Below are 72089 nucleotides of genomic sequence, written 5' to 3'. Positions count from 1 at the left end.
CTTTTATCGACTTCCTCTTGTATGTTCTCATTTTCATCCCCATTGGAATTAAAAGAGACCGTCTTGAGCATGTCCTCCATGGGCACTTGATCCAATGAGTACACGTGGTTGAATGGGAGGGGACAACTGTAGTGCATCTCTGATTATGGCTTCAGTGTGATGAACCTGCTCTTGAGATCCATTTGGCTTTATGATGGTCCCCCTTTTTGTATTCTTATCATAGGTCTTGATATATTCTAGCTTTGTGATTTTCCAAGGGATTACCTCTGCCATCTTTGCTAACCCCACCTTCTCCAACTTATAACATACATCAGTGTCTTTGAGAATCTTTAGGCACTCCAGGGGGCTGTGGGGTACTAAAAGATGATTGTACCTTGATTGGTCAGGATATCTGTCTAGAGCATTGTCCCTTGTAAATCATATGCATACGACCCCTGATATGTCAACTTTGTGTTCCTTTGTGCCCATTTTATTTTGACAGCCGGTGATCCTGTTGCGCTAGAGCTGACGGACCGAGTTTCCTTCACACTCCGGGTTAGAGGCTCAGAGGATGCCATCTGTGACATTTTGAAAATAGCATCAATCAATATTGATGCTATTAGTGGTTTTTTTTGGTGTGTCAGTGATTTTTTAAGTGTTGGAGGATGATGGAAAGTGTGTTAGTGTGGTGAGAAATCAACAATAAGGGTTGGATGTTAGCAGAAAATTTTGGACTTCGTGAGTTGGTGTTTTTCGTGAAACAGCAGGGGAAGTCTGTGAATTGGCAGTGCGTGAAATTACTAATTTGTGAGCCAGCAGTGTGTGAAGTGTTAGTTCATGAAGTGTTATATCATGAAATGGCTAGGCCCGTGAAACCCATGAAGTGTTAACTCGTGAACTAGATTAACACGTAAAGTGTTAACTCATGAAGTATTAGGTCGGGAAATGTTAACTTGTGAAGTGTTAGTTCATGAAATGTTAACATGTGAAGTGTTAATTCATGAAATATTTGGCCGGGAAATGTTAACACGTGAAGTGTTAGGCTGTGAAATAGTTAGTCCGTGAAATGTTAACACGTGAAGTGTTAACTCATTAAATAGCAGGCCGCCATGAACTAGATAAGCCGTGAAGGGCTAAGCCCATAAACTGCTAACACGTGAACTAGCAATGTATTATTTATGGCTAAACGGTTGTGATGTAGGTTAGTGATCAATATATTCCAAGTGATTAATCATTAGTCATTAGTTTGTTTTTTGTGAAGTAGCGGAGCGGGAATGATATCGTGAAATAGCAGAGCGTTGTTTCACATTCTAAATCCCCCAGGTTGTTTTGTGAGAAGGGATTATGGAAATAATGCAAAAGGAAGCTTAAAAGAATAAAAAGGAAAAATAAAAAGCAGCAGATGCAAGCATTAGGGCTAGTGATCATGTGCACCATGATTTGAAGCAAGCTATAGGCAAGCTTAGAGCTCCTACCCGAGTACAATGATAGCCAAGCAAGCATACAATGACTATGAAGTGCTGGACGGATGAGGCATTGACAATTCTTGCTATCCCACAAACAATGGCAGAGGAGGACTCTCAAAAAAAGATGACAAAAGATGTACGAAAGAGGAAAAGTAAAGTATTTATAATCTAGTCGTTGGCACCAATGGTCATCTTGATTGGGTATGATATGTGTCAAAATATGATACGTGGAGGCTTTTTGACCATTTCACGACGTGAACTGGCATGAGTCGATTCATGACGTGAACTAGCTTGAACTGGTTCATGATGTGAAACAACCCATAGGCAGTTCATGGTGTGAAACAGCTTCGTTCCCTTGTGCATGCAAATGGTGATACCTTGTGGATTCCTCTATGCTCAAACATTCCAAGGCCACTCATAATGCATTAAGAGGAGTAGAATTGGACATGTGAAATGTATGAACATGTTTCATGGCGTGAAATGCATACCCCTTTACCTTATACCCATTTGGAACTATTGCTTGGAGCTAGGTACTCCTTGGTACCCTCCTTTCTTTTATTTCCATTGGGACCAAGTTTGTACTTTGGAACTTGTGGGCATATGTTGGTGTAGCCACTTTAGTTCTAAGTGAGAACTTTTAAGCTTTCCTTTCATCTAGTAAAGGAGCATGTCTACCGAATCCTGGTGAACATGTTTTGTTTCATGTGCATGTGAGTGCACATCTGCATTACCTTGTTCCATCACTTGGCTCAACTTGATCTCTTTGGTGGGTGATATTAGAGGGGTCACACTCCTTTGTTTACTTGGTTGAGCAGTTTTCTTCATCCAAACCAATACTATCTTGATAGCTACTTTACCTGGGACTTGAGTCTGTGGATATGTCTCTCTTCAGTTCTTATAGAGGTACATGTAGCATTGGGTTTTGTGTTGGTTTTTGGTACCCATGTCTTTGCATTTCCTTGATAGTAGCCTTGTGCTACTAGTAAGTCTTTTCTAACCCACTGCTTTTGAATGTTCCGGCATACTTGAGTTGTTGCTTCCTCTCCTTGGATTGTTTCCCTTGTCTCTTGTTTGTAGCTTTGCTTTCCTGCTTTGACACCCATGGGGTTTTATCCTTCTTATAGTATCCTTGTGCTTGAAGCTGGTACTTGGGAACCCATTGTTGTCTAACTGGATACATTCGCTACCTTTGATGTGGTTCTCTTGACCAAGGATAATGTTTTGACGTGGACTCCTGTTCTATTGATTCACCTACTTTGCTTGGCATTGGCAGCTCCATGTTGCATGTAACTGCCTGTTTTTCCTTATTCAATGGACTCCATAATGGAAAGATGATGGTTTCTTTGCCATCATTTAGTTGTACTTTCCATTTTGCCCATTGGATGTGACAATTGTTGGCATGCAAATCCAAGATCGTCCAAGAATTATCTCCTCTTCTCCATGGTTCCTGCTTGCAGGCATAACAAATACCTTTTCAACCAAGGGATTATTTCTGATGGAGATGTTAATATTCAAATATTCTATTGTTTACATAACGGATAGATGCACACTGCAAACCTATGCATTAGTTACCTCTAGGGGGGGTTGTTTAGAGTTACCCATGTCTCATAGGAAATCAAGTTATGACTTGACCTCGTATCAATCAATAAATATGATGCTCATCGTGTGACTAACCTTTGTAGAGACATTTACATTGAGTCGTGCAGGTTCAATATGTAGATCATCCTTATCAAGAAAGGTAAGTGAAACCATGTTCACATGTAGCATTCTCCCTTGGAGTCTCTATTTTTCTTTGGCTTCCCTCGCCTTGGCTTCCTCTTGAACTTGTCTGATTTTTTCCTTGACTAGCTCTTTCTTTCGTTTTAGAAGATGCTCTTATGCGAGCAATTCCTCCATAATATTTTTTCTAGTTTAATTTTGTTGATATATCCCTCCATTTGAACCCCATCGATGGTTTCAATTCAAACTGACCCTTGAGGCTCTAAAAGGCCCTAACCCTTTGTATTTTAGTTTCTTTTTCTTGGTTCTTCCCACACCATACAACATGAGGATGAGCTCCCCCATTTCTAGTTCTTTGTGTCTTAGGTTTTGGTCAAACTATTGCTTTCTCGTAGTTTTTTGACCATAAGCCCATGCGAAGTAATTAGTCAGTTTCATCGAGCTTTTCTAAGTCAACCAACCTCTCGGCTAACACATTCTCTGTAAGTCTTTCCTATACTACAATACGTAGGCTTGGAACTAAAAATTCCATATACATTACTGGAAAGGGGGTGTATCCCATTGCTACCTTATACGATGTACAATAGGCCCATAGTGTTGCAGTTAGCTTCTGTTCCCAATCCGTGCGACTGGCTTCTAAAGTCTTAGTCAAGACAGCACATAAAATCTTGCTTGTGCTCTTTGCTTGGCCATTTTCCTATGGGTAGTAAGGTGATGATTTTCGATGAACTACAAGGAATCCTATGAGTAACTGTTTAATCACCTCATTGATGAAATGTGAACCCTGGTCACTTATAACTAATTCCACTAGGTAGCCAAATCTGGAAACGGTCTATTCATATAAGAGCTTGGCCATAGTTCAAGCATTAGCTCTTTTAGAGGCTCTCGCCTCCACCCACTTAGTGAAATAATCCGTGGCCACAATTACATAATGGGCTTGTGGACGGATGCACTGATGGACTAATAGGTCCAACTTTATCAATACTCCATTTCTTAAAGGGCTATCTCACAATTACAGGGGTGAGTGGCATCCTGTTCTTTTGTTGCGGAATAGCAAACCGCTGACATTCCTTGCATCATTCCACAAATTCTATGGCATCTCTGAATAACGTAGGCCACCACAGTCCTGCTTGAAGTACTTTGTGCACTATAACTTCTCTAGAAAAATGTCCTCTGGCTATTCCTGAGTGTGCTTCTTCTAATACTATGACAAACTCATCTTCTCGCACACATCTCCTGAGGATATCATCTTTACCTAGCTTATATAGTTCTCCCACAATCAAATGATATGGTGTGGCCTGCTTAATAAGCCAACACATCTTATCTTTGTTCGAAGGTCAATCTTGTGGGAAACCATGAGCTAGGTACTTCATCGCTCCACTCAAGCACTGTATCAATTTTGAAAAGACATGCATCTAGGAGGTCATCGTCAATGCCAGTTTTGTAGGTTCTCCGTTTGGAATTCTAGACACATGGTCTACCAAAACATGTTGTGTTCCTTTTCTCACCGACTATAAAGTTGAACTCCAAGATTAAAAGCAACTAGCATGTGATTCTCCCCGTGGTGCAAGGCTTATTCACTAGATATAATAAGGCCTGGTGATCAACAAAATCTACAAACTTGTTGGCCAGCAAGTAATGTCGATATTTATTTACAACATAAATCATGGCCAACCCTTCACGCTCAGTTGTGGTGTAGTTTATCTCTGCATCATTCAGTTGACGACTGGCAAAGAAAATTAGGTAATCCAATTTGAATTCCCCAGGTTGCACCAATATGCATCCTATAGTAAAATTCGATGCATTAATGTGCACATGGAATACAAGATCCCAGTTGGGTGGTCTTAGAATTGGTGCACTAACCAATGCCTTCTTCAACTTATCATATGCATTTCGACATTCCTGAGTCCATTCAAAGACGATGAGTAGTCTATACAATGGCTTGGCAATTTCAGCATAGAATATGATGAATCATCGATAATACCCAATATGTCCCATAAACCGCTCTGAACCCTTGTAGTTTGTTAGTGGGGGTAATTCCAAGATCAACTTCACTTTGCTCTTGTCAGTGGAAATACCATTCTTAGACACAATGTGCCCTAAGATTACATTACTCTAACGTGGTCAAAGCCTTAACTAATTGAACTGATCTGACCGACCCCATAAGTCACATAGTCAGATCAAGGAAAAGATTGCACTTGGATCATAGAGATCAACGCTTTTTTCCTCATTGAGAGGCACAACCGTTAATTCTTTTCCATAGAACAATTTTTATCTGGAATTTATTTCATCTATCGTACTATAACAGAATTGAGTCTCAATTTTTGGGATCCATCAGTCCAGCCAGTCCCGTGGGTTAGCCAACTGCCCAACCACTGTAGTGATGGGATCCAATTAAGAATTTGGTTAGGTTTTGTCCCGGGTACTAGGGAAAAGAGTTCCCGGGCTCCCTAACTGGATATTCATGCAAACTTAAAATTAGTCACACCACTTACACACCCAATATGAAATTGCCTTTTTCATAGAATCAGCTGATTTTTCCTTCATCGGTGTATCTATGGCATCTTTGGCAACCAGAACGCTCACCACCTGTCCACTTAGGGGCCTTTTCGATAGTTCCTAGCTCATAGTAACCGGCAATATATTTCACATATCAAAATGGAATCTCCATTGAAGATCAGCAAGATCAACCAACGGATCCATCTAAAAGAGCCATGGACTCATCCATTGAGGGCCAGCAAGGTCAATCAACCAGATCCATGCCCGAATTCAGAAAACAACTCTTACTCCTTGTTCCAATATCTTCCTCGATGCATGCGTGGGTATTGTCGGTGACCCAAATCCCAAGCACCGTATGGTCAGCACCCTCTAGGATCCTTTGCAAGTGACCTAGTGCTTCACTCATAGGCCGCTTCCTTGGTCCCTCATCCACCATACCGGAAGCTCACCATTTTAATCAAACCGAGGCTTGTCAAGACCTCGACCGACCTTGCTACGCGAGATGTCCTCTATTGACTCTCTATGAGCTGTCTCTCATTCTCATCACATCCATCCATTCATTCCCATCTATCTGATTCGCATTCCATCTCATCACATCTATTTACCTCTCATTCTCATCACATCCATCGTCTATTCATTCTCATCTATCTGATTCTTATCACATCTTATCACATCTATTTACCTCTCATTCTCATCACTTCTATTCTCATCACATCCATCCTTTGTTCATTCTCATCTATCTGAGATTCATATCACATCTATTTACCTATCATTCTCATCACTCACTTCTATTCTCATCACATCCATCCTCTATTCATTCTCATCTATCTGATTCATATCACATCTATTTACCTCTCATTCTCATCACATCCATCCATCCTTTCATTCCCATCTATCTAATTCGCATCCCATCTCATCACATCTATTTACCTCTCATTCTCATCACTTCTATTCTCATCACATCCATCCTCTATTCATTCTCATCACATCCATCCTCTATTCATTCTCATCTATCTGATTCATATCACATCTTATCACATCTATTTATAGAATGTAAGAGAATTCTTATTTTTTGATATAAAGATTCTTTACGCATCTATTTATGCATAAGAACAACTTCAATGGGAAATAACACTTTTATGAAAATCCGTTTATGCATCTATTTATGCATAAATTCAATTTTAAGGAGAATAACACTTTCGAAATAAAAATAAATCTTTTATGCATCTTTCTATGCATAAAATCAAAATTGATGAGAATAACTCTTTTGAACTAAAAATAAATTTCTTTATGCATCTTTCTATGCATAAAATCAAAATTGATGAGAATAACTCTTTTGAAATAAAATTAAATTTCTTTATGCATCTTTCTATGCATAAAATCAAAATTTGATGAAAGTAACGCTTTTATTTAAAAAAATCTTTTATGCATCTATTTATGCATAAATTTAATTTTAATAAAAGTAACACTTTTATAATAAAAAAATTTCTTTTATGCATCTATTTATGCATAAAAATCAATTTTGATGAAAGTAACACTTTTATAATCAAAATATTCCCAATACGCATCTTTCTATGCATAAAAATTAATGCTAATAAAAATAACACTTTTATTATAAAAATATTTCTAATATGCATTTTTCTTGCATAGAATAAAAATAACACTTTTAGAATACACAAGGAGTGGGGATTACTTTTTTTGAATAATAAAAGATAAAACTTATTTCATAAAATTTAAGAAAATTTTTCCATAACCTTCTTTGTATGGCTGACCATTTTTCAATTTTTTTCATTCTCAAGTTACTTAGAAATTATCCCAAATGGTTTAAAGCATTCTAAACTAATCAAATTCCACTTTTTAAAGAGAAACAATATGAAAAGTTTAATTCTAACAATTTGATTACACATCTAGGATAAAGAAAGGCTGAATTCAAGAATGAAGAGAGGGGGAAAGTCTTTCCAACAAGGCATAGCATCATTTTTCATTTTAAATAAAATAAAAATAAGAAAACCATTAAATGAAAATAAGAAAAAGTAGGATTTCTAGCTTACATGAATTTTTGTGAGCTTTCCTTTGGCTTGATGGTTTGAGGGATCTACTCTTGTTTGCAACAACACAAGTGGCCACCAATTCTTTTGAAGAGGAAATGGTCAAAAACTAATGATTTATCAATAAATTCACTGTTTTTGGCTCTGGGGAGGAACACTGCATAAAACACTATTAACCATTTACAAAGGGGGAGGCTTCATTTATAAGAAAAAGTGAGCCTCTAACCAAGCAAACTGATTCTAGAATTTTCCAGATCAGTTTGGTCAATTTTTAACCATTTTTAGGTCGATTTAGCTTACTTTTTGGATCTAGTTGAAGCAGGAGAGAGGAGAGATAAAAATATCTCATTATTTGTAAGTTTAAAACTCAACCACACATGTGAAATAGGCACCTCCTTCATGAGGGGAATTCCCCCACACTGAGGTGTCAAAAATGTATCATTTCTTTTAAATATCTCTTCTTTTTTAACTAATAACCTTGTCCTTAGTCAACTCTTCATCTATGTGAGTATTTACTCGTTTTTGGAGGGATTTCCTTTTATTATTCAATTTATCTCCTCCCTACATTTGGATTAATCTAATTGGTCCTCCATAGGAGCCTTAATTCAAAATTTTCAAAAAATCTGGACCCTTAGGTTAAGGTCCTTTTTACCTGATCTCAATTTATTCCAATTGCACATTGGAAATTTCTTTTTGAATATCTGTTTCAGGGGAAACCATTTTAGACACTAGGAGGATTTTTATATCCAAAAATATCTCAATTTTGAATTACCTCCCTCTAGACATTTTCTCTCTCTAGGCCAAAACACGATCTTTCTTTTATTTCAGAGAGGGGAATAATTATAAGATCAGAAGGGGAGAATTTTACACCTGCACACCTCAAAAGCCGGAGGGAGGAATCTTACAATGTTGGAGCGAGCAAGGAATTTATGGAAAGAGGTTAGAGCTGGCTTTGGCTTAGGCTTCATGCATCCCTCCTTTGTGGTGCTTCCTATGTGGAATTCAAGTGTGGCTCAAACATATCAGCTCGCGAGAGCTAAGATGGTCTTCTTCTTTACTGGGTTGCGACAGGAGGACCATTTCTTTTTAAGTCATCCATGTGGCTTCTCCTAGCCAATGGGGGGCTCATGGGGAGTCATATGTTCCTCTATAGGCACCTTGGGTTGTTTGGAGTGGGTGGGTGGAAGCGGGTAGCTACCCTTGGGCTACCATGTGGTTGTGGTCTTTCAAGGGGGTTTGCAGGTCATCTCCAACTTTGTCTCTTGGAGGGGAGATTGAGCTCAAGTTTGTCAAAGATGTTAAGCTTTTCAAGACGGTCAATGTCTAGTTGAGACATTGAAGACAGTTGATGTTTAGCCGAGACACTGAAGGTGGTGACACTTCGTCGATTACATAAGACTTTTGTGAGCATGTGGGGAAAATTGACCTTCTCTACTGGTGGATTCTTGCATGAGTCCCAGAGTTCACTTCTTATAAATGCATCAGCCAATTTTGTCGATTTGTCATATTATGTAGCTTGGTTAAAACCGTGAGTGGCACATCGTAGTGTTGGTCCTTAGCCTTTTGCTAGTGGGTGAGGGAAGTTAGTACCCAAGCCAGGTGCACTAATTTTGGAACAATGATATCCTCAAACCTTGGAGTTGAGGCCCTCTTTGGTTACAAGATGATTTTGGCCATGACACCTTTCCCATTGTGGAATTGTAAGGATGGTTGGGAGGTGGAGGACCCATCTGATGTGATCCTCATTGGGGGAGATACTTCTTTTTTACCCATCCGCCGCGGACACCTCTATCTCCCCCATATTAGCATTGTTGTAGTAAGACTCAATGAAGTGAAGGGTAAGAGGGTGATCCATGCCCCATGGTGGTTGTCTAAAAGGATTTAAAGCTGACTTTTTCAAGATAGGGAGCAACTTCTAGCAAATATAGGAGTGCGACACTCTATATACCAATGGATATATAGGCTACCTTGTAGTGGTTCTTAAGGGTGGTATTGACATGTGCCTACACAATGGCTCCCCAGACCTCGTGGAGCATTTCTACATGTAGGGACTAAGAGTCTTCTTTAGTGGTGACTTCAATTTCGCAAATGGATCAAGAAGATCCATAAGTTGCTTCTTGGGCTCCCATTAATTTGGGGATGAGGTGGAGGTAGCACCTTTGGAGTGTGATTTTTGAGGGAGCTTGGTGGAGGGAGATTTTCTTGGGTGCCCTCTCTCTCTACTTGAACAATCTCTCTCTAACTATTGCCACCACCATCTCCACCCACCGCCCAGCCCAGCCTAGGAGGAGATAAATTGAAAAATAAAAGAAAATCCCCCAAAAATGAGTAAATACTCACATAAGATGAAGAGTTGACTAAGGACAAGGTTTATTAGTTAAAAAAGAAGAGATAGTTAGAGGAAATGATGCATTTTTGACACCTCAGTGTGGGGATCTCCCCTCATGAAGGAGGTGCCTATTTCACATGTTAAACTCATAAATAATGAGATATTTTCATCTCTCCTCTCTCCTGTTTCAACTAGATCCAAAAAGTAAGCTAAACTAACCAAAAAATGGTCAAAAATTGACCAAACTGATCTAGAAAAATCTAGAATCAGTTTGCTTGGTTAAAGGCTCATTTTTTCCTATAAATAGAAGCCTCCCCCTTTGTAAAAGGTTAATAGTGTTTATGCACTGTTACTCTACTCCTACCCAGAGCCAATTACATTGAATTCACTTGATAATTCAATTGTTTTTGACTAAATCCTCTCCAAAGAAATTGGTGGCCACTCTTCATCCAAACAAGAGTAGAACCCTCAATCCCTCAAGCCAAAGGAAAGCTTACAAAACTCCATGTAAGCTAAAATTTCTACTTTTTAATTTCAAATCTATGGTTTTTTGATTTCCTTGTTTTTTTATAGTTGATTAAAGTGAATCCTGATGTTATGCCTTGATGAAAAGGCTACCCCCTTCTCTTCCTTAATAATTTAGCCTTTCTTTATCCTAAAATGAGTAACAAATAAATTGATTTAACTTTGTTTTCATTGAATTTAAATACTATGCATAGAAAGATGCATAATGAAAATTTTTATTATAAAAGTGTTGTTTTCATTTAATTTAATTTCTATGTATAGAAAGATACATAATGGAAATTTTTATTATAAAAGTGTTGTTTTCATTTAATTTAATTTCTATGCATAGAAAGATGCATAATGGAAATTTTTATTATAAAAGTGTTGTTTTCATTGAATATAATTTCTATGCATAGAAAGATGCATAATGGAAATTTTTATTATAAAAGTATTATTTTTATTAAAATTGATTTTATGCATAGAAAGATGCATAAAAGATTTATTTTTATTTCAAAAGTGTTATACTCATTAAATTTGATTTTAAGCATAGAAAGATGCATAAAAGATTTATTTTTATTTCAAAAGTGTTATTTTCATTAAAATTGATTTTATGCATAGAAAGATGCATAAAGGATTTGTTTTTATTTCAAAAAGTGTTATTTTCATTAAAATTGATTTCATGCCTAGAAAGATTCATAAAAGATTTATTTTTATTTCAAAAGTGTTATTTTCATTAAAATTGATTTTTTGCATAGAAAGATGCATAAAGGATTTATTTTTATTTCAAAAGTGTTATTTTCATTAAAATTGATTATATGCATAGAAAGATGCATAAAGGATTTATTTTTATTTCAGTTATAGATGTGAATGGATGGATGGATGTGATGTGAATAGAGGTGATGAGATGTGAGGTGAATAGATGTGATGTGAATGAGATAGATGTGAATGGATGGATGGATGTGATGTGAATAGAGGTGATGAGATGTGAGGTGAATAGATGTGATGAGATGTGATGTGAATCAGATAGATGTGGATGGATGGATGGATGGATGTGAGGTGAATAGATGTGGATGGATGGATGGATGTGATGTGAATAGAGGTGATGAGATGTGAGGTGAATAGAGGTGATGAGATGTGAGGTGAATAGATGTAATAAGATGTGATGTGAATCAGATAGATGTGGATATGGATGGATGTGATGTGAATAGAGATGATGAGATGTGAGGTGAATAGATGTGATGAGATGTGATGTGAATCAGATAGATGTGAATGGATGGATGGATGTGATGTGATGTGAGGTGAATAGATGTGATGAGATGTAATGTGAATCAGATAGATGTGATGAGATGTAATGTGAATCAGATAGATGTGAATGGATGGATGGATGTGATGTGAATAGAGGTGATGAGATGTGAGGTGATGAGATGTGAGGTGAATAGATGTGATGTGAATCAGATAGATGTGAATGGATGGATGTGAATGGATGGATGAATGTGATGTGAATAGAGGTGATGAGATGTGAGGTGAATAGATGTAACAAGATGTGATGTGAATAGAGGTGATGGATGGATGTGATGTGAATAGAGGTGATGAGATGTGAGGTGAATAGATGTAACAAGATGTGATGAGAATCAGATAAGTGTGAATGAATGGATGGGTGGTTGTGATGTGAATAGAGGTGATGAGATGTGAGGTGAGTAGATGTGATAAGATGTGATGTGAATCAAATAGATGTGCATGAATGGATGAGATGTGATGTCATGTGAATCAAGATGTAAATGAATGATATGGGATATGAGTGGATGATATGTGATAAAAATGGATGTAAATGTATAAGTGAAGAATGGATGTGAATGTATATGTGAAAGAATTGATGTGAATGAGTATGTGAAAGAATGGATATAGATGTGTATGTGAAAGAATGTGATGTGATGGAAAGAGATGTGATGTGTAATAAATATATGTGGATGTGAATGTGATGGATATGAATGAATGTGATGTGATGGATATGAATGAATGTGATATGATGGGATATGAATGAATGTAATAAATATATGTGAATGTGAATGTGAAGGATATGAATGAATGTGATGTGATGGGATGTGAATCGGGATAGATGTGAATGAATGTGATGTGATAGGATGTGAATCGGGATAGATGTGAATGAATGAGATGTGAAGTAAAATTAATGAGATGTGATGTGAGGAGTGAATGTGATGTGGTTTGAATGGATGAGATGTGAGGTAAAATTAATGAGATGTGATGTGAGTGAATGTGATGTGGTCTGAATGGATGAGATGTGAATGAATGTGATGTAATGAGATGTGGATATAGGTAGATGCGAGTGGATGAGATATGATGCGGATAAATGAGAAAAGATGTGATGAAATGGAAAATGATGTGATGAGAATGGAAATACACATGAAATAAATGAGAATTGATGTGGAACAATGTGGAAAGACGAGAGTTCATTATAGAAACTGTATTTATGACCTGTTTTTAAATGGCTGATTTATGTCAAGAATTCTGGGGAAGCATTTTGACCGTCTTGTGAATGAGGTTATGGAGACCTAGAAAAAAGTTGCAATAGCTGACGGAGAGTCAATGGATGACATCTCATGTAGCAAGGTCGGTGACCAGCCTCGGTTTGATTAAAATGGTGAGCTTCTGGTACGGTGGATGAGGGACCAAGGAAGTGGCCTATGAGTAAAGCACTAGGTGACCTGCGAAGGATCCTAGAGGGTGCTGACCCTACGATGCTCGGGCTCTGGGTCACCGACGACGATACCCATGCGTGCGTCGAGGAAGATATCGGAACAAGGAGTACGAGTTGTTTTCTGAACTCGGCATGGATCTGGTTGATTGACCTTGCTGGTCCTCAACGGATGAGTCCATGGCTCTTTTATATGGATCCATTGGTTGACCTTGCTAATCTTCAACAGAGATTCCATTTTGATATGTGAATATATTGCTGGTTACTATGAGCTAGGAATTATCGAAAAGGTCCCCTGAGTGGACAGGTGGGGAGCGTTCTGGTTGCCAATGATGCCATAGGTACACCAATGAAGGAATGATTGGAATTAAGGATTCAACCGGAGATTTTGAGGATTATGATCTGTGACTCTATGATTTCATTAAATGATTATTTTAAAGACAGCTGATTCTGTGAAAAAGGCAATTTCATATTGGGTGTGTAAGTGGTATAACTAATTTTAAGTTTGCATGAATACCCGGCTAGGGGGCCTGGGAACTCTTTTCCCTGGTACCCGGAACAAAACCTAACCAAATTCTTAATTGGATCCTATCACTACAGTGGTTGGGTGGTTGACTAACCCACGGGACTGGATGGCTGGACTGATGGATCCCTAAATTGAGACTCAATTCTATTATGGTACGATAGATGAAGTAAATCTCGGACAAAAATTATTCTATGGAAAAGAATCAACGGATGTGCCTCTCAATGAGGAAAAAAGCGTTGGTCTCTATGATCTAAGTGTAATCTTTTCCTTGATCTGACTATGGGACTTACGGGTTCGATCAGATCAGTTCAGTTAGTTAACACTTTTGACTACGTTAGAGAAAAATTATCTGGAGGAGGAATCGTCCGTGCTTTTCGGGCAAGGGAAGTTTTTTCGGGTTATGTTTTAGAAGAACCGATGGATTAGTCTGCTGTCTGGATATCCGTGGGTGAGACCCCAAGTGAGGGACCCTACCCTGCGCAAGAAGTGCTACTTCCGCTGCTAGCACCCCTAAATTTCGTTGCGCGGTGGGGACAGGGATCTCACATTCTCCCACCCTATTCCCTCCTGCTCTCTATATTTCATCCCTTTCACACTCCCTCTCTCACTCTCTATCTTTCATCCCTTTCACACTCCCTCTCTCACTCCCTCTCTCACTCTCTATCTTTCATCCCTTTCACACTCCCTCTCTCACTCTCTCTATCCTTTTCTCTCTTTGCTAACTCTCTATATCATCCTTTCACTCTCTCTATCCTTGTCTCTCTTTGCTAACTCTCTATATCCTCCTCATGTCACTCTCTCTGTCCTTCTCTTTTCTCACTCTATGTATCCTCCCTATCTCACTCTCTCTATCCTTCTCTTTCCTAACTCTCTCTATCCTTCACTCTCTTTGGTATCTCTCTTTTCTCACTCTATGTATCCTCCCTATCTCACTCTCTCTATCCTTCTCTTTCCTAACTCTCTCTATCCTTCACTCTCTTTGGTATCTCTCTGTATCTTCCCCCCTCTCTCTCTCTCCTTCAATTCCCTCTCCATCCCTCCCTTGCACTCTCCCACCCTCCCTCTCTCTTTCTCCCACCCTCCATCTCTCTCCTGTCCCTTCCTCTCTCTCTTCTCCCACCCTCCATCTCGCCCTCGCCCTCTCCCTCCCTCCCTCTCCTTCTCCCACCCTCCCTCTCTCTCCTCTCTCCCCCTCCGTTTCACTCTCCCACCCTCTCTCTCTCTCTCCTCTCCACCCTCTTCCCTCTCTCTCTCTCTCTATCTCTCTCTCTCTCTCCTTGTCCCACCACTGCCCAATGCACACCATCCTCTATCTCCTTCTCCAACCCTCTTCCCTTCCCCTCTCTCTTCATCCCTTTCACTCTCCCACCCTCCCTCTCTATTAGTCCATTACATGGCATGGCATTGCATCTGAATGTTATTACATGTGCATATCATTGCATGGTACTCCATGCCCTTTTCATAGTGTTGTATGTCATTTGCATAGTGTTGACATGCCATTGCATGCCTTTATTATCCAATGGCATGTTAATGCATGTATGTGCTATTACAATACATTACATTGCATGACATGGATTATTACATCTGGATGTTATTACATGTGCATATCATTGCATGGTACTCTATGCCCTTTGCATAGTGTTGCATGCCGTTGCATGTGATTTTATATCATTTGAAGCCTTTTCATGTGACGGCATATCTGCAAAGGGCATAGAGTACCATGCAATGATATGCACATGTAATAACATCCAGATGTAATAATCGATGCCTTTGCATGTGATTTTATATCATTTGAAGCCTTTTCATGTGACGGCATATCATTGCATGTGAGTACAATTAACAAGGTGAATAATTTAAAGAATTATACATACAAGATAATTTTATTCTAGGCAATATCTACTATACCTTGCGTAAGAAGCAGTGAAGAATGTAAATTTATTCAAGTCAATAATTTTTTATTTATGATTGAGATCATGGCCTAATTATTTGAGAGGAAGAGGGAGTGAGAGAGATAAGAACATGATGACATTACATCCTTAGGATCAAAAATACCGCTTTCAATTAAGATTCCTATGGGCCAATAAGATCAATCCAAGTGTGGGGAGGAGATAAATCCAATTTATAAAAGAAAAATATGCAAAAATGAGTAAATGCCCACATAAGATGAAGAGTTGACTGAGTACAAGGTTTATTAGTAAAAAAACCATGAATATTACTTTAAAAATGAGATATTTTGGGTATAATGATACATTTTTTACACCTTGGTAAGGAGAAGGGGCAACTTCAAGGAGGCACCTATTTCACACATGTGGTGGAGTTTTTAACTAAAAAATATTGTGATATTTTTATCTCTCCTCTCTCCTAGATCAAACCAAATCAAAAGGGAGCCAACAAACTAGGTCCAAATCTTGTCCAAATTTAGCCAAACTGAACCTAAAAATTTCTAGAACCTAGTTGGACTTGGTTAGAGGCCTCCCTCACCTATAAATAGATCCTTAGTCCTTTGTAAAAATATATGTGAACTATACCATGCCAGTATTATACTAAAATAATGATATTTTCTATTATCCTCTAAAAATACTCTACAATTTGGAGAGATTGGAGCTTCTCTCTCTCTCTTCAACCTTCTTTGGAGCCTTCCTCTATAGAAGAGGCTGGGCTTCAGACACCTGAAATGCAAAGGCCATCAATGGAGCAAACCCAAATTAGAAGGAGAAGAGGCTTTGCCACTCCTGCTGTAGTGATGGAGTATGACAGTCATAGGCCGAAGTAAATTTATGTTTACAGGTAGGCAACCAGTACGTGGGAGGAGACCTACCTCTTCAAATGTACATGAAGAGGAGATTCTATGCAAGGAGAGTGTTGTTCATGACACTAATTGGGCCATCAGAAGAACAGAACCACGTAGTGTGGTGACATGCTTTGGGTTCATTGCTACCACAAAGGCTAGATGTGGAGCACTCATAAATACATTAGGTCAAAGTGCAACTGAGGGTGTCCTTGCACCTTGCTTCAAGGGGAGAAGACAACATCCTAATGGCATTAAAGAGCAGTTTGTGTGGTTTTGCAACACCTATGTAGCCCATACATGGAGTCTTGACCAATATATCCTAATGGCATTAAAGAGCAGTTTGTGTGGTTTTGTAACACCTATGTAGCCCATACATGGAGTGTTGACCAATATATCCTTGGTGTGCCTAGCCATTCCCCTAGGGTGTGGAAGGTTTTTGTTGTGGGACTTCCATAAAAAAACATGAAAAGGAGAAATTGCAGCATGCATGTTTTGTGCTTGAGGAGGATGAGAGTTTCTGCATGTGCAAGGACCAAACATGCAGAGAGGAGTGCAATAGCACATTGAGTCATGTTCGGGCTAGTCAAAGGGATAATAGGATAGTGAAGTGGAGATCCAAGATAAGTAAAGATTTTCAAGAGAGAATGCTGAAGTAATGCAAGAGAAGATAATAAGTCCAAATGAAATGCATCTTTTCTATTTGCGTACAGAAAATTCTATTACAAAGAGTCTGACATACACAGTGACAATATCAGAGTTTCCACACTGCTCCTGCAAGGACTTTATGCAATGAGATGCAAAGAAAGGGATGTATATTCCATGCAAACACGTCTACTTTATCTTCATCGATGTTCTGGGATTGAGTGATAAAGTGCATGAGTTTATGCACCAATCAGCTCTTACAAAGGTGGAATTGTTCCAAGCACTAACTTCTCATAAAAACTAGCTAAGTATTGGCCAGCCACTTGGTTGAATTTTGAGACTACATGGGATCATTTTGGACCAACCTTATGTATTTGAAATAGATATAAGGATGCATTAGCTTTTTTGGGAGAAGAATTTGAGAAATGCTTATATATGTTGTTCTGATAAATATTCAATGTAATTTTGGTAATGTATAGAAGCGTCAAAGCTACCCTTGATGTAATTTTTCTATTTTGATGTTGGGTAATGGTCTAAGAACCCTTGCTTCTAAATGTGTATGGCTTTCTTTGTATTCAATAAAATCATGTGGACTTTGGATTTTACATTAATGAATTGGAAATAACTATATTTGGAACATAAATGACTTGAGGATAATGAATTGATTTGTACATATTGACAATGATATAGATGCTCAAGTGGTTTTGGTTTTTCAATCTTTAAGAGACTATTGTTGTTTGAATGAAGGAAAAGTAATTGCTAAAATTTTAATCCTTGAAGTTCTTGACATTAAAAATAATGTGACAAAACATCAACCATAAATAAAGTAGAGAGGGCTATATTTAGAGATGTTTTTAATAAATAAATTTTAATTGGGGATATAACAACAATGTAATTTTTTATAACATATAGATGCAATCAGAGCTAACTAACCACAAATTATACTTTTGATATTGGATATATGTTCTTAAGAGACCGCTGCTCCCATATTTCTATGGATTTTTCATATTCAAAAAAATTCATGTACATAGGCTCTTCTCCAAAAATGAATGAGAGATACCTCTATTTGGAACATAAATAACTTACACTTTGTTGTGAAAATCAACAAAAGTCCTTGCTCGAACACGCAATCACTCAAATTTTGGTAATCCTCTTGAATATATATATGCCTAATGTACGGGGAGAGAGGGTTGTCCTCTAGGAAACCTTCATAGAACTAATACCTCTGGATAATCATTAGATTATTGGAGGAGACTTCAACATGGTTGAGCAACCATTGGACAAAAAGGGTGGCCGTGATGGTAGAAGAAACCCCCCTTGGAGAGAGCCTTATAAGAGAGATTTTTTATACTTTCCTTCTATGGCAGAGGGATTTTTGAACGGAGGATGATTTCCATAGGAGGCCTAACTATTTATCTTATTCATAGTATACCAAATGAGATCATTGCCCAATTAGGGATGATTTCTATAAGGGGCCTAACTCTTTATCTTATTCATGGCATACCAAATCAGATCACTGCCCAATTGAGGACAATTTCTATAAGAGGCCTAACTCTTTATATTATTCATGGCATACCAAATCAGATCACTGCCCAAGTATCTTCTTGTGCATCAGAGAAGTTGGGAGGCAGAAGGGTGTACCCCATGCTCACATCCCAAACTCTCTTTATCAAGATACAGAGACCTCCCTGGAGGTTAGAGAGATTTAGAAGCTTGTGATCATCTTGACCCTTATTTTTGGTACCAAAATAGTATTGACAAAGTAATCTACATTGAAAAAATTAATAATTTTATCAACCTTTGAAGGCATTTATGCCTTTGTGAAATTTCATTGCAATATTTATGACCACTTTGTAAGTGATTAGCTTTTATCAGCATGTCCACAAATTTCTAAAAGCCAATGCACATTTAGATTTGCTCCTTCCTTTGGTAGTATGAGAACCTTTTCAATGAGAAAATAAAGCCTCAAATTGAAACTTAGGATAAAGAAAGATATATGCTTTTCAATTTAATAAAATATTAAGAAAAGGTGGTTTGGGTGGTTGGAGAAGTGCAGGACTCCTTTCTCATGAAAAGAGATTGTGTCTGTCTTTTTTCCCTCTCTTCCACTTTCTTGCTTCTTGCATTTCTTCTCTATCTTGTGCAACCATGTCTCCTTTTAGTGATGGAGAGAGTGTGAGAAATCAAGAAAGCACCATAGCTAGTTGTGTGTGTGATTTTTGGGCATTTTCATGTGTTAATCACCACCTTAATCCTTCCCAAAGTTTAGAGCCAAGCTCTCAACATATGCTTTGTTGGCTTTTTACCCACAAATCGTGACTACAAAGAGGGCATTTCATTAGTGCATCACCGGGAGGAAGGTGTGCAAAGAGGAGGTAACAAGCATTTTTTATTTTTAAATTTCAAGAAGTGCAAAAAAAAAAAATTTGTGGGTAAGATTGGAATCTTCAATTATTTACAATAGTTTAAATCCATGAGAGGGAAGACCTGTGCACCTACTATAGCAAGAGACATGCATTCTAATTTGGGCATTAATCTACCAAAGGAGGTCAGGTGCTATATTTTATAGAGAAGAGAAGGAAGAGGTAGAAGCAAATTTGGTCATGCTACAAGCTATTGCCCAAATTCTTACAGTTTGTCACCTACACAATAGCCATGCGTCACGCTTGTTAATGCCATCCTCTACAGTTCCTCATGGCCCTGCCACCTGCATCAACAAGAAGATAAGGTCTGTGTAAATGTCTTCCATAAGGGCATGTTCACATGTAAAGTGTTTACAAGGCTGAATTTCAGCACTTCTTTATAAACATGGTAGTTAAAGTTCCAAGAGAGGAGAATTGGGCATTGAGAAGAAGTTACCAAGGAGATGTTCCAAAGTCACATACATACTAAGCTTAATAAAATAATTTGAGGCTTAGTAATTAGTGTTTTCCTTTTCAATTACCAAAGAAGTTGGAGTCAAATGTGTGGAGGCCTTTCATCATCAGCAAAATCTTTTGTGAGGGTGGTCTTAAATTTAAAAAAAATGGGTTTCTAAAAATGCACTTTGCATTTCAAAGTGGCATTTTTCAGTGATGAGTTTTCATGGTGGAGTTAGCAATTGGTTGGGGGAGATGATGATGTTCTTGCTTGCATTTGGAGTTGTTCAATGCCTTATTATTTTGAGGTTTATGAGAAGGAGTTTAGTTTGGTGTTGTTCATTTGCCTTATTATTTTGAGGTTTATGAGAAGGAGTTCAGTTTGGTGTTGAGTTTGAGAATAAAAGTGATAGAAAAAGAGAGTGTTAAAAAAGTGTGTGAGAAGAAGAAGGGTGTCTAAATGATATTAGGAGAGTGAAGATTGATATGATGTCATTTCACAATGTCAAAGGAGTTTCTTTTTTATGCTTGCAGGGGATGCTTCGCGATTGATTGTGGGAAGAATTATAACCCTTATTTTGGGTACCAAAATAGTATCGACAAAGTGTTCTACATTGGCAAAAACAATTATTTTGTCAATATTTGATGGCATTTATGCCTTTGTAAAATTTCATTTACAATATTTTATGACCACTTTGTAAGTGATTGGCTTTTATTAGCGGGTCCACAAATTTGTAAAAGCCAATGCGCACATTTAGATTTTCTCCTTTCTTTGGTAGTATGAGAACCTTAGTCAATTAGAAAATAAAGCCTCAAATTGAAACCTTAGGATAAAGAAAGATGTATGCTTTTCAATTTAATAAAATATCAAGAAAAAGTGGTTTGGGTGGCTGGAGAAGTGCATGACTCCTTTCTCATGAAAAGGGAGTGTGTCTTTCTTTTTTCCCTCTCTTCCACTTTCGTGCTTCTTGCATTTTGTGCAACCATGTCTTCTTCTAATGATCGAGAGAGTGTGAGAAATCAAGAAAGCACCATAGCTTAGTTGTGTGTGATTTTTGGGCATTTTCTTGTGTTAATCACCTGGTCCTTGGTCCTTCCTAAAGCTTAGAGCCAAGCTCTCAACATATACTTTGTTGGCTTTTTACCCACAAATTAGGACTACAAAGGACGGCATTTCACTTTGTCCCTAGTGGAGAGGAAGGAGTAATTTTTGAGTCGGTATGGTTTTGGGGGGCCATGATTATGCAATACGGATTGAGGACTGAACCATGATTATGCACACTGCATAATCATGGTTGTGCACAAGACATATTGAGATTGAGGGCTAGAAAAGATTGTTTCTAGGTCTATTCCACCTAGGACATGTGCATTCAAATTGAGGGATGGAAGGGGAAAATAGTGAGAAGATTAATACATCTCATACTTACCCAACTTAGTTGGTGATTATCAATCACTTAGTAGATAATGAGAGACATTGAAGAACAGTTAAGAAGGATGCATGTGCATTCAAATTGAGGGATGGAAGGGGAAAATAGTGAGAAGATTAATACATCTCATACTTACCTAACTTACTTGGTGATTATCAATCACTTAGTAGATAATGAGAGACATTGAAGAACAGTTAAGAAGGATGCATGTAAGATTCCTCCCTCCAGCTTTTGAGGTGTAAAGTTGTAAGAACCTCCCCTTCTGTTCTTGTAATTATTCCCCTCTCTGAAATAGAAGAAAGATCTTGTTTTACCCTATTTTGGCCTAGAGAGAGAAAATATCTAGAGAGAGATAATCCATAATTGAGATATCTTTAGATATAAAAATCCTCCTAGTGTCTAAAATGGATTCCCCTAAAACAAAAGTTCACAATGAACTTTCCAATGTGCATTAGGAATTAATTGAAAATGGTATAAGGGACCTTAACCTAAGGGTCTACATTTTTCAAAAAATTTTGAATTATGGTTTGGTTCCAATGGGCCAATTGGATTAATCTAAGTGTTGGGATGAGATAAATCCAAAAGAATAAAAGAAAATACCCAAAAATGAGTAAATGCTCACATAAGATGAAGAGTTGACTGAGTACAAGATTTATTAGTTAAAAATTATGAGATATTACTAAAAAAAGGAGATATTTTGGAATAATGATGCATTTTTGAAACCTTGGTAAGGAAAGGGGGACTCTTGAGGTAGGTGCCTTTTTCACATGCGTGGAAGGGTCTTTAATTCAAATTTTTTTTGATATTCTTATCTCTCCTCTCTTTTGGATCAAACCAAATAAAAAAGGGAGCCAAACTAATCCAAATCTTGTCCAAATTGAGTCAAACTGAACCTGGAAAATTCTAGAATCCAGTTGAACTCAGTTAGTGGCCTCCCTCACCTATAAATAGACCCTCGGTCATTTGTAATTGGATATTGGAGCTATACCATGCCAGTATTATATTAAAATAACCATATTCTCTATTATCCCTTAAATTTTCCTCTCTCTTGGGAGCTTGGAGCTCTCTCTCTCTACAACAACTCTTGGAGTTGCTCTTCTCCTCTTGGTGGACCAATTGATTGGTCGGAGACTTCACTGCTGCAATTAGAGAATCAAGCCAAACTTGGAGGTAAAATCGACTTTTATGGCTTTTTTCAATTTTCTTAATTACTTTCTTCTTCTCAACCCCTCTCAAGCTTGAGAAGCTTTCTAAATGATTGTTTTAATTCAGATCAAGCTTTTCTTTAAAGTCTTAATGTTTAATTAAGAGAAAGTTAATCTTTATGCTTATTTGTAATGCTTTCTTTAAGTAAATCTCTCTCTCTAAAAGAATAGCCATCTTTATGGCTAAATCCCTTGAAAAAGGATGCTTCTCAATTATAGTCTCTTAATTCAAAGCTAAACTCTAGGCTTGATGAGCTAGAGAGTAAGAAAATGACATTTTTATGATTTTGTGCTATTAAAATAATGGTAAATTCTTTTAGATTGTCTATGGGTAGTTGAAAAATACTTTAATTCATTCTAAATGAGAAATGGATTATCCTAACAATTTGGGAAAAGAGAAATGTTGAAATTAGCTTAATCTAGTGGGATAATCATAGTTATGTTTAATTTTATGGTTAAAATTATGATTTAAATTCATAGTTTGATTCTAAGTATAAAAGAGGAATTACTATCATATTTTCATTACAAGCTTTTATTCTTTTAGAAAAAAAATTGAGAATTATCATCAATAAAAGCAACGAAGCTATGGTAAAATTTTTAGAAAATAATACATATCTTATTTTTATGCATAATGCTAAAAGAGAACTTCCTACCATATTTTAGGATTGGACATCCTATCCAAAAAGAATGATTTTCATCATATTCATGGGAAATAATCTTTTTGTAATTATACATAATTAATTGATTATGAGAAAAGAGTAATTTTTGGTAAATTTATTTTTATGCAAAAAGAGAGATTCCCATGATATTTGAGATCCAAGTAATTAAATGGTAAAAGAGAAACTTTTGGCAAAATTGAAATTATGAGTATTTATCAAAAGTGAAATTTTGAGTATTATTATTTTTATTGGAAAATATGGGTAGAATTGATTTTTGCAAATCCCATGAATCTTTTATTCAAAAAGAAGGTAGGTGTGAATGGATGTGAAGTTATGTAAATAGATGTGAATGTGATGTGATGTGATATGAATGGATGAGATGTGATGTGGATATGTTGTGACGTGATGTGATGAGGATAGATATGATGAGATGTGATGAGATGTAATATGATGTGATTGGATGTGAAGGATGATGGGAATTCATACGATTGGATGTGGAAGAAGCAACGTGAATTGATGTAGAAGAATGTGGAATAACGAGAAATGATGTGGAACAATGTGAGGAAAGATGAGAGTTCGTTAGAAACTATATTTATGACCTATTTTTAAATGGCTGTTTTATGTCAAGAATGATAGGGAAGCATTTTCACCATCTTGTGAATGAGGTCGTGGAGACCTAAGTGATAAAGTTGCAACAGCTGATGGAGAGTCAATGGAGGACGTCTCGCGTAGCAATGGATGAAGGACCAAGGAAGCGGCCTATGAGTGAAGCGCTAGGTGACCTGCCCACGAGCCTAGAGGGTGATGACCAAACGGTGCTCAGGCTCTAGGTTGCCGAAGATACCCACACGTGCGTCAAGGAAGAAAATGGAGGAGTTAGAGTTATTTTCTGAACTCGGGTATGGATCTGATTGATTGACCTTGCTGGTTCTCAACGGATGAGTCCATGACTCTTTTATATGGATATGTTGGTTGATCTTGCTGATCTTCAATGGAGAGTCCATCTGCATTTTTCTTATGTGATTATATTTCTGGGTACTATGAGCTAGGAACTATTAAAAAGGCCCCTGAGTGAACAGGTGGTGAGCGTTTTGGTTGCCAATGATGCCATATTGAAGAATATCATCAAGTGTTCTCTCTCCTCCTCAAGTACTCGTCGCCACCACCGCTGGATGAAGAACGGCTAATGGCCAGGCTTATTTGGGGACTGAACGAACCTTTGAATATCCTAGTGAAGAATGCCAAGCCAGTTTCCATGGCCGAAGTAGTGTGGATGGCGGAGGATTTCACCAAGGCCTTTGATGTCAAGGTCCCACCCGAAACCAGCACCATCATCTTTCAAAAGATTTCTAGCTTCGGAAGGTGATTCTAACTTTCCACTGCCTAAGCCTAAGAGACAACAAGGTCAATCTCAGGATATGGGAAGTTCCAGAATGGAAGAAAGGTCCTTTTCCTGGAACTCAATTCCCTGGAATTCAACTTCAGAAGTTCCACCCTTGAACAAAGAAGTAAAATGCTATAATTGTCAAGGAATTGGACATCACAGAGTATGGATTTCCCAACTCCTTTTGGATCAAGGTTTTCGGGCATGGAAGTCACGGACCAAGATTCAAGACTCCAGCTCCTTCCTTCCAGAGTAATCAGGTTCCTTTCCGTCAAAATCAAGGAAATCCCAGAGGTAGACCCTCTAACCAACCCTTAGTTTCGATCCAAAGTAATGCAAGACCTCCGCCTCAGAATAGGGGAAGTCAAAGAGAGATGTTTCCAAATTGGTCGTCCACTTCCAAGGCAGTAACACTAGAAGTGGTTGAAGAGGAAGAAGATGAAAGAAATTATACTCCACCTGCGAGATGAGGACATCTCGTGTTTTTTAAGTGGAGTATTCCTTGGAAGTGGACGGTAGATTTGAAAATATCTCTCTTTGCTTTCCCCTATTCTTAGGCGGAGGTCTTGCATTACTTTGGATTGAGACTGCGGGTTGGTTAGAGGGTCTACCTCTGGGATTTTCTTGATTTTGGCGAAAAGAAACCTGATTACTCTAGAAGGAAAGAGCTGGAGTCTGGAATCTTGATCCCTGATTTCCCTGCCCCGAAAACCTTGATCCAAAAGCTGTTGGGCATGATGACCAAATCCTTGACAGTTATAGCATTTCACTCCCTTGTTCAAGGGTGGAACTTCTGAAGTTGAATTCCAGGGGATTGAGTTTCGAGAATGTTGGAATTAGGGTTGTAGGAAAGCACACAAAGCTTGGAGAAGAAGCAGCAAGAATGCACACAACACAAAAAGTATTAGATTGTGTGAATGTACAAAAGATAAGTTAGCCCTAGAAGGATGGGCGTATATACAAGCCGGGGGAAAAAACCTCCTAAAGAGGGAAAAAGTGCCCCGGCGGTCCTAAGTGTGTTCACACACATCACTGCCTATATATATGGCAACAAATCCCCCCTGGGAGTGATGGTGTGAATGAGAGCTGGCACTCATGTATAGGGGAGTGCCATGCCCAAAGTAGATCAATCCACAAAGGGGAGCACGCCAAAAGCTTTGCGGAAAGCTTCGAACTTCTCACCAGGAAGCGCCTTTGTGAAAAGATCGGCGAGGTTGTCCTGTGTTGGCACATAGGCCAAGCTGATCTCTCCTGCTGAGAGTCTCTCCCTGACATAGTGATAATGCACCTCAATGTGCTTTGTGCGAGCATGAAAAACTGGGTTTCTCGCAACTGCCAATGCGCTCTGACTGTCAGTGAAGATAGAGGTGGCAGACTCCTGTCCAACACCCAAGTCAGCCATAAGCCGTCTGAGCCACACACACTCAACCGTAGCTGTGAAAGCTGCCCTGTACTCAGCTTCACAACTAGAAGTGGCCACAGTAGATTGCTTCTTGCTCAACCAAGATATGCATGAGCTACTGAGCATGAAACAAAAACCACTTGTGGACACTCTTGTGTCATAGCAACCAGCCCAATTTGAGTCCGAAAAAGCATGTAAATCTGGCGGCAACGATCCCCCCTTGGGATAAAACAACCCAAGATGTATGGTGCCACTCAAGTAGCGAAAGATGCGTTTAACTGCCTTCCAATGCTGAGACCCTGGGCTATGCATAAACCTGCTCACCTGTGAGACTGCAAACTGAATGTCCGGCCTCATAATGCATACATAAATGAGACAACCAACAGCTATCCTGATAGAGTGTGACATCAAAGTGATCTCCAGCATCATGAAGACTCAACTTCAAACCTGTCTCCACTGGAGTAGCAATAGGCTTGCAGTCTTCAAGGTCAAATCTCCGCAACAATGTCTCAATATACTTTGTCTGACACAAAGCAATACCTCCATCACACTGCTTAAATTGTATCCCCAAATAATGATGTAAATGCCCCAAATCTGACATCTCAAAAGAGGCATTCAAGTCAGCCTTAAAATCAGCAATATGACTCTCATTTGGTCCTGTGAGCAGCATGTCATCGACATAGGGAGCAATGATTAGATGTACATCATCCACACGTTTAACATACAAAGTGCTTTCTGTTGGACTATTCTGAAAACCATGTGCAGTCAAATATGCATGTATCTTTTCATACCAAGCTCGTGGAGCTTGCTTTAAACCATATAAAGCCTTTTTCAACCTGCACACTTTGTTTTCCTGCCCTCTTTGAACAAAACCACGAGGCTGCGATACATACACCACCTACTCATGCAAATCTCCATTCAAGAACGCAGTCTTTATGTCCAACTGATGTACATTCCAACCATTATGAGCTGCCAATGCACAAATGCTACGATTGGTAGTCATACGACAAGTGGGAGCAAAGGTCTCATCAAAATCAATGCCCTTTTCTTGAGCATAACCCTTTGCAACAAGTCTAGCCTTATAGCAATCAACACTGCCATCTGTCTTTCGTTTCAACTTAAAAACCCACTTACATCCAATGGCCTTTTTACCAATAGGCAAATCACACAAAGACCATGTACCATTCTTCATTATAGCATCATATTCACTTTGCATTGCAGCCAACCAATTTTCTGAATTTTGTGCCTCATCAAATGAAAGAGGTTCTTCCTCTTCACACATACTAGACACAGCCAAAGCATAACAATCTGATGTATAAGAGGCATGCTGAAAACCTGAATGAGTACGACTAGTCATAGGTGCATCAATCTTACTATCATGCAAGGTTTGCACCAGCCATTTTGGCATACCTCTAGCCTGCTCATTTTCAGCCCTATCCTCATGAATTATATCCTGTAAAACTGCATCAGAAATAGGCTGATCTATGATGTCGTTTGAAATCTGCATAGGCTGAATATTTGCCTCATTAGGACTTACATTTGAATTCCCACCTGTAAATAGAGGCAACAATGTATCAAATACATCTCGTGAGCTCACACCTGTCTCTTTGGTACATGATAACAAAGGCTGCACAGCATCTTTCACAAAAAAAAACATCTCGACTAATCAAGATACGCTTTGACTGCGGATGATACAATCTGTAACCCTTACTCTCAGCACTGTAACCAACAAAAATACATTTGATAACCTTATCATCCAATTTTCTGCGTTGTTGCACAGGCACTAAAGCATAGGCCAAGTAACCAAAGATACGCAAGTGACCAATAGAAGGCTTCCTGCCATGCCAAGCTTCGTATGGAGTAATAGACCGCAAGGCCGTAGTGGGACACCTGTTGAGTACATATGCAACACACATGACAGCCTCAAGCCAAAACGCATGTGGCAAAGCTTGGCTCTTGACCATACATCGTGCCATCTCCATAAGTGACCTGTTTTTCCTCTCAGCAACACCATTTTGCTGAGGGGTATATGGCATTGTACATTGGTGTTTTATTCCACGACTAGCCAGAAATGCATCAAACTCTTTAGACATGTACTCCCCCCCTCGATCAGAACGGAGGGTGACCACATTACAATTGGATACATTTTCAACCATAAGTAAAAACTGTTTGAAGTACAAAAACACTTCGGACTTTGCCTTCAGTGGATATACCCATGCATGCCTTGAGTAATCATCAATGAAAGTCACGAAGTACAAGTGTTTACCAAATGACGGAGTTTGCATAGGCCCACATACATACAAGTTGCAATTTGCGAGTGGCCTGCACAGAACCATCCTTTGGAAACGTAGAGAACGCTGCATTTTGCCCAAAATACAGCCTTCACAAACATGTTTCAATGGTGCCTCAAGAGGGGGCAATGAAGCAACCATATCAAATTTCTGCAAACGCAGCAAACTAGCAAAGTTCAGCTGACCAAAACGAGCATGCCATAGTTTTGCATCTGAAACTGCCTTTTCATCAGAAACTGCATTTGCTGAATCTTCCACACACTTGTCATAAGAATTGAGCATATACAGCCCACGAGACAAGGTGCCAGATGCAATAATCGTATCACCAGAAGTCAAATCATGAACAGTACATCTGTCATCCACAAATTTGACTACAAATCCAAGTCTAGCAAGCGCAGAGACAGACAATAGATTCTTCTTTATCCTTGGCACATACAAAGCATCTGAAAGTGTGAAAGCACTGCCATTTGTAGCAGTAAGCATAATTTTACCAATGCCCTTCACTAGGTAAGAAGCATTATTGGCACATGTGACAGTATTCCCATTAGAGACAGCCTCAAGACAAGTGAACATATCACGATGTGAGGTAATGTGCTTTGTAGCACCATTGTCAAAATACCATACATTAGAGTCAATAGAAACTGCCAAACATGCATCATGTACAGATGGGTCATACTGGCAATATACGCTAAACGCCCATTCTGTATCCTGCACAACATTTACAGAATCTGCATTTGTAGAAGCATCCGCTATTGTGGCTGCATTTGACTCTTTCTTCTTTGCCTCTTTAGCCTTTAGCTTAGGGCAATTCTTAATGACATGATCATTTGCCTTACAATAGTTGCACCTGGTCTTTTTCTTGCCTTTATCAAGAGCCTTCTCAGACTTATTGTTGCTACCTGTGGAAGGAGAAGAAGTTGTAGACCTACTAATAGGAGAAGAAACAGTGGAAGGGGCTGCCTTATCACTTCTTCTCTGCTACTGGGCAGCAATAAATGCTTGATCAACTGCACGTTGCCTGGCCCTGTTTTGCCTGGACTGCGCTTCTTACAAGAGCTTGTTGACTAAAGTATCATACTTGACAGCATCAGGTCTGTCCTCATTAAGAAGTCTCCATGTGGAAGCAAAAGTCTGATATGTCTCAGGTAAAGCATCAAGAACAGTCTGCACAAGAGAATGATCAGGAATAATCTCACCTACAGAAATCAACTGTTCTTTGAGATCTTTAATCTCAGCAAGAAAAACGTTCATGTCATCATCTTCTTGCATAATCTTCAATTCTAGCTCTTTACGCAGGTAAGCGATTTTTGCCTCGTTAAGCGACCTGCATACAAACCAGCTAGAATATCCCAAGCATGTTTTGCTGTTTTAGCTGAACGAATATGTGGGGTGATGTTACGTTTGACAGAAAGTGAAATCAAGGCATGAGCCTGCGCATCTTTACCATCCCAACGAGCTTTGTTCAGCAGTGGGTAAAACAGCAGCAATAGTAGAGCTGCTAGAACCTACAACATCCTCAACAGATCCTACATCCACAGAACCTGGACGTACATCCATACCCTGCACAATGTTCCACACTCCTTTTGCAACCAAAACATGCTGCATCATGTATGCCCAAAGTGGGTAGTTGCTGTCTCCATCCAATTTGTCTTTAGCAGACAACATGCGAAATACATCATTGCTGTTATCAGCCATGGCCAATGACTGAAACTGATGCAAAAGCTACCTGTAAAAATGAAACAAAGACTGAACAGAGAACAACTCATGCTATGTAGCACGGTCCACAATAGAATACGTACGCCTGTTTTGCAGAAAACTGCACTGTCAAAATTTCTGCAAAAAATGACGAAATCACCTGTGCAGAACTTGAAATGCAAAAACGGAGCCCGAAACGACCTCAGATGCAAATTCTGAGAACGCACAGCCCTACGAGCCTATTTGCAGAGTATAGGGACCTGCAAGCGCTCGTGAAAGCTCACCTCAATCGAAGAACGTGAGTCGGAGGGTGCTGGCGGCGTAGCCCTGGGAGCCAATGCCTGCTTTGACACCAATTGTTGGAATTAGGGTTGCAGGAAAGCACACAAAGCTTGGAGAAGAAGAAGCAAGAATGCACACAACACAAAAAGTATTAGATTGTGTGAATGTACAAAAGATAAGTTAGCCCTAGAAGGATGGGCGTATATACAAGCCGAGGGAAAAAACCTCCTAAAGAGGGAAAAAGTGCCTCGGCAGTCCTAAGTGTGTTCACACACATCACTGCCTATATATATGGCAACAGAGAAAAGGACATTTCTTCCATTCTAGAACTTCCCATGTCCTGGGCTGCATTATGCATAAAAATAAGATATGTATTATTTTCTAAAAATTTTACCGTAGCTTTGCTGCTATTACTGATAGTTCTCAATTTTTTTCTAAAAGAATAAAAGCTTGTAATGAAAATATGATAGTAATTCCTCTTTTATACTTAGAATCAAACTATGAATTTAAGTCATAATTTTAACCACCATAAAATTAAACATAACTATGATTATCCCACTAGATTAAGCTAATTTCAACATTCCTCTTTTCCCAAATTGTTAAGATAATCCATTTCTCATTTAGAATGAATTAAAGTAGTTTTCAACTATTCATAGGCAATCTAAAAGCATTTACCATTATTTTAATAGCACAAAATCATGAAAATGTCATTTTCTTACTCTCTAGTTCATCAAGCCTAGAGTTTAGCTTTGAATTAAGAGACTATCATTGAGAAGCATCCTTTGAATTAAGAGTTTAGCTTTGAATTAAGAGACTATCATTGAGAAGCATCCTTTTTCAAGGGATTTAGCCATAAAGATGGATATTCTTTTAGAGAGAGAGATTTACTTAAAGAAAGCATTATAAAATAAGCATAAAGATTAACTTTCTCTTAATTAAGCATTAATACTTTAAGAGAAGGCTTGATTTGAATTAAAACAATCATTTAGAAAGCTTCTCAAGAAGCTTGAGAGGGGTTGAGAAGAAGAAAGTTAAATTGGAAAAAGCCATAAAAATCAATTTTATCTCCAAGTTTGGCTTGATTCTCTAATTGGAGTGAAGCCCCCGACCAATCAAATGGTCCACCAAGAGGAGAAGAGCAACTCCAAGAGTTATTGTAGAGAGAGAGAGAGAGAGAGAGAGAGAGAGAGAGAGAGAGAGAGAGAGAGAGAGAGCTCCAAGCTCCCAAGAGAGGAAAATTTTAAGGGATAATAGAAAATATGGTTATTTAAATATAATACTGGCATGGAATAGCTCCAATATCCAATTACAAATGACTGAGGGTCTATTTATAGGTGAGGAAGGCTTCTAACCGAGTCCAAATGGGCGCTAGAATTTTCCAGGTTAAGCTTAACTCAATTTGGACAAGATTTAGACCAGTTTGGCTCCAATTTTGCACAGGTTCAATTCTTTTAAATCATCAAGTGAGGAATCCATGGAGAATCCTCTAGGATAGACTCCTTTTCGACTTACCTAAAGAACTGAGGCAGTGATGCCTATAGAATATTTGTGTCCAGCTTGAGGATAGCTGTAAAAGAAAATCTTAGGGATAATGCTCTAATTGAAGGTTGGTCGAATTAGAAAAGCTTAATAAAACTAGAGTAATTGCTCTACATGGAATAATAAAAGAAATGCTCAGGTGTAAATGTTGGTTTGACCAAAACTTGAAATCTAAAGAGCTAAAAGAAAGATACCTAGCACTTATGTACGGGGTTGGCTCTTCCAAGTCTTAGAGGAAAAATTTGAAATATCAAGGGTTAGGACCATTCAGAGTTGCAGAGCTTACCCCCCAAGGTGCAGCTCTCACATTAAGAACTTTGATGGAATTGAGATGCAAGGCTACATAAATGGTAGCACAATTAAGAAATACTATGGGCCCTTAACCCATGACTTTAGAACAAGCACACAAAAAGAAACAAGAAAAACTCAATAAGGGAGCATAAGAAGAGGCTAAGGCAAGGGTAACCCAAGCCAAGGCAAAACAAAATAGGTTGACATTCCAAATAAACATGGCTACTCTAGCCCTAATAGACATGGCTACTTTAACCCTAATCGACAAAGAGGACCTTGAGATAGAACCTATGTGGCTCAAAATAGGTTGACACTCCAAATAAACATGGCTACTCTAACCCTAATTCACAAAGAGGGAGGACCTTGAGATAGAACCTATACAGCTCAAAGTCGGACTCTTTGATTGAAGGAAAAACAACTAATATCCTTGTAATGATTGACTCAAGGGTAAGTCACCCAAATAAACATGGCTACTCTAACCCTAATTCACAAAGAGGGAGGACCTTGAGATAGAACCTATACAGCTCAAAGTCAGACTCTTTGATTGAAGGAAAAACAACTAATATCCTTGTAATGATTGACTCAAGGGTAAGTCACAACTTGATCTCGTATGAGACCTGAGTGAAACTAAAGAAGCCAGAGTTGGAGACAACATCAGCCAAAGTTAAAAATGTGCATGTGGAAATCATTGGAGCTCTTAGATGTTTGAAAATTAATGTTTACACCAGAAGTAATCCTTGGCCGTGTAAGGTTTTGACATGCCTATAGGTGCCTTGGAAGAGCAAATGTTGCTCAGCTAAAGTTGGATCTTAGGTATGAGTTGCAAAGTTAATTGGGAGAAAAGGACTGCCCACTTGTCATCTAGTGGCTATAGGTATACATTGCCACTATGGAATGCCATACACCCCAGTAACAATCTCAAATTTGAGCAACAACAATAGCCACCCAAGCTGTTACTATGCCTTCCTAGACCCAAAGCACCACCAATACCCTAAAGGGAAGAAGCAAATGTGATAGGCAAAGGCCCTAATCTTAGTTCATGCTTACAAATGCTATCCATGCATCACAAGCAATCCTAGATCCAGCAATCGTAGCTACTGTTAGGTTCTTTAAACTCATAGTTATTCTCATTTTGACATCCAGGATGATTATGTCCATAGCTACAACAAAAATAGGGAAGGCATGTGCTTTGAACTTAACAAAGGGCACTCGGATAGCAGTATCATATATTATTATCATTGCCTCCACCTGCTGCCTACCCTCTTACATGCATACAATACATTTGAGGACATTACTAACGTAATTTTTTGGAGGTCACTCTACTTCCTACATTGCACTCTTCATGTCCTCCAAGCAAGAAAGAGCCGTTCTACAAGGAATATTTGGGGTAGCAAGCCCTGCAAGACAATAGATTTTGAGGATGGAATCTGCATCAGGTAGAGAGGGTGTTAACCCCGTTTTGGCTAACCTAGTATCTCTCCATTACATATACGAGAGATAGCACAATAAGTGTCATGAATTAGAACTTTAAACATTTTAATTATGAGAATAGCAGGCTATGCCACAAAACTATATAACTTGTAAGCTTCTAGTTCATCTTTTATTCAAGTTTTAGATGCCCAAGTGTGAATAAGGGCTAGCTGTATAAATAACATTATTCTCATAATGAACATAAAATCCCCCTTTATGCCAATTGAATCTAGTCTTATCTCCTTGCTCTCTTGTGTCTATTGTGTGAGAGAGAGAGAGTTGAGAGGAGAAAGAGTTACATTTTTGGTATATGTTCCTCTTATGCTTGTATTCTTGAGTGAGAGTAGAGAGGAGTGAATGTCCATTGTATGGAGAAAGGTAATCTCATGGTGGTGAGACAACTTGAGGAGGAGGCAAGAGAGTGGTGCTAACTAAGAAAAGCTTGGAGTCTACCGAGATATAAGCTTAGATATCAGCAAGTTTCCCATGACAAGTTAAGGTGAGCATTATCAATTGCACTAGGAGAGGGATGGTATAGCCTATAACATTGGTCAGCCTTGTGGTTGTCTATTTTTATTTTCATAATTATACTCGAGATATCCTCCACATTAACCACATGAGATGGCCTTCTTTTGTTGTGACTCCTAGTTTGTTGAAATGAGTGGTGCTAGAGTGCCAAGTCACCTAGTCAAAGTTATCCCACATGAGCTATCAAAGCTTTCTTATTCCTTCATATAAAAGGGGTCATTTTCAATCAATGGAATCAAGCAAGCTCTCAAGCCACTTTATGAGTACAAGTCTTAATCTTGTAATAACCTAATTGTGCTTGAGTCTAAAGCTTAATTAGTTTAGTTCATTCATCATGATTTTTCTTAGTCAATAAATTCATGTGTAAAACCTTGAGAAAATCTGAAAATAAATAAAAGCGAGAGTATAGAGAGAGAAGATACCAGTCAGTTAGCAAAAATTGAGCTTAATTAAAGTTAAAATTAAAAAAGTAGAGTGTTATTCCACTGTGAATACACTCTCTTGCATCAAAACCCATCTTACCCACCTGTATTGCTAAATTTAAGTGGTTTTTTTCACCATTGTCTAGTTCAATTTTAGCACATAATTTGCATCTTAACCACTTGTAAAAGGGATAGACACTACCTGAGCACTAAAATCAAGGCTCAAGGTAAGACTTCATTCTCATCATGGAGCATGTAGAAGTCATCTCAAGATTTAATGGTGATGGATTTTACACAATGCAAAGCAAGATCATGTACTTGCTTATGCATAAGGGGCTTTGGCACCTAAGTAAGGATGAACAAGTGGAGGTTGAACCACTTTAAAACAACAAAGCATTGGGCCTCAGTGATGATGTGATTAGTCACATTTCTGGCATCAAGGATGCCAAGTTTACATGGTAGGAGCTTAAAAAGATTTTTGGCACTAACGTAAAGAGCTCAAAGATCAACCTTCTCACGCAATTTTACCAACTCGATAAGAAGGAAATTAACACCATAGCATAACATATCAGCAAGTTCAAAGGTATCAAATAGAAACTTAGTACATTAAAGAAAGTTATTGAAGAAGATTAATCTATTGCTATCTTGTTAAAGAGTGTTGATAAAGAACCATATGAATCACTTGTTTCTACACTTAAAAATGCACCCAAGACTAAAATTCAAGATATAGAATCATCTTTTCTTGAACATGAATCAAAATTCAAGGATAAAGAATTATTTGAATCAAAATGAATCAAGATATAGAATCATCTTTTCTTGAACATGAATCAAAATTCTCAACTAACATGATGCTATCACTGTGGAAAACTTGGTCATACTAAGAATGAATGTTGTAATAAAGATAAACCAAAGCTTTTTTATGACTATTGTTTAAAAATTGGTCACCTAGAAGAAGATTTCTATCACAAAAAGAAGCATGCAAACTATATTGAGGTCAAAGACTATCTAGTAGAAGAGGCACTCTTCTAGAGAAAGAACCATTATATTTTTCACCCCTCTTGTCTCTACAAAAAGTATGTTGTAATCAGCCTTTGAGGCCATATGATGCACTCAAGATGAAATTCATAGCAAAAGTAGCTATAATGCCAAAGTAGCATAAGGGCCAAAGTATCCTAGCACAAGGGTGGAGAGAGGAAGAGTAAAAACCTAAAAATTATACCCAATATAGCATCAGGGGGGGTGTTGAAATGAGTGATGCCGAGTCACCGAGTCAAAGTTATCCCACATGAGCTATCAAAGATTTGTTGTACCTTCCTCATATAAAAGGGGTCATTTTTAATCAATGGAATCAAGCAAGCTCTCAAGCCTCTTTATGAGTACAAGTATTAATCTGATAACCTAATTTTGCTTGAGTCTAAAGCTTAATTAGTTTAGTTCATTCATCATGATTGTTCTTAGGTATCACCCACCCTAGCTTAGCTTAGCACTAATCAAACATTAATTAGTATAGGATTAAGTCATTCTTATCATCACCATCTCCATGGGTGCTTGGATCCACAAGCTTTAACACAATTTCCCTATCACCTTCTAATACCTGAGTGTCTTAATACATTGGAGTTCTAGAAGGCAAGCCACTTAAGTTACATGAGGAACATTCATATTAGCAATCCTAGCCCATCAATGTCTCTAGATTAGGTCTAGATCCTACATGATTTCCCAACATATATGCATGCTACAGTACACTTTGCAATAGAGATTTGGCCATGTTTAATACACATGCATCATATAATGTTGTCTTTTTCTTATGAACCTCTCTCGTCGGCCATCCAACTCCCATGTTTAGGCTCAACAAGATTTGTCCTCGGTAGACAACCTAAAATTTTAACATGTGTAAGTATTAAGCTTTAAGTGACTTAAAAGATGTTATGGTAAATCACACAAACAAGTTAGTGAGAGTATCATTGACATTAATTCCCCCTAACGTGTAATATGGATTTCCCACTAACTAAACCAACTATCCAAGGTAGGGATATCTAATTGGGTCACTTGCTTTTCTTCTTCACCATTAATGAATACATCTACTCTGAGACATTTCCTTCTCTTTTGAACATGTAGTTCCCCATTTCTCAAACAGTTCCCCATTTCCTTCTCTTTTGAACATGTAGTTCCCCATTTCTCAAACAATTCCTTATGTTTCATTTGATCTTCTTTTCTAACATATCAGGTAGTGTGATTTATCAAACTCTATTCCCAATGGAAAAGGCATGATCTTTCACAACCTTCCATCTTCTTATTAGCACCTTTGTTGTACACATTAACAGGGAATAGCTAGGCAGTTTCAGTAGTAGTAACTATGGGATAACGCCAACCTAACAAAGCTTGGAACAATTCAACTTTTGTGAGTGCTTGTTGATGCATGAAATCATGAGTAGTAGCATCCAAGTTCACCACTCGTTGTAAGAATACATAATAGAGGTGCTTGCAAGGCAAGTAAATCGAGTGCTTCACCTCTTTCTTTTGGAAATCTAGACATGTACACCTTGGGAATTTAGAAATTGTGACTGAGTAATTCACATCGTTTGGCTTTGAACCCTCTGTGCTGACATAGAAAATGTGTGCCTTATTACAAAGGATAATCACCTCCCTTAGGATCTCAGCTTGCTGCAATAGACCAACCTTTCTCGATGTTCTCATAGAACTCTTTAGTTAGCTTGCATCTCAAGTGCACTATCTTGCCATCCCTATGTTTTGCTCAAAAAAAGCTCGAAACTCTTGCTACAATAGTAGTGGCCCCCTAGCTATCGGATCCATCGGGACAACTACACCTACCTCTAATATAAATCCTGCAGACTGCAAACTTGCTATTTCATTAATACTTAGGTTAGTTCCATGGGCCATAGGCCAAACCCCAAGGGCAAGCCCTGGTGACCCAATGACATTTGTAGTGTCTACTTTCCAAGAGTATATGTTACTAGAACTACAAAACCAAACAAAGCCCTCTCTGATACCACTAGGGTAAATGGTGCGACGTCCCCAAAAACAAGGGGCTGGCACAGCCTCCTGGTCAGACCCACCCATGGGGCTAATAAAAGCACCACATCGCCCACCAGTATCTTTCAAAAGCCCAAAACGTGTAACTTTGCTTCGGGGCTTAGTTTGATGAATGGCCTAGAAGCTCTGATTCACTTGTCTTTCTCTAGCCCACTCATTGAGAGTCCTCTCTAGGCATGCTACGTGTTGCCTTCCTCTCGTTCATAGTCACTATCACATATTCTGGTCTATGACTATCATTTTCTAGTTTAGCACTTGGGCTAGCCCATATATTTTGCTTTTGTGGACACCTTTCTGTTCACGGTGAACATGCTGCATTTTTGTGGACACTTTTCTATTCACGGTGAACATGCTGCATTTTTGTGGACACTTTTCTATTCACGGTGAACATGCTGCATTTTTGGACTATTAAAGCCAGCCTACTCCATGGTCGAGTGTGTCAAGTCTTCTAGTTTCTTACTAGAGGAGGCACCACCCTTCTTAGAGTAAAAGCGTTCCATGATTTCTTCCAACCATGGGCCTGTTCTTGTACACCCACCAATGATATAATCATTGTAGTGTGCACTTTGAAGGACCACCACCATAGAGAGGTCAATGGTTGTGGCCTCAGATAATGTAAGGTGCTTCCTATACCCAACAGTCGTTCTCATAATAGAGTGTTTTCTCTCTACTAAATTAGTGGTAGGAACAAAAGGCCCATCATCTTCTTGCTTCAAAAACCAGGCACTCCAATGGAACGCACACACTTCCCACCATGCAATCCATGTCTCCAAGTATGGCAACTCACTCTTAAAGGCATGTCCCTTTCTCCACCATTGCTCTGCAAGTATTGTTTGCAATTCTTTGCAGTTATCTCCATAAGTGCGTTTTTCCATTTTCTACAAATCATCTTGTGTTCTTCGTGAGAAGAATACCCAATACAATTTATCATGTGTTGTATCATACTCTTCTCCCAATGAAATGAACATGACCACTCCTTGTAAGGCATTTCTTTCCCTTCGAACTTATTGAACGAGCAACACGTGACATTTTAGAAAACAAGTGCAGTTGGGTTTGTATTCAAGAAAAACAACTCTCATATGGTCCAATTTATTCTTTTTGAGTGATGGCCTTTTAATCATCACGACTGTGCAATTTATTCTTAGAGTGATGGCCATGTAGATGTTTTTTTTAAAAGAAATTTGAAAGGCTTCTCACCACAAAAATAACGAAATAAACATAATAATGAAATTAACTGAAAGGCTTGCATGTCCAATCACTTCATAAAAAATAGTGGGTTCTTACTAATTTTAAAATGGTCTCAATAGTTTGGGTGCCCGGTCCTTTTTTTTTTGGTTGTCGGCCCCCCTGCACTTTGCAAGCACCCAAACGCTTTCCTTGCCCAAGGTTTGAACCCTTCGAAAAGTTCTTTCACAAACCCTAATTTTCCATTGCTCCTGCTTGCAGATGAGGGAAGGTCGAGTGAAGGAAGAGGAAGACTCGCAGCTCGCCATATGCTGATGAAAAAATGCAGGTTAACCCACGCCGGCGTAGGTTACTTATGTTGCTCAATCATTTTGAACTTGGCTCTTCTCAAGCTATCGATTTTGAAATCTTTTCATCATCAGTGAGAGCTTCTTCACCCTTTGTGAATAAACCCATGCGTGTTCTCTAGGAATAAAAAACCAGGTTAGCTTGCGTAGCACAGGCTACCTTTATTGATCAATCATTTTGAACTTAGCTCTTCTCAAGTTGTCAATTTTGAAATTTTTTCAGATTCTTCACCCTTTGTGAATAAACCCATGTGTGTTCTCAATAATTCTTTATTGTGCTTAGCTTGAACTTCTGTTAGCAAAAAGGCCTTGTTGTGCTTAGAGGTGTTATTGCCTTGTTTAATAGGTGTGGAGCTTAGAGTTTGTTTGTTTCTATCGAGAGTTAATGAGCTCCCCTTGTAGCTTCTAGTAGTTCACTGTAACCTGCTAGAAAGCCTCCCTTTTTCAGTAGGAAGATTGCTGACATCAAGGGCTCCATTTCTAATTATTATCAGAGGTTACATCCTTAATTGTGATTGGATAGAAAATGCAGGCTGCAAAAATTGCAAGCTACCACAGTGTTAGTTTCATGTGAGTTATTTGTTTTAGGGGGAAAGGCTATCAAAGGCACTTTGTTTTTTCTTTATAATAGAATAAAACTCTCCTTTTGTCTTTTTGATGGAATTATGCTGTGTTTTCATGAAATTTAATATGGCCAATATGGACTGTGCTGGAACGGGCTATCAAAGGGACCTTATTTTTAATGTGGCCAATATGGACTGTGTCAGAACGGGCTATCAAAGGGACCTTATTTTTATATATTTTTGGAATTAAACCCTCTTAGTTTGGCATTTTGATGGAATTTTGTTGTGTGTTTGGTGAAATTAAATAAAACACACATTGTCAATATGGATTGTGCGCCGGCGCGAGCTATCATCTCACAAAGACTTTGTTTTTCCTTTTTGATAGAATCAAACCCTTTCTTTTTTACATTTTGATGGAATTGTGTTGTGTTTTTGCCAAAAATGAATAAAATTAGACTTTGTTTTTCCTTTCTGATAGAATCAAACCCTTTTTTTAAAACATTTTGATGGAATTGTGTTTTTTTGCTGAAAATGAATAAAATTAGCATTCCATGGGAGACCTCTCCTTTTACATTTTGATGACATTCCTCTCTGTTTTACTAATTTATTACATTACCATGATGTTTTATTTTGCAGCAAACATGTTGTTGTCTTAAAAGAGAGGGGGAGGTAGAAGGAGTAGAAAAGGGCCAAGACCAAGCAAGGTAGATTTGATTTCAGAGTCGTAGGAGGATAACATGGAAGTCTTTGAAAATAATGAAAGAGTTGATGTGGACATGGGATAAGATGAGACTAGAGATATAGCTACAGAGAACAATGAAAAAGAGAAGCATTTGAATGAGCAAGAGGTAAGATTGCAAATCGTGCCCTACATCTTGCGTCCGAAGGTGTTGAAAGAAGATACAATCAAGGATGAGAGTAGCATTTCCATGTTTCAAGGTGAAGACATCCTCAAGAAAGTCAAAATAGTGAGTTGCTTCAAATGTCCTCTAATTTCTCTTTGTTGGATGATTCTATATGCTAAAGCAAGAGGTTTGAGAGATGATATTTTTGGTTTGAATATTGCTTTTGGGAGAGAGGGTTATGTGCTAGAGAAAGGTGTCTTCATTGTTTCAGTGTTGACATGTGACAGAGGTGAAGCTTTAGTTAGTGAGGACATTATGGGCAAGCTGGATTCGATATGGCATGACATGAATAGGGACTTTGAGGAAGAGATAGCAACCCGTCCTAATCTTCATATGCTTGTAGGGCACATGTTTTATGTATGGCAGGGAAACCACAAAATAGTGGCACGGATTGAGGTAATATGGGAAATATTTACTAAGAAAAGAGATGTAAGAATGTGAGAGTGTTATCCACCATTATTGATCCTTCACGAGTTAGCGAGATTGCACTTCTCTCTCATGCTTACAAAGAATGAACTTGTAAGTACTTACCTAATTCTTTGTTGTTTAAACTTGAGAGTGCTTACTTTTTTTATGTTGACTAAAGTATTGATGAAATAACTTTTTACGTTTTGATTGAAGTGTTGATGAAAAACTTTTAAAGTGTTAGTGTTTTTGAATTAATGTAGCCTAAACATGTATGCATTGGTTGCCATCTCTTTGAGGGATGAATTAGTGAACACAGCCAACATTTGTTCAAAAAATCTAGAAGATTATTTGAAAGAGTTTCCCAATGAGGATGTGAAGCTCATTGTGCAAAAATTTGAAAGAAGTACACCAAGGGAGTTGAGCCTTAGTTTCCACTGACACAGAGATACTTAGGCATATTGGTATATAATGTAAGTTATTTAATGTTTAATAAGACATTTTAACATGTGTAACTTTAGCATTTTAGATGTTTTCATATATAATAAGACAAGGTCATAAGCAACAAGCATCAAGTGTCTATGAATTGGATATTTTGTGTTGGTGAGAGCATAATGTGGTTTCCATAGGTTTATTTCTTCAAAGATTTACATAAGAAGCTAGAACCAATGAGGTCTTATTTATTTAAGGAAGAGTTGGGAAAGGTAGAGAAGAAGGAAATGGATGAATTGACTAGAAATTATAGTGATAGAATTAGAAAGATAACTTTCTACAAACAACTTGGATATCGTGTCTTTCAACAATATGCCTTGCTCTTTTTATTGATTTAGCATCTTTTTTTGGTTTAGGGCACTATTTTTATTGGGGATAGATCCTTAATATTGTTGATCCCTCTCTTGGGGAAGAGTGGTGGAAGAGAGTCTTGACACTAAAGTGGTAGTGTGAAAGCTTCGCCACATTGGAGAAGCTAAACTTGCTTGCAATGTGTAATATTTTCAATGAGACAAAGTTATATTGATTGTCTCTATTTGAGGTAAACAAGGCTACTAAATCCATGTTTGCCCTTCCAAGAGGGGACCACGACTACAAAAAGTAAGCCTCTCTCTCTCTCTCTCTCTCTCTCTCTCTCTCTCTCTCATGTTTCAAAGAACACGAAATGAGTATATAAATAAATGAATCTCATGTAATATTAAAAATGTTATCATTTTGTAGTTGGATTCAAAGAGAGGTTGTGTTGGAGAAGACATTCTTGAGAGCTCAAGATGTGCTTAATGATTTCATCAACGTGCCTGGTGGAATTGTGCCCTTTTCTTGATTACTATGAGGAGGTGAGGATTGAGAAAATAAATTTCTTGTTTCATATGGTCATGCGTGTGGAGGGAAAAGGGAAGGGAGATGATCTCTAAGAAAACTTGACTTGATTTAGATGGCTGCTCAGAGACTGGTGTACAGGTGTACTATTTTAGAGTGGTCGCATGTGCAGGTAGGTCTGTGTTTTTTGGTTGTTTTCTAAGTTGCTCTTGGTAGCGTGTGTTTAAAATTACATAGGTTTCTACTATTTTTGAAAGAGAATGGTCACATTATTACTCTCTCTCTAAGGGCAATGGTTGTCAATCACTAATGAGGCTACCACAATGTATCCTTCTTACATACATTCCCTTTCAAAGTCGGAGTTAGATAACTATCCATGGTGGATCGATATGGATAGTGGTGAATTACTAGAGTGGGAAAAGGAGGACAATTAAAGAAGGAGGTGGAACAAGGTGGTAGGAGGGGCACACATGTAGAGTTTCATGGTAGGATCATTGTGCTTTGTTTTGGATACAAATTGACAATGATGTGTATTGACTATAGGCCTGTGTATTAGTTTTGGTAGGTTGTGAGAAACATTGACATCAAGCTCAGGAGCCTATCCTTTCAGAGGAGACAGAGCCTGTCCTTTCAAAGGACGATGCTTATTTTCCTTGTAAGAAGCCATTCCATCTCATATACTCCTTTAATTATATAGGTTTGGTGTAGTTGGTTCAAATAAGGTCTCTTTGGTTGTTTGTGTTTGGAAGGGAGTGCGGACAATACTTGCTGAGTGATTTTAAAGAAAAGAAGCACTTTTATCTATGTTCCTAAGCATAGCATTGATTCATTGCTTGTTGGGATGGACCATAAGTGTATAGCCATTGTTGGTGACTTCAGTGACATAGGGGTAGATTTCTCGTGCAACAAGAAGAATCCCATGTACACAAAGATTCATGAGCACTTTATGAGATATTGGCCTCAAGGTAGGGAGCTTGTGAGGAAGGAGAAATCTGTGGGGTGGGCAGTAGATTTTATTTTTCTTGATCTCCCCTTTGCTGGATTTCTTTATGGTTCTTTGCCTTGACCTACATGGGATATGATCATAGAGGGAGCACATGCGATATGGGATATCAGTCCGTAGCCTCTTCGCATTCTGATCATGGATGGCTACTCATTATGGCATCCAATGGAGGTATGATTGATCTTTGGAAACCTTGGTATGGTTCAAAGAATCAAATTATAATTTAGGTGTTTTCCTTTTAGGACATACCGTACGGTGGATTGAGCGGTATCGTCTCATGTATTTGATCTTGAGATTTGGCAACGAGTTATTGTCATGCATCACTCTGCCTATGGCTATGTGGAGCTTGCAAGATCTACAATAGAGGTATGTCCACTCTTCTTTTGGTGTTTAATGATGCTTTTCTATGTTCTGGTTTGTACTTTTGCATACATTAGCTATACTGAATATGTTCTTTGTCTTGTTTTGGTTCCTTGCAGTATAGTACATCTATATTGTTTATGATCCGGCAGATGGATCCACATGTCTAATTATCAGATAGTACGCCTCTATTTGATTCCTTTTAGATGTAGCCATTAGATTCTGTTGCATACCATCATTTGCCACCTATAGGGAGGGCTAGGGGACCTAATGGTGCTGAGTGGGAGCATGGAGATAAGCCATACATTCATGACTTGCTATTTGGAGATGTGCCATCGCTCGCGATGGTATAGTAGTGGAGCTGGGTTACGACACAACCCCAATCCTGAGGGCATGCCTTCACACTGTGGTTGCATGTGCATTTAGATGGATGTGGACGACAAGGTTATCACATCTTATGTACAGCCTCTTCTTTATAGCAAGAATAGAGTTGGAGGTGAGGAGGTCAGTACTTTATATATTGGCGATGACATGGTGGATGTACCGGCACCACGGAGAAATCCGTACAACTAGTGAGCATATTCACCTCGTATTCGCCGCTAGCACTATTAATTACTATTTCATTTACTATTCGGACATTTTTTGGTGGATTACCGACTCTATTGGTATGGATTCGTGAATGTAATGGGAATATTGGCTATGTCTTAGGTACAATGTTGCTATTTTATTGTGTTTGGCACCTTTCAATGCCTTTTGTCTTTCCAACAACATTTTTTGGTTAATAGTTGATTGAAAGATGCTTTGAAGGGAGATGTAATTTTTCATTTGTTTTCTCTGTTGTGTGCATAGATGATGATTTGGCCTAAAATTTCTTCTTGTTATTTTTGTCTATGTGAAGTATGCCACAAGAGTATGCTGAGACAATTTACAAGACACATGGTATAGGTGATTCCCAATATGATCAAGGATATCGAGAGTGCCAACACAAATGATCATGGTTAGTGATCCCCGATATGATTAGGGATTTCGAGAGCACCAACAAAAATGTAACTTTTTTTGTTGATGATGAGTGCAACTCAGTCTAGTCCAATGGAGCACAAGTGATTAGCTAGTCCAACACAAACGATCAAGGTAGGTGATCCCTGATATAAGAGCGGCAACACAAATGCAACTTTTTATTGATGATGACTGCGACTCGGTGTAGTCCAATGGAGCACAAGCGATTAGCTAGTAGCTATGAGTGAAAACATAGCTAGTAGCTATATTTTCACTATCGCAGTTCATTTGTGGCTCCTTGTGTCTTCTATGAATGGAATGTTGCTCTAATTAAGTAAATGAAACCATAACCTTTTTTATGCCAAAGTGACGTGTTCTCGTTTATGAATTGCTCGTTCCAACAGACATTGTAGATGGCATTGTCTTTGGGCAGTTTTGTACCAAGATCATGGTATGATTGCTTATGAGAGTCGCAAGTTGAGTGAGAAGGATGAAAATGTATGTGTATGAACAAGAGATGCTTACTATTTTACATGCTATCAAGAAATGGCACCACTATCTTTATGGGATTCACTTTTATGTGAGAAGTGATCATTGTGTGTTGAGGTATTTCCTCTCTCAACCAAATTTGTCTCCGAAGCAAAGGCGGTAGTTGGCTACCTTGCAAAACTATGACTTGAGATTACATACACAAAGGGCAAAGAGAATGTGGTTTTGCCGATGCTTTATCAAGATTGTGGGTATGCTCTTTGTCGACTATCTCCAAAGTGCATAAAGATTGGATCATGGAAATTTAAGAGGAGTATCTCTTGGATGAGGAAGTGTGACAAATACTACAAAAATATCAACATGGTTCTCATGAGGATTTGGTTCATTTTAAGCTTCAAAATGGTCTCTTGTACTACAAAGAAAGAGTCTATCTTGTGTCTATGTCTTAATACAAGCGAAAGGTGATGGAAGAAATGCATTCATCTCCTATTTATAGGGAATTTGTGTCTTTTTAAGACCTAACTCAACAAGGATCCGACACATAAGCTCGAGGATTTGCTTCAGCCCTTACCTATTCTTGAGGGGAAGTGGACACACATTGCTATGGACTTTATTATTGGACTTCCTCGTACAAAGAACGGGTGGGATAACTTGTACATAGTTGTGGATAGATTGACAAAGGTGGCACATTTTATCTGTCAACGAGATCTTTTTGTACTTATTAAAGAAATAATTAAAAACTCACAAATTCATCAAAGATTAAAGTATAGACTTGCATCAAATTGATATGAAAAAGTAAAACATAGCATAAACAAGAGAGATAGAACAACATCACCATCAAGACAAGATTGGGTGCAATCTCCCCTCTCATGCGTGTAGCTCCACTTCCACAATATGAGTATTTTTAAGAATTGTATTCAATAAATAGCCCAAGGAGCCATTAATAGTTGTGCGTACAAATTAGGCTTGCTTTTCCACTTTTTACAAAAATAGCTCAAGCACTAGAGCTTGTTCAACACTAAGTGTAAATAATCGAACTCTTCTAGTATTTGTGCTAGGATTATAGCAACGCTATGCACAAACGTGCATAAATAATTTGTACAAACATTTGGCATGTGGCCAACAAAAATAACCTTTTGCACATTCGCACATATAATAACCTTGTGCACATTCACAAATTCCATTTATTAAGCTGATTTTTGTACACATTAAATCAAGCATATTTTTATACGATTATTAAGCATTAAAAATATGATAAAATATATACTTGTAACAGTCCTCCCATTTGAGGAAATAATTATCCTCAATTATGTAGAAGAAAATGCTACAACAACAATATTATGGTTGTAGCTATCGACATCATAACTTGCAAGGTTAACTCAAAGGTTCAGAACATGGTTTAGAGGCTGATTAGGCATGGCTCATAGGTTCTTATGGACATGGAATACCACAAACAGACTCAGAGGTTCATTGATCGAGCATGGCTCAGAGGCTTGGGTGAACATGAACTGCAAACAATTAAACTCGTGTGACACCTAAATTGGTGACTCTCGCACTCATCATCAAATCACAAATAATATACATAAAATAACCTAGCAACATGAAAGGCTATAGATGATATAAAATTCTAATACATGATTAGCAAAATGATCTCCATCTTCCTGCCACCACTCAATCCACCATCCATATGACACCTCAATCGGTACCCTCATATAGTATGACACCTCAATCGGTACCCTCGCACATCTCATGCCATACGACACCTCAATCAGTATCCTTGTATGGTGCAACACCTCATTCAGTACCCTTGCACATCTAAGTACCTATACTCGTACTCATACGCAATCCACGTTAGTTAAACAATTAATTGAACACATCAATTCATCCCAATGTCGTCATGAGATATATGCAACCATAAAATCAAATTACATGTACCAACAGGCACGACACACACAAGCGTCCTCGATATAAAATAAGAAATATAAATCCCAGTAAACAAGAGTAATTCTCATATCATTTCCTCTTGCTGGGGTTGCAACTATCCTCAGTTGCGTAAATACATGAGAGGATGGCTTCATGATTGGTGTGGAAAACTAGATCAACACATAATGCAAATATGCAATGAACCAATCAAATGAACATATGTGAAATGAGTCTAAGTGTCCCATACTACAAAGGCGCATTCCACATACACACATGGGATGGTAAAAGATAGAAGACATAAATGTGTATGGAGGAGTAAGTACATGAAACAAATCCGATGTCCCATACCATCAGATTAATTCCACATATCACTCCTTCATAATAGAATTTTGAGACAGAGTGGCCAGTTCCCTTTGAAATTTAAATTCTGACATAAATTTTCTTTATCTTAAAATTTTATTTAAGTTACTGAATTTGAACTAATCTTAATGTTGAATGATCTATGTTTACTAATTAAATTCTTAGGTTGTAAAAATATTATAGAAATGCATCCAAAGAGGTGCAAATCGTTATGGTTTCTATGGATAGGGAATATAAAGTTGTTAAACATAATTCATGAGGAACTTAACATCATAAGAATAAAATATAAATTAATTATGGATATAAGGATAGGAAATACTAACCTTGAGTTGAAAAGTTGTTTGAGAGGGTGTGAGATTGTAAATAAAGAATAGATAGAATTGATTTTTCAATACATCCAAAGTTTAAGCACAAATATAAATATGAATAACTAGTAACAATTCTAACAATCTTAATTAAGTAAACAAGTCTAAATATATGTACTTACCTTAATGTCAAATGAGATGATGATGATTAATTTGCATTTGAAGTTGAATAAACTTGAATAATAAATATGAAACTTGGCAATCATAAGGTTGAGTCAAGTTAAAGAAGGTCGTACCTTATATATATTCGGTTGCAATAATGTTCTACATTGAGAATACTTCATTAGAATTTAAAGAGAAAAATGAGAAAGCGTACCTTATATATATTCGGTCGTTCCTTATATATATTCGGTCATACCTTATATATATTCGGTCGTACCTTATATATATTCGGTTACAATAATGTTCTACATTGAGAATACTTCATTAGAAATTAAAGAGAAAAATGAGAAAGCGATGCAAATGGATTGATATATATATGTGTGTGTGTGTGTGTGTGTATAATTCTTCCAAACCTAACTAAGGTTATATTAAATTGTGACCTTATAAGAAATAAAATCTATAGTAATATGGTTTGAAATTCTACACATAAATATTTAAGCGTGATCATTATTTTAAGGATAGTAATGAGAAGCTTACTTAGAAAGTACTCGAATCATTGTCTCAAAGATAATACTTACATAAAAATATTAGAGGAATTATTTACTAAGTTATAGAGGGTAGCAACTTACTTGTAAGTATCAGATAACTTTGCTAAAAATACATCATTAAAAGGACATAAATATCGTAAGCATATGTGACATTTTAATTTACTGATGATTAAAAATTATGAAAAATGGAGAAACTTACTTAGGTTGGATTTGTAAAATATTAGTTAGAAGAAAATGAATTGACAAATAACATTTTTTATTTTATGCAAGTAATCAAATTACACAAAGAAAATACTTAATTGGTAAATCATCGAAGATTTTACATATACTAATCTGCAGGTTAGTTTTAATTTATAATATAATATTAAACTTCAGTTATTAATTTATAAAATTTAGAAAGTGTAGTTATTACTTAGCTTGAATTTCACTCACAATTCCTAAAAAGTCGAAAGCCGGTATGTCAAAGAGTAAGTGGAAAGAATAATATTTGTTGATGTCAAAAAATCAACTAATAACCATGGATCCGAAAATCTCCAAAAGGCCAAGAATATTGCTCAATAAATTCATTCAATGTAGAAAATAACTCCTTAACACTGAAATAAATCCAAAGTAATAACTCGTGTCAAAGAGGTCTTCAAAAGAGTTCAAAATTTGTCAAAGAAGATAAACAAGGCAATAATTTCTTGATGATGCAGAGCTTTGAGCTTGCGGAGAAACCACCTCTTGCTAGATTTTTCCAAAAATCATAAGTTTCGTGCGCTGAGATTTTAGATGCCCATGAATTGCACTTGTAAATCTCTTTTTAAGATATGAAAAAAAAGCTTTATTTTAAGCTTTAGAACTAAGCTTTTATCAAAGCTTTAATAATCTTTGAAGTAAAACTTATGAAGCTTTATAAAAGGGCTTCACCCAAATGAATGGAAACCGGCGGCCCTCTAACGGGGCATAGTAGAATTTCAGGAAAATGGGCAACCCCCTTTTTTAAAAAATTAGTTTAAAAATAAAGCTTATATTTTACTAAGCTTTGCTCTGTTGTTGACTTTAATAAGCTTGTTAACTAAGCTTACAGGCCTTAAAAAGGAGAGATTTAAAGGGGACGGCTCACAGTAGATAGCCATCGATCGAGAAAGAAGAAAAATAAGGCCAATTTAGCAGTTATTGTGAATCCTTGGATGTTTTCGCTGCCGCCTCCGCCTGTGGATGGGGTGAAGAAGAAAAACTTACAATGGATCACGACTTCAACAATTAGTCCTAAAAGGTATATGTCTTATAGTTTCACATAGTTTCTTATCCTTGTTTTCGCCTTTGTTTGTTGTAGTGCATGTAAAAAAACTTTGAGTTGCATGTAGGAAAAATGAGATCTTGCAAATCTTAGCAAGGCCTAAAGAAGTGCGAGTTAGTTAGGGAATGCCAACAGATATGCCTTTCCACATTCATGAAGAAGGAGACATATTGGTATCATGCTTGTATAAGGGCTTCAAAGATTATCTGTTACAAGAGGGTGATGGTCCTCTTACACAAAAGTAATTAAAATAATCCCCATCTCTCTCTCTCTCTCTCTCTCTCTCTCTCTCTCTCTCTCTCTCTCTCATATTACTTGTTCGAAATCATAGCATAAAAATATACCCAACTTGCTAGAATACACAAAGAAAAAGACAATGCACGACACTACAATGGGTTAGATCTCCCCACTTGCTTGACGGCTCACACTCTCAAGCAAGTGTATTTAGATATCTTTTTATATTACTTGTGAGCCAAAATAATAAATATCCACGATAAATGAAACACATCACAAAAATACCATTTCAATATTTCAATTTTCATAGCATGCCCCGGGGTTGAAATGCAACTATCCTCGATTGATCATAAACTTACGAAGATGCCTCACCCATCAACGAGTCTTCTTCCCACAACATGTGTTGCTTCAATCAGCAACTCTAAACATAATGGACCTAAGAGTGTGCCACCATAATCGGTGACTCTGCACACATGAGTGGATATCTGGACACACTACCTCAATCGGCAAGTCTCTGTACATAGTGTACTGCCACAATCGGTGGCGAGTCTATACACTTAAAATTAGAATCAAGGCAACTGTGAATGATAAGTAGTAAAATCAGGGCATGATAGGTGGATAACAATGATTCAAGGAGCCACTATGCGTCCTTAATATGGAGTGATTTTTGTACTTAATGTATAGGTTGTGGTTTGGTCATGGGGTCAATGACTAATTTGGGGACTAAGATTTCAAAGTCTTCTTGTAAAAGGAGTGAGGCATCTAGAACGGGGCAAACTAGAAGAGTTCCCTTAAATGGGCATAATAAACTGATATGAAAAGATTTGTGTATACACTAATAAGAGGGAATTTCTAATCGAAAAACATTATCATTAATTTTCTCAAGAATCTTAAATGGCACATAAAAAGGTGGAGCGAGTTTAAGTCTGGGGTGCTTTTCAACACTCTTGAGTCCACGTTTCTCAATTCATAACTAAAATAATCATTTTCTTGAAATCTCATAGGTGTTCGATTCTTGTTAACTTGCTTGGTATATCTTTCTTGCGCTTATTGAATAGATTGGGTGACTTTGGTCAAGATCTGGGTATGGTCACGAGCAAGATGATCAACAGGACCTTGTATTCCAATCCTAGAGGCTGGGATAGGTAACTTTTTACCATAGATGATTTCAAAGGGGCCTTTGCCTGTGGTAGAATGGGGGGTATTGTTGTAAGCAAATTGCAAGATATGCAAATTCTCATCCCAATTAGGGTGAAGTAAAAGTATAAGATCGTAGAAGATTCATGATAGTGCTATTAGTAGCCTCGGTCTGGCCATTGCTCTTAGGATAGAAATTAGAACTAAAGTTCGTTTTACTACCTAAATTAGAACTAAAGTCCGTTTTACTACCTAAATTAGAGAATAATGCTATCCAAAAATGATTGCAAAAGCGAGAGTCTCGGTTAAAAACAATGAATCTAGGAAAACCATGATGAGTGAAAATAATTTTAATAAACAACTTAGCAGTAAGTAGAGCAGTTACTTGAAACAAAATATGCTTGTTTGCTAAATCTGGCCAAATCATATCATTATGTGACAGTAGTAGGCAATCCCGTAATGAAATCCATTGAAATTTCTTCCCCATAGACCACTTGGGATTGACAAGGGCATTAAAAGACCATATGGTTTTCCATGATAATGCTTAACACGTTGACAAACAATGCAGGTGAAAATAAAATTTGCTACATCCTTTTTCATGCTAGGCCAATAGAAGTTTTCTTTACAAGTAGTCAAAGTAGAGAGTATGCCATGATGTGGGCATGCATTTCTTATAAAATAAGTTCTCTATAGGGTGCAATATTGCATAACCTTTTTATACCATCAGCACAAGAATAGAAAACCATTAGCATAAGAGTAATGCATAACCTTTTTTCAAAGAATAAAAACCATTAGCACAAGAGTAACTATTGAAAGACAATCAATCGTTGTGCATAAGCGCACTCCTAGAATTTGAAAATTTAAGATCATATCATAAGTGTCACACATAGCATCAAAATATTGAATGTGAACAACAGAAATGTTATTTATTGATGGTCTGTGACTCTGAGCATCAACGACAACATTAGCACAACTTGGTTGATACTGAATCATAGGGTGAAAGCTTTGAATGAATGAGTCTTATTTAATATGGCATCAGGGATTAAGGGCTAACTAAGAAGGTGTCTAATGAGTAGCCTTGTGAGGAAATGCATCTTGGTGTTGCTTGCCATGAAGATAAGCCACACAAATGAAGTGGGAGGGTTTCAGTGAGTGTGGAAAACCCTTGACCATCTGATGAGGAGACAGTAGCTACAGAGAAGTATAATTCAAATGCCCGTACGAGCATGCCACAAATCCGAAGGATGGCCATTTCACGAGCGAGAGGGAACAAGCGAGAGCACATTTCGAGCGGAGGGGCAATGATTTGTAATGAACATGAAGACATATGTAGTATTTTTTTCGTGAATATATCACTGTTGGATCATCTAACCACAACCATAATTTTTACACAAAAAAAAGCTCGATCAAGAAGAAACCTCAAACGGTGAATCTTAACTTCTATTGAAGAAAAAAGTCTGACGACAACAAGAAACCTTAAACGAAGAAATCCCCAACAATGAATTTTTAACATACTGGGCTATCTAACACAATATTGAGCAATACGGGATCAAATATAAGCGTATTTTTTGCAGATACACAAAGAGCAACCTTGACCAAAAACCCAAAAAACAGAACTCCAACAGTTAATGTGCATATTCCCCTCCCAAGACCAAAATACGGGTGACCAAAAACATTTGCCATGCATTTGTAGATAGCATCCCAAAATTTGTCAACGCATATTTGGATATCCAACAATGCGTTATGGCTCTACTACATTTGCATGGTAGCAAACGACCAAAAAATGCTTGAAACAGCTCCACTTTTGTCAAACCTTCTAGTGCATAAACTTATGCACAACCACATCAACATAATACATATGTTTGCAAGGGAGGTACGTCTCATGCATTGTTTCTCTCTTTTGGAAATCCAGACAAGAGCAACTTAGGTACTGAGACACATTCACCACATAATTCACTCCACCCGCACGCGACCCCTCTGTGCTCACATAAATCATGTGCAATTCATTACTGATGACAATGTCTTCTCGAACAATGCAAGCTGAAATAGAATGACCTTTTTGTACATTCGCTTGGAATTATTTAGTGAGCCTCTTGCTCCAATGGACAACCTTACCAGCTCGGTACTTAGGTCTACATGAGCTTGCAACTATTTGTGGTAGGCTTAACCCTACTATCGATGTTGGATTCTATGGGATGGTGCTACGTGTTTGCAATAAAAATCCTACTCTCTCCAGATTGGCCACCTCCTCCATCGTAAGGTTTCTTGGAGCGGTCACCCACTTGGTGTCCACGTGCCAGCAATGTGTATTCACAATATCATAGAACCATACAAATCCCTCTTGAGTGCCACCCGAGGCACCATTATGTCCCGGGTAAGTACGTCGTCCCCAAAAACAAGGTGTAGGCACACCACCTTGTTGTGGTCCACCCTGTGGATTAATCAGGGCATCGTAGCGCTGCTTTATATCTTGTAGAAATCCAAAGCAAGTAACTTTAGACTTAGGTTCTGTTCGTCTTAGTGTTGGCAGTTACGGGGTCAACAGTGGTCAGTTAGAGGTTTGTTGAGATTTACACGACTCCTTTTTTCTAAATAATTTCTTAACTTTAGTGAGTTGTTTTTGTAAATAATTTCTTAACTTTAGTGAGTTGTTTTTGTAACCCTTGATGTACTGATGAAATAAGCAGAGCTGTGTAGACAACCTCACTTCACATTAGTGTTGTTTCTCATCACACAATTAAAGTCCTAAACCCATTTTGTGACTTCCTCATAGAGTTGAGACTCATAAAAGACATCATCTATGTGTGAGAGGGGAGTGTGTGGGCCTAAGGAGACCAATCAACCCAGGCGAGCCTTTGTTGCTTTATACAAAGAGACATAAAATCCTAAAGAGACCACCTCTCCCTAGCATGTGTACACAATTCTCACTTTTTCCCTTTTGTAAGTGAATGTATGGATGTTTAATCACTAATATTAAAGGGAAGATGCAACTACCTTACATTGAGGTGCCATAAATGTCTTATTTAAAGTGGGAAAGGAAGTAGAGGGCTAATATACTACTAGATTGTAGCATCATGGTTGGGCTTTTATGGAGGCTTCTGTTATAGGTATATATTTTATCATATTTTTGATGAATTAATAATCGTACACAAATATGTTTAATTTAATTTGTGTAAATTCTTAATGGAATGTGTAAGTGAGCACAAGATTAATATATATGTGCAAATGTGCACAAAGTCATTTTACGTAACAAGGCCTACTAGCAATTTTATTTGGGCAAAGGTTTTTATATGTACAAACCTTAGGGATTTTGGTATGATTAAAAATATGTAAAGCAATATCCCAAAAGTGGGAAAAGCAAGCCCAATTTTTGTATGCTCATCTATTCTTAGCTCCTTGACGGGACCCTTTTGTACTTCTTGAAAAAATAATTAAAAACTCATAAAATATATCAAAAATTAAAACAAGACTTGAATTATATTGAAATCAAATAACATAGCATAACACAAGGCAAGGGAAATAAAATAACATCACCATCAAGACAAGATTGGGTGCAATCTCCCCTCTCAAGCGTGTAGCTCCACTTCCACGACTTGAGTATTTAGAGAATTTTATTCAGCCCAAGGAGCTAAGAATAGATGAACGTACAAATTGGGCTTGCTTTTCCCACTTTTGGGGTATTGCTTTACATATTTTTAATCATACCAAAATCCCTAAGGTTTGTATATATAAAAACCTTTGCCTAAATAAAATTGCTAGTGGGCCTTGTTACATAAAATGACTTTGTGCACATTTGCACATATATATTAATCTTGTGCTCACTTGCACATTCCATTAAGCTAAATCCTGCACAAATTAAATTAAACATATTTTTGTACGATTATTAATTCATCAAAAATATGATAAAATATATACTTGTAACAGCTTCACACTAGGAGCTTAGGTTGGGTATTAGAAGGAATGAAGTACTCATAGTCTATTGCCATTAAATGGTGTAGAAGCTCATCCAAAAACCAGTAATCCCTTGATGTGGATGATCAGTGTGAGGAGGGTTAGATGGTGTGCTAACAACCATCCTCTCGAATGATGCATTTGCTGTCTTTGATGTCATGACATGTACACTTTGAATTCCATTTGGTTTTTATTTGGTTCATGACAATGATGAGTGTGAGGAGGGTTAGATAGTGTGCTAGAAACCATCCTCTTCTCGAATGATGCGTTTGCTGTCTTTGATGTTATGACATTTAGACTTTGATTTCCGTTTGATTTTTATTTGGTTCATGGCTCTTATATGTATTGGTAGATTGTCAATATGAGTGAGTGCTTGAAAAACACATGTTTGTAGGGTGAGAAAGCATTGATTGCTTCGTCTTGCATTGACTCTATTTTTGTGCTCTAAGTATGTTGCATGATTCGCCATTTAGGGCTGCATGTTGAATTGAGAAGACTAAAATGAATTTAAAATATATTATGAAGACAAAAATGAGAAGACTTCAATGAATTGGAGCTCACAATAGTAGACACCATATCCTTTCTCCGTAATCCAAAAACTGAGAGGATATTGGAGAGCTTGGGAACATGAAGCACATCTCGAATGGTAGAAGGCTAGCCTTGGGAAGAGTTAAGTCACACATTACCAACTGAAGAGGCCTCCAAGTTGGAAGCATCACCAATGGACACCGCCGAAGAGCTAGGACAAATGTCATGAAGAATGGTCCTGTCAGGAGTCATGTGAGTAGTACACTATCAACCACCCAATCCATAAGACGTGAGGTGGAAGAAACATGAGAGTCAGAGGGAAGCTCCTCAATATCGATGAAGACAATCTCCTTGGTGGAAGATGATTTTTGAGTTTGGTTGGTGGATGAAGAGGTTTGATTGGGGGGTTTCTTTTTAGCAGAACCACCTTCTCTTTTCTTCTTACGAGACAAATCAGGCTGAATGTGACCTTTGAGACCACAATAATGACAAGTAAGCTCTTTATGAGAGGGATTCTTGGCAGATTTGTGGTTACCTTTGTTGCTTGTGGAAACCTTGGATTGCCATTTGCTTTTGCCCTTAGCTTAAAGAAGGGTCTCAGAAGTACCCTGGTGGCTGGTCTTCTTTCTCATGGCCCTATACTGAAGCATGCCAACAATGGTATGCAAATCAAGAGTAGAAGGAAGAAGTGATATAGTATCACAAAAAGCAGAGAAAGTCTCATGTAATTTGGCAAGGGGCCAATTGACAAAGTCCTCGTCGGTAGCTTTGCTTCCCAAAGAGACCAATTGCTTCTGAATCGTTATGAACTCTGTACAGAACCCATGATGTTAGTACTATCGATGATCTTTAGGTTGGAGAGCTGATTCTCAAAGGCTACCTTTTGAGCAGAGCTCTCACGGTGATACCTCCACTGGATGGTATCCCACAATTCTTATGTAGTTTCCTTATCATTGGCACGCATCAAATTGATGAGCAATAGAAGATAAAGGCATGAGCCCTTGCATATTTGGCATCTTTGTCAACCCATGCATCAATCTCATCTTGAGAAGTAGCATCAGGAGAGGCATTAGTACCAGAAATAATACCCATAGGGAATGATACCAAAGGAGAGTCTGTAGTGCTGCCCAATCAAGATAATTGGTTCCATCTAAGATCGATTCCTTGGGAAGTTGAGGAATGAATGAAGAGATGAAAGTTGGTGTAGAAGCCATATCCTCCTCTTGAATTTATAGTGGAAAGGCTGTAACCGGAGGTTGCCCACTCCCCCTTAGATGCTAGGTGAGGTGAAAGAAAGATGTAGAACTGTACTCCTAGATAAAGGCACATGGGTGAAGACGGGAGCTGACCCGATGTGCAAGGAAGTAAGGGAGGGAGAGGCTAATGGAGCAAGTGTATGGTGCTACCACTAGTTTGGGGTAGGGACATAGTACAAAATTAGGAGAGGAGAGGGAGGGCTAGAAAAAAAATGCAGGTGCTATTGTAGGAGAAACGCAGTCTCATTGATAAGCTGAACATACACAAGCACATGAATTGGAGTACTGTGGATCATTGGCTCGCACGCTAACAACCAAAACCTAAGTACCTTGCCATGTAAGTGAGAGAATGTGGAAAGTGTTTCAAGGTAGGTTTTGATGGGGGTTTTTTTTTGTGTGCAATTCCAGGTGTATTTCCTTGGGAAGAGGCATAATTGCAAGGTTTGAGGAGCTCAATAGGGTAGTGTTCGCATATAACCTACAACCACATACAATTTCCTTGGGAAGAGGCACAATTGCAAGGTTTGAGGAGCTCAAGCAAGGCAGTATTCGCATATAATGTACAACCATATACAATATATAACCAACAACCATAGACAATAGACCAATAATGCTTTTTTTTTTGGGTGAGAACAAAGCTATGAAATCACCTACACTCACGCACATAGAGGGGAATACTGGAGTCTTATGAACCTTGAGGCTTGCAGTCTACAGTTCCATGGCACTATGTATATCTCTACCGGCCCTGGTTAGGCAGGGTTCGACACACCACTACGCACACACTCATTCGAGCCACTACACCAACTTATAAGTTTTATTTTTCCATATTTTCAAATTTTGCTAAATTTAAGGCACAAGTTAGATGTTAGATTAAAAATTTTATAGTCTTAGAAAAAAGCTGTTTTAAAATTTAAAAAATATGCTAAATTTAAGTTGGTGTTGTATTAAAAAAAATGTAAAAGCTCAAAAGAGTATGCTGACTGTACGTGTGCGGCAAGGGCTCTTGGGCTGGCGAGTCTGGCCAGGCTTGACAAAAACAAGGGGAAGAGTCTGGAGCCCATGGGTGCACAGTACGTTGTAGAAGCTGAGTCCTGTGATGTGCCAACAGGGGTTGCAGCAGAAGATGCTCCATCTTCTTCAAGAATGCGCACGCAACAAGGATATCTCAGCAGGCCGGCAATTGCACTCCCTCATGCTCCTCCATGGCCTCCTCTCGGTTGCAATTCTTGGGGATTACCTCATCCGCCTGTATGCCTTCTCCGGCAGCTTGCTTGAAGCAAATCTAGTCTTCTCCCAAACCTCCTCCCCAACTGTCTACACATGGTATGGCATTATTTCAGCACATACCACCCATCTCGAAGGTCAGTCAGCCCTTGCTTTGTATCATGCCATGCTAGAAAATGACATCATTCCTAATAATTATGTGCTTTCTTGCATTCTCAAAGCATGTTGCAGCATAGGGGCCTTAGACTATGGCATGATAATCCATCACCAGGCCATCAATTGTGGGCTTGATTCAGATACAGTTGTTGGCAGCACTCTCATTGACATGTATGCCAAATGTGGGCTCTTGAAGGAGGCACGTGATGTGTTTGATGATTTGCAATACCGAAATGTCGTGTCTTATGGAGCAATGATGGCAGGCTACGCACAGCATGGGTGTGGTCTTCCTGCATTTGAGCTTTTTGGCCAAATGCAATGCAATGGCATCAAGCCAAACAGAGTCATATTTTTGTGCATTCTCAAAGCTTGTGGCAGCCTAGGGGTCCTCAGACAGGGCAAGTGGTTACATGATCTAGTTGTCAGAGATGCCATTGAGTCGGATCTTGCTGTTGGGAATACACTCGTCGACATGTATGTAAAATGTGGGAGCACACTGGAGGCACACAAAGTGTTTGATAATTTGCCTACTCGCAACATAGTGTCATGGGGAGCAATGATTACAGGATGCGTCCAGCAGGAGCATAATTCAGTTGCCCTTAAGCTTTTTCAAGAAATGCAGCAAAAGGGCATTCAACCAAACAGAGTCATCTTTCTTTGCATCTTGAAGGCATGTGCCAGCATGGGGGCACTAGACCATGGTGAAGTGATACACAAGCAAATAATTGAAAGTGATCTAGAGTCAGATGTGGTTGTCAGAAGCGCCCTTGTTGACATGTATGCCACACTTGGGAACCTTGAGAAAGCCCGCAAAATATTTGATGAATCCCCAAATCGAAACGTGGTGTCATGGTCTGTGATGCTTTCAGGGTATGTTCAGCATGAGCAAGACGTCTCAGCCCTTCAACTATTTGAAAAGATGCAGGAGGCTGATATTGGGCCGGACAAATTTGTTTTCACATGCATCTTGAAAGCATGTGGCAGTGCAGGGGCCCTAGTGGAAGCTAAGTTGATTCATGACCAGATTCTCAAAGGTGGACTTGAATGGGATGTTGCTGTTGGGAGCTCCCTGGTCGATGTGTATGCTAAATGTGGAGGCTTGGAGGAGGCTCATTCAGTGTTCGATAATCTTCCTGAGAAAAATGAGGTATCATGGGGTGCAATGCTTGCAGGGTATAATCAACATGGGCAAGGGTTTTTAGCACTGGAACTTTTTGAGAAAATGCTACATGATGGTGTAAAGCCTGACAAAGTTCGGTTGCTAAGCATCCTCAAAGCTTGTAGCAGCATAGGAGCTGTGTGGCAGGGCAAGATGATACATGACCTCATAAGACGAAGCGGAGTGCACTTGGATGTGGTCCTTGGGAATGCACTTATTGACATGTATGCCAAATGTGGAAACCTGGAGGAGGCATACACAGTTTTTAATGAATTGCGAGATCGAGACATAGTGTCATGGGGTGCAATGATTGCAGGATATGCCCAGCATGGTCGCCATGAGATGGTAAGACAGTTTCTTAGGGCAATGCACTGTGAAGGCATCAAGCCAAATGATAAAATATATAGCAGCATTCTCTCAGCCTGTAGCCATGCAGGTCTAGTAGAGGAAGGTTATCACCACTTCAAGGCTATGATGGTAGATCATGGCATCTCACCAAGTCCGGAGCATGTAAACTGTATGGTTGACCTGCTTAGCCGGGCGGGGTTCTTGAAGGAGGCAGAAAAGCTACTTCAAAGTATGCCATTACCACCTGACAGCATGGCATGGACATCTTTGCTGACTGCCTGCAGAACCTATGGCAATATGGAGCTTGGGAAACATTGCTATGAACATATTGTCCAGCTAAGTCCTGGTGTTTCTGCTGGATATGTAACTATGTCTAACATTTTTGCAGATGCACACATGTGGGAGAATGTAAACCAGATACAGGAGTCTAGAAAATCTGCTGGTGCATGGAAGAAACCAGGGAGGGCATGGATTGAGGTTAGCAATAGTGTCCATGAGTTTGTTGTAAGTGACAGAACTCATGCTCAAAATTTCATTGTTCATGCAAATCTAAAGAGATTAAGAAGTTCATTAAAGGAAATAGGGTACGTGCCACATTTAGACCCATTGGGAGAGACCCTGTCTGAGAAATGTAATGATGGTGCCTTTAGCAAGCATTCTGAGGGGGGGTTAGCACTGTATGTGTAACCAGCCTGAGGAACTTGATGTAAGATTTGAACTTCTTCCCACACTTCAAGGTATGATCTCCATATTTACAGGACATAATGATGTAAGCATGGACACTCATTGCGCAGACAGCTATGAGGCAACAAAAAGAATGGTGAGCTGTCATTCAGCCACTTGTCATTGTAAAATATCAAATTTTTATTTCTATATATTTTTGCTACACCATGTCTAGCATGAAACGTTTTGGCGTTTCGGTTCTCTCTTCTCTTGGCTTGTTCTATTGTTATTTTTTAAAGACTTACGGAGCGATGGTGGGTGTTTTGTATTAGGAGAAGCAATGCATGGTGAAACTGCGACGGAGAGACAGTTGAAGTGGGTTTGCACAAACTCATCAGAAATCATCTTTCTAGGCCATCGCCAGGTACCCTTCTGTCTTGCACACCTTTTCTGCACCAGCGCTGATGCCGCCTTTGATACGATACTTGAGAAAATATGCTCCATAATTAACAAGGAACGTCAATGGAACCCCTGTGTAGAAAAATCTATTGCCATTGCAGTGCCCAATTTCTATGCCAGGCTCCTCTTTAGAGTCCTCAAACTGAAAACAACTGCCCATATGGCATGTGGGATATTTCATTCAGCTTCTGAAAGACACAATTTCACATGTGCCCAACTCACATACCTATGCTCTCATTGAAATCTTAGCCCATGAACATAGTTGTTTCCGTATGGTATACGACGCCATATCATACGGAATACCGCATGCATGCATATAACCTAACCCTTACCCCTGTGCCATTCACCACATTGATTTAACAGTTATGGTAATGTCGGGCTGGTCAAAGGTGCTGAAAAACCATTCAAATCCATGTCTAGCTTTGGTTGTAAGCCCAATGTGTATGCATACAATGCCCTTCTCAATGCTTAAATGAAAGCACAGAGAACCATGGAAGCTTTTAAAACCTTCGGTCATATGGGAGATGATGGATGCACACCGGATGTGGTCACATACACCACATTGATCACGGGATTGTGCAAGGTCAGTGAAGTTGACAAGGCATCGGGTCTTCTGAATGACATGATAAGCAATAACATGAACCTTTATGGCAATGATACTGAAAGACCCAATTTCACCTATACCCAATTCACAACCCTTACCCCTGTGCCGTTCACCACATTGATTTAACCGTTATGGTAATATCAGGCTGGTCGAAGGTGCTTAAAAACCATTCACATCCATGTCTAGCGTCGGTTGTAAGCCCAATGTGTATGCATACAATGCCCTCCTCAATGCTTAAATGAAAGCACAAAGAACCATGGAAGCTTTTAAAACCTTCGGTCATATTGGAGATGATGGATGCACACCGGATGTGGTCACATAGATCACATTGATCATGGGATTGTGCAAGGCCGGTGAAGTTGAGAAGGCATCAGGTCTTCTGAATGACATGATAAGCAATAAGTGTTCGCTGAACACATGAACCTTTATGGCAATGATACAAGGCCTTCTCAAGGCAGGGCAAGGGACAGAGGCCTTATGGACTCTCGAAACAATGCTGGCAAACGGATGCTCTCTTGATCCTATCACGTCCATCCCGCACTTGGATGCTGTGGACATGACTGTACAGGAAAGGTGCAAGCCCTGTGGCTAGACACCCAGCCCCTTGTGAGCCCTTGTCTAGGGACGTGAGCTAGTGTGCCACGACAGGAAGGTTAGAGTCAGTCATGCTTGTCCCGTATGGATCATGCTTGTCCCGCACTGTAACACGCGCAAGCTCTGAGAGTCTTCTTTTAGCCCTAAACACCATCTAGAACATGCTGATGCAAAAACGCAGACAGAAGGGAGAGTAGAGAGAGAGAGATAGCTGGAAATTCAGTATATTCATATGGTACAAAAAGGTACCCCTAATCTACAGCCATAGGCTACCTTCATAAAAAGGTGGAATACACCAAAATACTCCTAGTCTAGACCCACACCCAAAGGGGGAGTGAATGATCTATCCTCGAGCACTATTGCCTATTTATAGGCCTCTTGAACAATGGAAGAACTGGCCAACTGCTGGTCGGCCAGCCGACTGGCAGTTGTATCCATTAAACGCACGGACTGGCAGTTTTATCCATTAAACGCATCCACGACCTGTACCATGCAGCCGACAGCTTCTTGCAGCCGACAGGTCCTTCAAAGTCTTCCAAGTCTTGTTCCAAGTCCAACCGTGGCCACGACTACACCTCATGCTTCATAATTCTGGTTCTAGTCATCTTTTTCTTGGCTGCCCCTTCTGGACTAGCTCCAGAGAATGTCCATGGCAATTCTTGCACTTGACATCCCCCTCTGCTAAACTTGATGACGGGATTCCAACCTGTTCTTGGATGACTGTCATCATCCCATTCTATTCCCGAAGTCCCTCTGTCATCCATCCATCTCTGGCAACCCTTTTTCTTTGAAAACCCGGCCCGGTCTCCAAAACCACTCTAACTCTGAATAAGATCTATGCATCTGTTCCATCCAGTCCCCAATCCGTTCCTGCCCTGACTCTGAACACGGTCTTGGTCTTCATTCCTGAGAATCTCACATCACCCCTTGAGAATAATCCTCCCTTGGGACCCTTGTCCGAGAACCTATCTGGCTCACAAGACTGCCATCCCCTTGGCTTTGTGGAACACCACACCAACAAACCTCCTGGGAGCTCTTCCCGATCTTGTGTTCCTTGCCTTGGGCTTCGTACCCGTGCACTTTCCTGTACCTTGGACTTGTACACCATCATATGGGGCTGAAGCAGTGTTTAGCTTTGCTGAGTCTGATGCTCTGATACCAATGTAACACGCGGAAGCTCTGAGAGTCTTCTTTCAGCCCTAAACACCATCTAGAACATGCTGATGCGAAAACGCAGACAGAAGAGAGAGTAGAGAGAGAGAGATAGCTGGAAATTCCATATATTCATATGGTACAAAAAGGTACCCCTAATCTACAGCCATAGGCTACCTTCATAAAAAAGGTGGAATACACCAAAATACTCCTAGTCTAGACCCACACCCAAAGGGGGAGTGAATGATCTATCCTTGAGCACTATTGCCTATTTATAGGCCTCTTGAACAATGGAAGAACTGGCCAACTGCTGGTTGCCCAGCTGACTGGCAGTTTTCTCCATAAAACGCATCCACGACCTATACCATGCAGCCGATAGCTTCTTGCAGCCGACAGGTCCTTCAAAGTCTTCCAAGTCTTGTTCCAAGTCCAACCCTGGCCACTACTGCACCTCATGCTTCCTATTGACTGCCCCTTCTAGACTAGCTCCAGAGAATGTCCATGGCAATTCTTGCACATGACATGCACATTGATTTAACACTCTTGAAGGATATATTGATGTTCTTGACACTTATTAGGCTAGTAGCCTGGTGAATGGGCATTTGTCAGAGTCATAGGTCTAGATGCATTGAAATTTGAGGTGCTATGTGACACACTGGCTCATCTCAGTGCTACATGTGTACATCAGTAGAACCTTTTTAGGGATTTATTTGTCGTGTGCCGTGACCCCATTGTGAGCCCTAGTCCAGGGACATGTAGGCACCAGCTATGTAGGTCACATCTGAAGTCTTAGGTGTTGGTATGTGTCACTTAACCCACTTGGAGAACTGAGCATTTAGGTCATCTTATTGCTAACAAGCATTGTAGAAGCATGAGGCATCATAGGCATGGGCTCAACCTTAGGTGGGCTCCCACAAGAGCCACAAAGGGCCACCAAGAGCGACAAAGGGGCCAATATGGCCAAGCATGGGAGAGCAGCATCGAGTCGGCCAGCAGCCCCAGTCGGCCAGGAGCATCTAGTTAGCTAGCAGTAGAAGCCACACGTGCGAAAGGTGCCTGCATAAATGTTATTTTCAACAAGTCAGGTATGTCAACTTGAACAGGCCAACAACATATGAATAGCCGACTTGATAGAGGGGAGCGTATATAATTAGCCCATCCCTAAATCATCTCATTCTTGCATCCTTCAGCAGTGAAATAAAGTAGTTTTAATTTGTGCTCGAGTCTTCTGACTTGTGCATACATCTCTACAGGAGAGCACCTCGGTGTGCTACAGTCCAAGGCAGCCAGAAGTCATCTTCAGCATTCAGCCATCAGTCCCAAATTCCCTCAGCAGATTTGGGTGTGCAAATTGGCTCCCGATTTCACATGCACACATGTGGACATGGCATTAGTAGTCGGTTTATTGTAGGGGATCTTCAAGAGCCTGTAAATAGCAAGCCCACAGTTCATTGATAGTTTCCAAAATGAAAGGTATACCCAAAGGGAAAAGCAGTCAAGTGCACATTCTACAAGAAGCTGGGACACACCTAGAAAGATGCTACAAGCGGATGGCAAGAGAACATGAGTAGAATCATGCCAACCTAGTGGCAGAAGACGAAGAAGATCCTGAAGATGCACCAGAGTAGCTGGAAACTTCTGTGACAATACTAGGAAAAGCCTACATTGCAATGGCTAATCTATCTGTAGATATTGATTGGGCTTTTTAGACAAATAATTTCCATGTGTGTTGAGTCAATCATGGATTCTTTGCCCAGGTAGTCCCCCAAAATTTGATTATCTCTTGTGTGTTTTTCCCATGTCTATTATATGTTTGTATGGCCTTATGTTATAAAAGGCTCTACTATCCCAATCTATCCCTGTTTAGATCCGGGGGGGTTGATCTTTGAGTAGACTGATGTAAGTTAAAGTCATGTGTGGTCAAGCATCATTTGCAGGCTTGACTGTGATCCGTTGTATCACGTCAGGTATGGCCATTGTGATCTTTTGCATCACGTGGTGCCAGTGAGCCCAAATCACCGTGCTTATTGAAGGTCTATCTCGTGACATCTCCACCTTCGCTCCGAAGGGGGGTTTGTTGGGTTTCGGAGTCGTATATGTGCGTGTCCATCTCTTGTGTCCACCAATGTGTAAGTGTATAGGTGTGAACACCCCTTATATGTGTAAGTGTGTTTTAATGTTTGTGAACATTCACTTATGTGAGTAAGTGAGTTATTACATGTGAACCACCTCTTGTAGCCACCTAAGAGTTTGTGTGTAAGCAATGATGTCATCAGTTAGCCATGTGTCGTTACCCCATGGTTTGTGTATTGAGAAAGATAAGGCATTTTGCCTATAAAAGCATTGTACCTTGTAGGCTTCAAATCAATTATTACAAGCATCATATTGTACATGCAAATACAGTAGCTTTGTTCTCTTATCTCTCCACCTTTGTCTCATCACTAGACACAAAATCATGATTTAGTTTTGAACCTCCATAGCTTAGCTCTGCAGGAGTGGTAGCTCCTCCATTGCCGTCACCTTCGAACAAGAGGTGTGCATTTTTGCGTTGAGCGGTGAGTTCTTGGAACCCCGCAAGATGGGGCCCGACTTGATAAGCTCTAGGATCTTTTGTTGAGTGGTTTGAGGAACAGCCTGGTTCACCCACTGATGCACCATGCAGTCACCTGGATGGGCAGGCAAGCGGGCCGCTAGAACAGTCACCTGAGTCATGAGCTCCGGATTAGTTCAAGTGGACTCCACAAAGATATTCTCTATCACAAAGATATATGCAATGTGTGCATGGTGTGGCGTTAGGTTTTTCTTGTTCTCGCTTATTTTCTCTGTGTCTCAATATCCAACTCTGGTGTGAAGTCTGTTGCTTTGTTCCATTTCTTCGTCAACAAAACTGTGTTTCTTCGTCCATAAAACTGTGTTTTGCATTGTGGTTTTGGTTGGCCGCAGGGTTTCCAACCAAGGTTGGATCAAAACGTACGTACGGATCCAATCCGTACCGTACGGGGATCCGTACGTACGGACTCCTCCAAGGTGGAAGGAAAGAGCACCACATAGGCATCCTCCCTGTCCATCCCTCTACATCTGCACATGGTCAGGAAGCACTGCACATGGTCATCGGCGTCCGCTGTGGGGGTCCCTTCGAAGGTTGGAAGCTTGACATTCACACGTCCCAAGAAGTCGCGAGGGGTTCAGCTCCGGCCATATTTACATTGGCCATGGGTGAAGGTAAGGGTAAGGGTGGAGGATGGCTACAAGGAGGGACAAAATTGAAATTAGGTTTCTTACGGCTAACAACGAATTGACGAGGGGCCTTTCAGTGCACTTGATGACCTAACCCGTGAACGTGTGTTGGGCATGCGACACTAGACTTTAGAACTCACAACTCTTGATTGTCGAGTTTTAGCGCAACACGTGTATATCCACCAACTCGCCACTAACCCAAGTATGAAAGGTAACCATTCTCAACCATAATGTAAATGAGGTGGAGTCATGCTACTCTTTTTACCAAGCCATGCTACTCTTTTTACCAAGCCATCTTCTCCCTACTGCACCAAGTGCGGGTCTAACCCTTTGCCCCCTTGGCTCCTAACCTACTACACCACAAACTCAGTGGTTGTTGTCATGACTGTACCTGTCTCACTCCTAGAAGTGTAACTAAAAGGCATATGGGTCATGATTTCTAGTGAAGAGGCCCTCCTTTCTCGCCATTTGGGTAACAACTAGTTGCTCCTATTGCTTTAGGTAGCACATATACTTCGGGATCATTTGGTTTAGGCACCCACACCTCCCACTATGGATCAATGATGATGGGATGCTAGGGACGCACAAGCCCATGCACTAATTGCCCTCTCAGTGAAGAGTAGCATCATTCCTCATATCCGCTCATGTGTGATTGCTAAGTTAGCGTGGATGCCCTCGCAACACTTTATGAGGTGGGCAATGAGGCACGTGTTGCCTAATTAAACAAGTAATTGGACACGCTAAATATGAATGAGAATGGCTCTATGGATGAGTACCTAACAAAGGTGAAAGACCTTTGAGAGCAGCTTGCAAACATTGATGAGAACACACCAAATCCTTCTCTTGTCTCTTCTATCCTCAATGCATTACCTGAATCATAGTAGGGTTTTTCCATGACAGTCAGGTTGCTTATGAAGGGCAATCCCAACATGTTCTCTTTTGATGAGTTGGTGTCCTTACTCCTGCAAGAGGAGCAATCTAGAGTGAACATGTCTGGCACAAGGACTGGGGATTAGGCTTTTGCTGCCTATGGCAAAGACAAAGGCAAAACATCTTGTGCCACCTCTTTTGGCAAAGATGTAGACAAAGGGGACAGTGAGAAGCCCAAGACGAAGGCCTATGCAATTACTGCCGTAGGCTAGGTCATTAGATCAATGAATGCAGGAAGAGGCTTGCTAAGGAAAAGGAGAAGAAAGACTCTGGATTGTCTGTGGCTAGTGCTGAAAAGAAGGAAACAACTAACTATGCTCAAGACGATTGGGCATTCTAGGTTCAGTGTAGCTATTGCCCTTTTTTACATGATGCATGCTTAACAGTGGTAGATTCTCTATAGTCCATTGAGCATTCAAAGGGATGACAAAAAGTCTGAATCTTGCGGAGCTGAGAGCACACCCCCCCCTCCCCCCCCCAAAGTAGTTAGGAAACGCGTTTCCTGATGCCTATGTTACTCCATGGCAATGGAGTGTGGACATACTTTTTCATACATGGTTTAATGTTTTCATTTTATATATCATGAAACAATGTACTCTTCTGTACTTACCCTATGATATATGTTATCTGCACAACACTAGCATGACCCTATCATGTTTGTGGGTTCGAGTCTCGGATTCAAGATCCGTCCACCACGAGGTGTGCCAAGTGCTAGCCCATGTGCACGCACATGTGAACTCACCCTTAACCATAACCCTTCACATACCCCATGCCTTTTCACTTTCACTCATATCCCTTTGCATTCCAAATCCAATAACTATTAGGATTCATCGTATTGTATCTCTCACGCACATTCTCTCATGTAACTGTGGATGAAGACAATGAAGAGATGAAGCTTCTATGGCAATTACTTTTTGTGTGTTCATGTAATTTTTGTTGGAGGCTTTTTCCTTTAATAAAGAGGACTTGGTTGCACGTGGCAGTGCTATTGAGAAATTGCATAGGAAATGGAGGAGGGTATGTCACCTCTAGAGTCTATCCCGGAGGAGTCTCGAGAAGACCTAACCGTTCTCTAGCACCTCTCTCAGGCAACGAACGATCTGTCGAGAGAAAATTTGAAGAAAACTTACACCAAGACAGAAGTAGATGCAATGTTAAGAATCCCAGAGTTCTAGGAGTACATGAGAGGCATATTGTCTACAAGGGGGAAACTTGGGAGAAGCAGTCTTGGATGATGATGTGAACAGGAATGTGGGAACTATTCCAATAGCATCTGACCCAAGGGTACATGTAAATCGACATGCTGGAGCTGCAAGAGGTCGAGGCAGGGGTGGGACAACCATAGGAAGGATGGTGTACAAGGTCCCACCAAGGGAGGCATATGAGGTCGAGGCAGGGGTGGGATAGCCATAGGAAGGATGTCGTATGAGGCTCCACTAAGGGAGCCAATCTGAGTAGCCCCTCACATGGGAATCGCAATACCTGAAGAAAAAGGAAGAGGGGAAAAAGTGCACCAATTGTATCGACCGCTTAACGCCGGATGACATGATTAATTTTGCAAGGCTTAAGAGTGTGTTTATACCAAGTTTTGCACGAAGCGTAGATAAAAGGAGCCCTTGTGGCTCAATTATACAACATTAAGCAAGAAGAGTATGAATCTATGAGAGATTATATCTCACATCTAAAAAACATGAGCTATTGTTGCGAAGTAACCATCGACTTCGAGGATAACATGCTTCTGTCACTATGGTACCTCTGTCAAGTCGAACAAGCGATGCAACAACCTCGGAGAGACAAATAAAGGATATGACCCTAGATGAGCTAAGCACTGCGCTCCTAGATAAGATAAAGCTAAAAGAGGCGAGGAATGTGCCCACGAACCAACATCTACTTCCCTAACGAGAGTTAGTATGGTGCTGAATATGTCGACAAAATTACATGAACACTGAGTGTTCTCAAGTAAGGCCTCGCCTATGGATGTACTGCGCGCATTGTATGCGACTCAGGAACCATAATACAAGTATGTGTAGGTATCCACATCAGACACGACAGCTACAAGTAACTCAAATACCTCAGTTGCCTTCTACATAGCATCAATTAGCTTTACCTGCACCACCTATTGTGAGGGCATGCTCCAAGGGCATATCTATCAAACATGTAAAACTAGATGAGGGGAATGTATAGAATACCCAAAGTGCTTATACAGCTACTTGTCCTACAAATGTAAAATTGATAATCTAATCAAGGACTATCTTTATAGAGGCACTAGACAGTCTTCAATGACCACTAATCCAACCACGAGACCCCGAATGATTGGGGTGCTATCAAGGGTGGTGGGCAACACCACTTAATATCATGACTCGTGCTGCGTACACACTAAAGACTTCTTGAGAACCTTTAGCTAAATCCTCTACTCATATGATAGGAAGAAGAAGAAGGGCAAAGAAGGTGGGACGAGGAGATTCTATAATGGTGATTTAGGATGGTTCGGTTTCGGGAACGGCTAACACTGTGACCACCAAGTTAATCCAAGATAATGTGTTGATAAGAAAAAAAGAAGTGGTGATACGAAAGGAAGCCGAACTGGTCGATGAACCCAAGAAATCAAGAGGGGTGGTTGAGTACCCAAATGCCTAGAAGGAAATAGAGAAACTAGAGGTTGCACAAGCTCTCGTCTGGGAAGTCCAAAGCTAGCCGGGTTGCTGAAATGGTCTATCCTGGACAAAATACCATGGGGGAAATAAAACAGCTGAAGGTGGTAGAACATGTGTCAGAACACAGTGAGGTTGATATCGACTCAGAAGGAGGAAAGAACGATTTATTCTCAAGGATGCTTAAGGAAGGAGGAGAATATCCTCTATATGACTCAATAAACCCTACCCTAAAATTACACAACAATCATGATGTTGGTCAAGACCGAACGCCTAGAGATGTGGCATGGCTAACAGTGTTTCTCTTTGCAGATATAAAAATGCCGATTGGAAACCCCTAAGTTTGGGCTGATATAAAGGATTGGGTGGAAGGCAGAATGCAAACCAATCAGCCAACTAATGAGGAATTACCCTTGCCTCTCGATGAAGATTTATAATTGGTTGAAGGAAGGGACGACATGACAGAACCAGCTCAAATTTCAATTAATCAGATGGGAAAGTATTATGAGAGTGACGACATGAATGCAACACTTCCAATGGTGTATAAGGGTTAGCCAACTCTTGTGATGATCCTTGATGGTGGAGCCGGAGTAAGTATCATTACAAAGCAATGTTGGAAAAAATGGGAAAAACTAGCCTTAGAGAGAGTGGATGAGCCTCATTGTAAAAATGGTTGATGGTACCATGCCATTGCCTATGGGAGTTTTAAAAAACGTAAAGATGAAAGGCTTCTCGTTTCGCTATTGCCATATGTTTATAGTCATGAACTTTACTAGGCATGCAGATTCGTATGATGTAATCTTGGTAGATCTTTTATGAGGAGTGCCAAGCTAGTACATGACTAGGCCATGGATCACATTTACTTATGAAAGGACTCACAAATCCTGAAAGTAGACGTACGGACATGGAAGACGCATCCTATGGATGGAGGGTTGTTTGGAAATGATTCTGAAACCATGAAAAGAACAACCTCAGTACAACTATGTGCAACCCATAAACAACCAAAAGTGTCACATGAAGAGAACACCTTTTATGCTCCTCTTCCAAATAATGATTTTTACGAGAACTGGGTGCATGTACTAGCCATGATAGATGTCATGGGAAAGCCCAGAACAAAGTTTGTGAAACCAAATTGGAAGGATGAAATGTCAATCACCATAGTGTGCATGATGAGACCATTTGTGATGGACAAGTCATGAGAAAGCTCTTCGGAAGAGCAAGAGTTTGAACTTGATTGCGGGAAAGAAGCTTCAGATTCAGTCTCACTGTTGAAGTTCCGAAGATGGGTGAAGAAAAAGCGTTATCATGCTAATGCAGTGATATCCTTAGGAGAGAATCCATAGATGCTCAATGGCTAAGATACATTGAGGTCCACTGAAATTCACGAGGAATTCTCTAAGAATTGGGGAGAAGAGTTAAGCCAAATAATGCTACAAACACCTCAAGAGCCAAAAGTGAACCAAGAAACAACAAGCTCACAAATCAAAGAGAAGGAAACAAAACTGTGAAAAGATTAGAAAGCTTATCACACTAAGCAAGAGCTTAATCCAATCTTTAATCTACTTGGTTTAGCAATGAATCATAAACCCAAATAGATAATAAAGTAAACCAACAAATGACCACGCGTAAGCAATATCTTATAAGACCAAGCATAGATGGCTTGTCCCTAGCACAAGATGCTACATGAGAGGAACAAAACTTGCACAAAAGATAGACATATGGCAAGAGTGTTGGTACCAAAGGTTCACTACTATTGCTCTCCACAAAGGAGTCCACCACATAGGATACAATAAGAAGTGTACACCCACATAGGATAAGGGGGTATTTATACACCTGAAGAGAAGGAGGCACCTAGAGCAAGTTGCCATGCCACTTGCATCCACTTGCAATGCCTAGTGGACCTAGTCCACACACTACTTGAGTCCCTAAGGTTACCCAAGTT

The 72089-nt window shown here is 39.3% G+C and overlaps 1 protein-coding gene and 1 long non-coding RNA gene across 3 annotated transcripts; both read left to right on the top strand.

Moving 5' to 3' along the window:
- The first annotated feature begins 42870 nt into the window (after positions 1–42870).
- On the top strand, positions 42871–44390 carry LOC147619833 (uncharacterized). Its single transcript, XR_015261790.1, has 3 exons — positions 42871–43610; positions 43682–43805; positions 43919–44390. It is a non-coding gene; the product is annotated as an uncharacterized LOC147619833 (long non-coding RNA).
- Positions 44391–57951: 13561 nt separating this feature from the next.
- On the top strand, positions 57952–60593 carry LOC147619832 (pentatricopeptide repeat-containing protein At2g27610-like). 2 transcript variants are annotated; one of them, XM_086825677.1, is made up of 2 exons: positions 58161–58293; positions 58416–60593. In XM_086825677.1, exon 2 carries the CDS (start codon positions 58448–58450, stop codon positions 60542–60544), a length of 2097 nt encoding a protein of 698 aa, XP_086681803.1. In that variant the 5' UTR covers positions 58161–58293; positions 58416–58447; the 3' UTR covers positions 60545–60593. The 2 variants fall into 2 exon arrangements, with proteins under 2 accessions (XP_086681802.1, XP_086681803.1); XM_086825676.1 differs by having other exon boundaries at positions 57952–60593.
- Positions 60594–72089: the final 11496 nt, after the last annotated feature.

Source organism: Cibotium barometz, chromosome 32 (assembly GCF_041138505.1).
Source record: "Cibotium barometz isolate CiBa-2024 chromosome 32, ASM4113850v1, whole genome shotgun sequence".
NCBI lineage: Eukaryota > Viridiplantae > Streptophyta > Polypodiopsida > Cyatheales > Cibotiaceae > Cibotium > Cibotium barometz.
This window is presented reverse-complemented; position numbering and strand designations above follow the sequence as displayed.

Coding starts and splice junctions, on each gene's coding strand:
- LOC147619832 (XM_086825676.1), top strand. CDS start 58,067: ATGTGCCAACAGGGGTTGCAGCAGAAGATGCTCCATCTTCTTCAAGAA.